The 72,089-nt window shown below is 33.3% G+C and overlaps 2 protein-coding genes and 2 long non-coding RNA genes across 5 annotated transcripts; 2 read left to right on the top strand and 2 right to left on the bottom strand.

The window, feature by feature from the left end:
• Positions 1-8,061: 8,061 nt before the first annotated feature.
• Positions 8,062-11,294, bottom strand: LOC129947646 (uncharacterized). The gene is made up of 3 exons (XR_008781741.1): positions 10,688-11,294; positions 10,474-10,620; positions 8,062-10,339 (listed from the first exon to the last, which is right to left on the bottom strand). It is a non-coding gene; the product is annotated as an uncharacterized LOC129947646 (long non-coding RNA).
• A 24,065-nt stretch (positions 11,295-35,359) lies between these two features.
• On the top strand, positions 35,360-36,019 carry LOC129945074 (uncharacterized). Its single transcript, XM_056054735.1, has one exon. It carries the CDS (start codon positions 35,360-35,362, stop codon positions 36,017-36,019), a length of 660 nt encoding a protein of 219 aa, XP_055910710.1.
• A 475-nt stretch (positions 36,020-36,494) lies between these two features.
• On the top strand, positions 36,495-38,717 carry LOC129945073 (uncharacterized). The gene is made up of 3 exons (XM_056054734.1): positions 36,495-36,642; positions 37,537-37,785; positions 37,840-38,717. Exons 1-3 carry the CDS (start codon positions 36,495-36,497, stop codon positions 38,715-38,717), a joined length of 1,275 nt encoding a protein of 424 aa, XP_055910709.1.
• A 2,912-nt stretch (positions 38,718-41,629) lies between these two features.
• LOC129947647 (uncharacterized) lies at positions 41,630-49,167 on the bottom strand. 2 transcript variants are annotated; one of them, XR_008781743.1, is made up of 3 exons: positions 48,038-49,167; positions 41,872-42,109; positions 41,630-41,804 (listed from the first exon to the last, which is right to left on the bottom strand). It is a non-coding gene; the product is annotated as an uncharacterized LOC129947647 (long non-coding RNA). The 2 variants fall into 2 exon arrangements; XR_008781742.1 differs by lacking the exon at positions 48,038-49,167 and adding an exon at positions 42,319-42,659.
• Between the last annotated feature and the right edge of the window lie 22,922 nt (positions 49,168-72,089).

The raw sequence follows: 72,089 nt of genomic DNA, 5'->3' as shown, positions 1-72,089 counted from the left end.
ACAAAATGGAAGCCGACTTATCTTTATACGTTGAACACTCACCTTTACTGAATGGTAGGACAATAGTTTTCCCGGCCTAAATCGTGGAGTTTTCCCCACAATTGTCCAAACGCTCACTTAATCTAGGAAAGGAAAAACAAAGAAATAAGATCCAATAAAACTAATTGTGATTTTCAAAAAGTCACCCATCTCAGCATCCCTTGTACCTCCCGTTCCTTTTCCTCATCCGAATCCTTTTCCATTTCCCAGGCATCCAGAATTTTTGTTTTTGCTATTTATTGAGAGTATATCTCAATAAACAGCAAATTTTGTTGTGGACACCTGGTCAGGAACCGCATCCTCAATCCTAAAATAATAAAATAAAAGAATAATTAAATAATAACGAAATAAATTTCGTACTCACCCAAATGTTGTTGAATGTTGTTTTGTAAGTGTAATACCAAGTGATGCAGCTGTCACTTCACTTGCCTCATTGTTGGCCTCCATGGAAACTCTCCATACCTCAGTGGAGAGAAATTCCATGGGAAAGCAATGAGTGCGTTCCGGAGGAGATCTGGGTTTTGTGTATTGTCGTTTAAGTTTGTTGAATTGTTAAGTCTTGCGAGCTTTTTGTCAAAGCTCCTCTAAGTTTTTGACTTCAACTGACAACAAAATCTCGCCTAATTTCTCTTCCGCATTCCCTCTAATAATTTCGATCAGTTTCTTATCATAAGATTCTTTCAGACGGTCGTTCAAGCTACTGATTGCAACATAAAAATCGTCAAAGGATTCCTTAGGACCCTGTTTGCAACACATGAGTTTTATGTAGATGTCAATGTCAGACTCCATCCTACCGAACTCTTTCTTCGTGCTTCTTTTATAGCCTGATTTATCCGTTCGTTCCCCACTAAGATCTTCGGCTTGTAACTAGCTTTCCAAAACCTGAGGATCTTCTTGATTCGCTATGATAAAAGATGAATTTGAAATAACCGACTCTAATTCTTTTGAGAAACTGAACGAGTTATCTAGGTTGAACCTATCCACCGTATTTCTAAATCTTTGAACAAATTCTTCGAATGTTGCTTCGTGGTGAGCGTTTATAACGTCTATGTCGTCGTAAATTGAAATTCGACGACTTCTGCTCATACTTCGGTCGAACGAACCTAACTTTAGTTTATTTGTCTTTTTGACCTTTATTTGAACTAAAATTTTACCCACACTCTAAAAACATACTTAAAAAAAAACACGATTTCCTTCACGAAATTTGCTTCTTCGAAAACTTCCTTAACGCTTTTGTAGTTTCAATTCATTCAATTCAAAATATGTATGTACCTTATGACGTTTAAAGTGTTTGTTTTAAATCAAAAAAATATTCTTAACGTGATTTATATAAAACTAGCTGCTCGGCACGTGCTTCGCTAGGTATAAGGCATAGTAATAAAAAAATGATTATTAAGTTCATTTATTCAAACAAAATATATTTTAAATTGCTAGCTATTTAAAAGTCAAAATGACTCAAATGATATATTGTTTATATTATATTTATCAGCTAAGATTAAAAACTAAAAAAAAAGAATTGGGTGCTCTTACTATGGTGGGTCTATATGGGTAAGTCTAAAACAGTTGAATAAACAATATTTTTAGTTTTTCCATTTTGAGCATGAATAAATAAACAGTTGGGTGTACCAACTCTGGAACAGGCAACACAAAGTTGGCCATGTGAAAAACATGATTCCTCCAAATTGACACCACAAACGTGAAGTGTTTGCTCTTGGGCCTTATTTATAAACATCGCAAATGATAAACGCACAGGATATTGTAATCTTTTGAATTCAAATATTATGTCAGTTGGAATCATAGGGATACGCGGTATCAAACACACTTCTCGTTTTGATTTACCAGTTAAGATTGTAGCTTCAATCAAATTTGGCGATAACTTTTTCACTGCCAATCTGGTGCCTAATTCTGAAGAATATTCTCAACTTATCTACAGATTGCGCAATTGAGCATAAATTGTTTTTTAAAGTGATCAATCCGTTGGTTTTGTCGATTGGTATTTTGCCATCCCCAATTTCTAACAATTGTTTCGATAACTCATGGGCAGTTGCATCATTATGTAGGTGAATACGCATATTAATGTTCAGTGTCAATTTTCGTACATATCTCCAAGGAAGTTATGACTTCAAACAGGCGATTATTTCATGTGTAGGAGTTGATCGAGGAATGACAGGCAATGTTTGACGAAAGTCCCCTGACAGCAATATCAGAGCACCACCAAAAAGCTGTTGATTACCGGGTTAATCTTGCATTATTTGGATAAATACTTTATTGCTTTTTTATTCGCCGTTGCACACTCAACCCACATAAAATAATTGACGTTAATCGCAGAACTTTTGACATAGCAGAATTTCTCGAAATATTTCAAGTTGGAGTTCCAATCGCCCGTACATTAATGGCAATTTTAATGCAGAGTGTGCGGTCCGACCACCTTCTAATAATGTAGCAGCAATTCGAGAAGATGCAAGTGCCAATTCAATTTTCTGTTCCGATCGAATAGTCGCTAAAATTAATGAAACAAAGAAAGTTTTGCACCAGGTGCATCCAAGAAATATAATCCACCTGTATTATTGGAAACTGATTACATGATTGTGTCATACACATGTTCTTGTTGAATATTGAATTCGGTTATATTCGATTATACAAATAAACGTGAGCCATTAGAATTGAACTCCTGCTTACATTGGAATTCACAATCAAAAAAGTCATTATCTCACGATATGGTGCGGTCATACTCAATTGTGCTAATGCTTTATTAACAATCGTTAGACACATATCTTCAATTTTTATTAAAGCTTCGTTGTACATTTCCAAAGTAATCAACAAATCGGGATTTCAAATTTCATAACAAATTGTTTGTATATAGGAGAATAGAAAGATGTTGATTTTACACCTTTTCAAGATTTTTTTTTAAAATTTTCTCTACGTACAAACCTTCTCTGGACTTTCACGAATAGTTCAAGACCAAAATTAGCCAAATCAGTAAAGGCATTGTTGAGTTATAACATTACAACGAAAAGTGGCATTGATTTTTATATATATAGATGTATATTACAAGAAATAATGATGTGATTAATGTAATTCAATAAAAAAATGTTTATCAAATATTTAAATAAGTTAACCCGATCGCCTAGGTCGTCGCCGGCCACAACCAAAGTTGTTGTATCCGTCGCCGTTGTCGTCGTATTCGTCGTCGTCGTCGTCGTCGTCGTAGTTACAAAGTTTTATTTTTGTATTTTAAAAAAATAATTTTAATTCTTTACTTCGTCACAATCTGCTTAACACTGAAACACAATTTCCTTACTCACTAATATTTATTGAAAACTTAACCTATGAGAACATTTAAAAAATTATGTTCTCAGACATAATTTGATACTATAATGCATTGCAGTTGCAGTATATTAATGCATAATCAGCACAAGCGCCGAAATACTGTTAGAGTATCGCTTGTGCTGATTTTGCTTACATTTGAATTTCTCACGTTCTTACTGCTTGATAACTCTTCCCTCCTTAAAGTCATTTACCTGGGGTAGAATGACAGGAAGTTTAAATTCAATTTGCTTTGATTTTCTATTTTTACATTTTTTATAAATTAATACAATACAAATTATAGATGCAAATATATATTTACAATATAAAATTGGAAAATATAGATATTTCTTTAAAATTTTTAAAAATGTTAAGTTTTTTTATGTTTTCTAAATGTAAATCATGTAAATATTCCAAATCTAATTTTAAACTTTTTTCTGACAAATTTCCTTTTAATATTGGGGGTAAAATCTGAAAACTAGTAACTTCTGTATTAGAGTAATTTTTTCCATCTATATTAATTGAATCATTATTGAATTGAACCAGATATGTACCATTTAAGACTATTGTTTTTTCATTATGTTTGAGATTTCCTCTAAAATTTTAAATAAAAACGATATTATCTGTTGTTAATTCTATAATGGGTTTCTTATAAAACTGAAAGTCACAAGAAGCATTTAATTGTTTTTTAAGCTGGTTTAGGCAATGGTCAGGTGTTAATTTTTGAAGTTGTTTTTCTTTACATATGGTAGTTTCTCTTATTTTGTCACATTTTCCCATAATGGAGAATGTCTCGTCGTGAGCTGTTATAATTTCATTACTTTCTAAATGTATCCTTTTATTCTCAATTACAGTAGCTCGTATTATAACATGATTATAAACTTTATTTGAAGTTTTTGGGAGTGATATTATGTATATAGCAAAATAGAATCCTTTTGAATTATGAACGGTTCTGCGTATTCTATCGCTTCTATTTCATTTTCATAGCGAAGTGTTTCTATTTCTGAAACTATTTTCTGTATTTCAGTTATATCTAATAGGTTTGTGTTCATAATTCCTGTTTTTGCCAAATGGTTTTCTGATATAATTTCTCTAAGTTCCTGTTTGAAGATAATTAATTTGTTAAATAGCATTTGCTTGTATTTATCTATACTTGGTCTATCTTCTCGTTGAATGATTTTATTGTAATTTTCTATTAAATCTTGAGTAACTGATTTTAGTTCATTGTTAATTTTGTATTGGTTGTTGTTATTTTCAATGATTTCATTTTGTGATTTCAATATGCTATCCCAGTCTGTGGCATCCGGGTTTCCGGCGATCCACTTTCATGCCGCGCCTATCCAATCTATGGATCTTTTGTCTCTATTCCTTATTTGTAGCTTTTGCAATAATTTCTCTGAATCTGTAAGTTGGTTAAGAAGTTGTGGGTAGAGGATACTACCTTTGTCTATTTCTTCCTCGATGGTGGGCTTTATATTCAGTATAAGGTCTTCATATTTTGTTAGGTTCATAACATGTATCATTTTAAAGTGGCCATGTATTATTTTCCCATTTCCTTGTTTTACTTCAATTATAGGGGTGTTGTATTCATATACATTGAATGCAGCTGATGTTAAATATAAAAGTAACCTAGAAAAAAAAGAGAATAACTTTATGGAGACGTATTTTTAAGCTGAGATTTGTGGATGTTTCTTATACTTTCGGTTAGAATTGTAACCCTGTTATCCTTTGCTACGACTTCTTTTGAGAAAAAAGGCTTGTAACGAATCCTATAGATTTCACCCTTCATCCTTTAAGTTCACACTATGAACTATAGTCTACAGGAAGCTATAGTCCAGTCCTGTAAGCAAGAATGAAGGGTGTTCCCGTTTTCTAGCGAGGGTAAGGACCTAAGAAATCAATGTTTAGCATTTGAAATGGCCTCTCTGCCGTAAAGGCTTTTCCCATTGGTAGTCTAAGAGAACTGTTCGGTGCTTTACATGATTTACAAACATCACAACGTGTAATGTATGCTTTCACCTGTGTTGCCATGCCAAGCCAAAAGAAACGAGTACGTAATCGGTACAAGGTTTTCGATATACCGCCATGCGATGCTCTCGGCGGCCGATGAGCCAATCCTATCAAACGATCGGTCAAGGCTTCCGGAACCCAGAGCTTCCAAATAAGGTCATCCTCCAACGGATTACCTGTGCAATGTTGGACCTTCTTATAAACGAAATTGTTCGATACTTGAAGATCCGGTAGCTGGTTCTTTTGATTTCTGACTGTGTCAATGATCTTTAAGTATTCCTTACATTGAAAACTGGGATCTTCAAGATCAACATATGTGCAGCGCGTCAAAGTCTTCGTTCACAACCGAAACATCGTAGTCCAGTGCTTCTATTTCAAATGCCCTCGATAGAGCATCAGGGACTATGTTCTGTGTACTCATTGAATATAAAGAAATTTTTGAGCCATTCTAAAACACGTTGGTTATCGCTTTTCCCTGCCGTTGAAAGAATTTTTCAGATGTTCCATGGATTGAAAACTTATTTTTCATTATTAGTTCTAAATTTAGAATATTAATGAAGCTTGTATCTGTTAATTCAATATTAGAAACAGTAAAGAAAATTGACACTGTTTAAAAAATAACAAAGGAAAAATTCAATATTAGAAACAGTAAAGAAAATTGAAACTGTTTAAAAAATAATATCTATCCATTAAACAGTAAAGAAATTTAAAAAAAATCCCATACGGGTGGAAATAAGAATCAGGTTTTGAACATTGAGCAAAATTTAATTGCGGTTTATACAAGGTGTTTAAAATGTGCTTAGCTGGTGTGATTCTCTGAGAGAATTTAATTGATTTATTCTCCAAGGAAAGAAAGGCGTTTACATAAAAGAAAACAAATTGTTCGACCAATTTTCCAATTTAAAAATGTTTTTGGAAGAAGAAATACAAAATTTGAATTTTGAAAACGCTACTATTCATGAGAAATGGGTAAAATATCAAAAAACAAAATGTGCAATCTAGAATCATCTAGTGAACTTTTGATTATAACCCAGTTTGTATAAGTTATTCCTGCTCAATATGCTAATGTTAAACGTAGAAAACGGTAAAGCAATTCAATTTTAAAAACAAAATTGTATTTATTTATTAATTTATTTGTAGTAATAAGTGCAATGTAAAACTACAAATAATAGATTTTATGAAAGCATTAACAAAAAAGCCAATAGTCTTCAACATAATTTTGAAAAGAGGATGAGATGCAACCCACCTTGATAACTTCCCATCCCATTTGTCGATTTGTCTTGCTTAGAACTTTAACAAAATGTTCATAACAATATGAAAAAATATAATTTGTATGAGATAAATAATTTTAAGTCAATATTTTTTCTTTGTCTTAATATTTGAGTGGAAAACAATTTCTTATCAGCTTTTTTGTTGTTTTTGTAGATTTTGGTGTTTAGGTAAAAAAGTTGTCACTTGAATTTGTCTAAGGAATTAACTAACAATGACCAACATTATTTTGCATATGATGAAAAAGTTAATTTTAAGGAGTCTTTTAATCGAAAACAAATTTCTACCAATATAAGTTGCATTTCTTGAAAGTTTTTTTTTCTTATGTAAATAAATACAGACTGGATTTATTTTAAAAACTAAGCACTAAATGAAATCATTTTGAAGTCAAATATCGAGAATCGAATGTTTACCAATTTTGCGTACTATCTTTTGATGAACTAAATTTTTATGAAAAAACAATACATTTTAATCAAAATATCTTTCAGTCGACAAATTTGTACTAACCAATTTTTTTTTGTTTTGTAAAAAAATTTACTAGATGTCCAAATGTTATTTTTCGTCGCATGAAATTTTGATTTTTTTTTTTGGTATCACGTCACAATATAATAATAAATAATAAATAAATAAATTGGGTGGCGCAACAGTCCATGAAGAACCAGGGCCTAGTGACTTACAACTCTCAACCATTCCTGTGTGCGAGTAATGTTGTCAGGAATGGAGGGGACCTACAGTTTATATGCCGATTCCGAACGGCTAATTCGAGAAAGCACTTTTTCATGACAAGAGTTACTCTCGGAGAATTTGTCAATTCCTCGCAAGAGGCAGTACCCGTGAAAAGACTTAGGCAGGGATCGAACCCAAGACCTCTGGCATGACAGTCCAACGCACTAACCATCATGCCACGGGTACTACAGTATAATAATACAAAACTTTATTTAAGTCGCTGGCGTTACTGGTTCGTGAGATATTTTGGGTTAACCAAAAAGTTCACTTTTTTAAATTGCTATGGCACAAAACGACCCCGCCAATTGTTTTGAGAGTCCCTTCTCCATCTTTCTACATTATTATCTGTATAACAAAAAGTATTTTAAGTTGATATCTCCACTGGTTCTTACGAAACTGGACGTGCGTACATACGCACAAACAAACATCTCTCTCAAAATCTTTTATTTAGACATCTGGGACTTTGAAACGTCGGGAAATGTCAAAATTTTCAATTCAACAAATCGGCCCGATTACAAAAACTTCCTATGGGATGTTAAAAATTTGTCATGTGCTGAGTTTTATAATTATATTATGCAAATTCCCGGAACATTAAATAAAATAAGGTAACAAATAAAACCAAAATTGAAGTTAAAATTATAAGAAAATAAAACATTATTATATGCTTTATTTAATTTTTTGTATTGCAATGAAAATAAAGTGCTGCTAAAACCTGATTAGTGTAATATTTATGTGCACATATTCATATTTAAGTTATTTTATTACAAAATGAATAAGAAATAAAATATGATCTTCTATTTTTTTGAGATTTTGGTAGGTGTCCTCTTTTGCTTATACCTAGATGTGGTCACCCTAATCATGAGCACTGATGTTGACCTAGTGCTGGCTGATACAATCTGAAAATGGATACTACCATTCATTGCACTGATTGTATTTTAATGCGATGTGCTATATATTTATTACACATAAAAGTGACTGTAAGATGTGGTGCAAGTATGTCAGCCTAACTGCCTTTTGATGGCTTCAACTCCACGTAGATAGGTTGAAGATTAAATTTAACAGAATAATGGGAACAAAAATCATTATTTTATACGATTCAGTCTGAGTAGGTAAGATATACATTTTATTCTTATAGATATAGCTATAAAAAAATGATAATTTTGGTTAACAATAAATATTTGTATGAATCAATATTATAACACATAAAGATGGAGAACGCATTGGCTAATTTCAATTTCAGACGGATCCAGATACGTTTGTGTAAGTGTTTTAAAAGAACAGGTGATATAAAACAACTGGGATGTCAAATGTTAAAAATGGCGGTGGGCAGATTTTTGATGGCTTAGTGAAAACAGATTTGAGTTTGTACATATTATTTAACTTTCTAAGTGAAATAAAAATTGTTCAACAAAATAAGTTTCAAACATAAATATCCATGGGACAGTCTCAAAATTCTAACCCTATGGAAAGTCCATAAATGTTATACGAATTTAAAAAACACTGAAGTGGGAAAAATAATGGGTCGAAATTTCAAAATTTGTTTTAAGAAAACGGATCTAAGGTTAAGCAAACCAATTATTTGAATATTTGAGAAATAAAAAACATAAAGTCAATAATTATTAACAAATAAATAGTTACCCTAGCATGCGTCTAACTCTGATTACTTCCTATTGGCGCTCTTTCAAATAATTTCTTTTTCTGCAATAAGCTACATTTTTATTTAGGAAACTGTTTGCAATAAGAATTTATGAGACGTTAAACCAAATAAGCTTATTATTTTTTGTAGGATTTAATTTGCTTGTAGAAAAAAACTGTCAAATGTTTTTTATTTGACATGTAGGAACTGTAGGACAATTATTGCAATCTTAAAATATTTCGAACTGGAAATATAAATCAAACATGACATAACGATAGTAAAGAAGTCCAAAAAAGTGGGTCCTCCGTCTGTTCTCGCCCTTACACGTCGACTGAGTTCAAATTTGGAAATCAAGGTTTTATAAGCAGATTTGCGTTAGGCGTATTTTTTAGAAAAGAATCTTTGGATACAACAGCAAGTTCGTGGGACCCGATCTTGCATATTTTTGTATGCAACCGAAAGTTAACACCATTTTTTTTTAGATGAAGCCTGAAGTCAATACATTTGTACATAATAAATGTTCTCAAGGTATTCAAGTCAGATTTCAAGAATTTATGCTGTGTTATTGTCCTTTTTTTTGTAAATAATCTGTCAACTCTGTTTCTTCAAATATGACCATATACCAAAAACGTTCTTTATCGTTGCATCATACAATTTTGAAGTTCATATAATTGTTTGTTTGTAAATTGTTCGAGTTGATTAGTTCATACCACTTTAGTATGACGTCAAAATGTCATAAATACTGATACAAGGAAAAACGCACGCCAAATGAAAACGCGCTGATGTTTTCAAAAAGATGCCCATGCAAAATATTTTTGATAATTTTTAATTGATTTTAGAATAATTCAACTGACAACTTATTTACTTTTTCTGTATATTATTTTACTTTTTAAAATATTACAATTATTTGTATTAATTTAACTTTAAAAATACTTCGTTGTTATCATATAACTTTAAAATCATCAAACTTTCTCTTTTTGTTTGAGCTTTTTGCAATTCGATAGAGTCCCCTTCCCGGTCATCGTCAGTATTTTCGTCGTCTTCAAGAATGATGTAGTCTTCTGCTGTATCGTTGGATGCTTTACATATATTATGTAAAATACATGAGGCCATAATATATTTCACAATGATGTAGGCTTCAGTGAATTTATATTGAATAGACTCCTCCACCTGCCTTTCAGCAATCCGAATGCGCGCTCAATTGAAACACGAAATTTGGAATGAATCCTATTAAATACTTTGTGTTTATCACCCAAACGCCCCTTATCCTTGTAAGGAGTTACCAGCCACTGCTTCAGAGGATACGCAGAATCTCCCAATATAGATGCTGCTCTTCATGTATGTAGAATTCACCTTCAATAAATTTCATTTAACTAACTTAATATGTATGTTGAAATAAATTAACTTAATTTAGTAAGACAACCTGAGTTGATTATATCTATTATTTTGTATCTCCTCAATAGGAGCGCGTCATGAATTGAACCTACCAGTATAGCAGTATGTAAACACCAGTCTGTGGTTGCAAACTCCTTGCAGGAGAACCGAATGGAAGCCTTTCCGATTTATATAGCAGTTGTGGGACATAGTTCGTGCTCTAATTGCTATATGGCAACCATCTATGGATCCAATTATTCCTGGAAATATTTAATTTCAAAAATAAATAATATATTAAATAATATTTAACAAATTGTGATTGTTAACTGGTAAACGGGTTTTCCGCAAATAATGCGCAGACGTTCTGGCAGCCTCAGCGGAATTGGGCCATTTTATAAATCTCTTCGTCCTATTTAATTGAATGAGATTATTACAAATCCTCGTGATAATTCAGAATACGTTTGCAATGCAAACGCTGAACCTATCTATAATCGATCTATAATCATACCTATAGTAAAAAGTGTATTGAAAAACCATTAATACAAACCTCATGCATTCGGGATTGCCTAAGTACCATTTTTTCTTCTATATCGGCAGATTCCCTACCCGTTCCATAATTATGCTGTTCCATGGCAAAGAAGTTCTTGGCACAACATATCAAATACAATCGGATTAACTCGAAAATGTTGTTTGAAAGTCTTGTCGGAGAATCTCGGAACCACTTCTTCGGCATAGTTCTCATTTTGTATAATTCGCCTTGAATTAATTTCCACAATATTTTCTTCATCTTCTTCATCATCAAAAAACAAATAAATGCTTTCCTTAAAATAATTTCTTTATCCATTTTTGTTGAACAATAAACTAGTTTTACTTTTCTTGATTAACAAATATTTACGTTTGACGGTCTGACATTTAACATTTCAAATCATTAGTGCTCAAGTTGTTTCATAATTAAATCAGAGAGCTTTGAACGTACTCTTCTCAGAACTCTACTCTACTCTGTTCGCTCAGACTCTGCTCAGTGCTCAGCTCTGAACTTAAAAAGAAAAACGCCAATTTCTTGTAACATAAGTTTGTTTAGGCCAGAAAAGAAATATGCATTGCTGCCCAGTTGAAATGTTCCTATTAATATCTATTAATAATGAACATTGTGCATATGTTGTATAGGTCAATATATTTTAAAACCAACGCCAGTTCTCATATCATTAATTCAACCCTGTCATATAATTTATTCAATTCAAAACATTTATAAATTATTATTTTTGTTTACTTAACAATTTAAGACTCCTATTTATAATCATTTAAACTCCTTTTGAAATGCAAACATCGCATCATTAGTTTTTAATTTTCAATTTATTCCAGAAAGGTATCTAATTTATAAAAATAGATTTTCAAATCAAAACGTCCAAATGCAGATACATCATTATTCTTTTTCAAAATCACTCAATCTTTAAATTCAATTGTATATCTCAACTAAATTACTGCATTATTAACCTATCAGCCTATTACCCAGACATATGCATTACATATTAAAACTAGTTCTTCAACAAATTGGGTTACAAACAAATATTTTTGTTTGTGTAAAGTCTTTCTTTTTAGTTATTATTCGGAGCCTTACAGCGTCCCGTGATGCATTGATTGTTATACATCTAAATTGGGTGGGGCAATAGTCCGTTAAGAACTAGGGCCTAGTGACTTAAAACTCTCAACCATTCCTGTGTGCGAGTACTGTTGAGAGGGATGAATGGGTCTTACAGTTTCAAGCCGAATCCGAAAGCACTTTTTGACAAGCTTTACGAAAATTTGTCAATTCCTCGCAAGAGGCAGTACCCATGAAAAAAAGTTTGGTTGGCATATGCAGGGATCGAACCCAAGATTTTTAGCATGACAGCCCAACGCATTAAGCATCATGCCATGGATACTCCTTGTTATACATCTACTTCCCGTCTTCCCCTTCCCAACGACAGTCACTTTGTGATTCTCTGCCACTTAAGAGTGCATATTACAAAACATACAGAGAGACCGAATAAACTGCATAATGATGATTCGTGACTTCGATTTAATGTCATGTTAACAGCTAAACTCTTAAGGCAGAAGAATCGGCTGATGACCAAATGTTACGATGCATTGCATCAATACCTATAGGTACTATGTGCCAGAGGCCTTAATCCGATCACATTTAAATCTACTTCTGTCCATTTGGCTCTTGGGTATGTATTCTCTCTACTCTTATAATTAGGAAGAAATATGAAGTACGAGTAAACAAGGTCTCGACTAAGGTTTGAAGTTCATCGTTGCACCTGGATCTGTTCTTAGTTCTTAATATAATAGTAATCCGAAGAGAAATCCATCTGATTCGACTTTGAAGATCTTTTACCCATGTCGACATCGATATTATGACCCCAAGAGAATACTGTCATGTTGTGAGCCCATTTTCCTGCCTTTAAGCCTATATTCTGCTATGTTTTTGCTCTAGGACTAGGGTATCTGCACTGTATCCAGAATTCGAAAACAAATTTAAATTTTGCCACCAGCAGCTAGTGCTAGAAAGACTGAAGATGCATTGAGGTATGAGGTTCGTATTAGATGGGGATAAAAAGCCAGGCTATATTAGTTGTGTTTTTTAAGGCCTGGTGGTTTTGTGGTGCATATTGGCTGCGATTATTTTTAGAAATCGTGAGATTTGATTTCGGCAAAAGAAATTTTTCAAACAATGCTTATGCCAAGATATAAAAAATGTTATTAGAAGCGAATTATTCGTTTGGAAAGTAAGCTCATGATGCTGGTCAGCGAAGGAAGAGAAATAGGTGGTAAGTACAGAACAAAGGCCTTTTGTCGGTTTGGTTCTTAACTGATTCTGACGGCCGGTCGGTGCAGCACAGTGGCGCGGTGGCCATTGAAAGATTAACGATGGAATTTTGTTGTGTATTTTGTGTGAACACAAAATGATCATCAGGAAGTCCAGACATCCATTTATGCTTACGATTGTTCTTAGTATACGCAATGTACTGGTGTAGTTTCACATTGCATCCAAACTTAGAATTTTTGGTGTAGTGTTATTCGTTTGCGTCCATGTGTAACACTCAAATGAAATATGGATACCTTGGATAATGGACTTAGTCAGAGTCAAATTAAACTCTGCCAAACAAAGGCTTTCGCGAAAGGACTAAAAGTGTTGTCGACTTGTGTGGGCATACTTAAGTTATTTATAAGGAAGCCACAATTGGTATTGAATTTTGAATAAATTTGATTTGTGGTCTATTGATGCCATCATAATTTCCATTCACTGATATTACATAAGGCATTTTGAAATAAGACCACAAAGATCAATAAGCGACTGTGGGCGTCGTCGTGCGTGGTGCGATGGGCGGACAAACACACTTGTATTAAAGCTTTCAATGCTTTATTGAAATTGAACCAAACGTGATAATTACATATATATGTACGCTGCGTCCAACCACTATTAGTATATTTACTGTTATTCTTTGTTCAGAGTGTAACACCATTAAAAGCCGAATTATATTATAATTATTTTATTGTTAAATTACTAGCTATTTTGTTGTTCATTCATGCTACTGATTTCGAAAATTTTGTTAGTTAATAAATTCACATTACATATGAATTTGTGAATATTTACAGATAAGCCTCTTAAAGAACAACTTATGAAGATGTTTGAAACGTTTAACTGCAAAAGTCAGTTTAAGTTTCTCACCAACTTGAAGATAGACATCGAGCTACGAGACGATGAATCGCGATGTATGCTGGTTATCTCTTAAGATAATGGATTTCCATCAAATGGCAACAAAAGATTCAATAAAAGCTAAAAATCAACACAAAAAAAACTTAAAGGTTCAGCCCTGGAATCTTCGAGTCATCCTCTCTGGTAAATATTGCAACCAATAGAAAATTTAGAGGGTTTTCAGTACCTTATAAGTATTATCTCTACAAAAGTTGGAACCGAATAACATATCGCTAGGCGTACTGGGTGATCGTGTGTTAGGTTCGAGGTGTTGTTCGAGGTTCTGTCCAATGTTTGTCTCTCAGCTTGAAGACAAAGTTACAACTGTTTCTCTTGAAAATTGAAATCAGTTCTACTATACGGATGCATTATGTGAAAAATAACAATAACGATTACCAGGAAACTGCAAAATTTCATTAATAAATGTCTACGTAAAATCTTACTCCTTTTTCTGGCCCAAATATATGTATGTATATCCAATGAAAAACTATGTAGGATAACGGGTCAGGAACTTTTTTTCAATCATACGCTTCAAAAAGTTAATGACTAAAATACAGGTTCGGCAATGGAATCATTGAGAAGGCCTGGATGTAACCAAAACTGTTGTAACCGACACACGAAGGTGTTTATTAATATATAAGGACCTATGCCTCGTAAGGCAATACCCATGGATTTTAATTAAATTCACAATTAATTTGTGATGATTTAGCCCGGTTTGTGGGCAGATTAATTAATTATTTAAATAAATGTTTTTCCTTATTGACCGCAAAAATCGTTATAAAATAGCAAAATTTGTTGTTGTTTTTAAATTTTAATACTTTTTATTCAATACGTTTTCATTTCGGTTCTCAGCTGCGGAACCATCATCAGCGGACGACAATTAAACGAAAACGCAATGAGATTATATAAATTACAATTTACTTTGACTTGACTTTATCGATGGTGTTCGTTGAATCTAACCTCTGCAGCTCTTCATGTTTGTCCAATGTATTTTTTTTTGCAGTTAGAGGAAGAGATTTGGTAAATGCCGCTACATCGATTAGTTGGTATTATGGTCTTTTGTTGATCCTAGGATAGATTTAAATTTGTTGTTGTGTGTACTCGTATGTATAATGCTCATTTCTGATTTAGCAAAGACATGTATTAGCTTGTTGGCGATATTTGGGGTGAAGGGTAAAGTGACGCGGTGTTTATTTAAACTTGTGTTTTGGTCAAATAACGTACTGATGTTGCTGAGCTTTAACTTCTTCGAGTGTTTTTTGATCAAATGGTCTATGACTTATTTATCCTAGCCGTTCACATCAGCTATTTGAAGTATTTGTTGGTATTCTTTCATGTAGCTTTCGACTGAAAAAGGTAGACGGCATAATCTGTAGACCATTGAATGGAAGGCTGCAATTTTTTGATTATAGGCGCAATATGAATCGTTTGTTATGTATCGATCTGTATATGTGGGTTTTCTGTAGACACTGAACTCAACGTTTTTCCCTTTTCTCTTGATTTCAAGGTCGAGGAAGGGCAAAGTGTGAAGGATGTCATCCTCTTTCTCTAAAGTGAATTTAATGCTATGGAGTCTATTGTTGATTGTTGCGAGTATTTTGTCAGCTTCTGATTTCTTCACTACAGCAAAGGTATCATCAACATATCTAAGCCAAAAACATGTTAGTTTACCTTCTTTTTGTAAATCACATTCAAATTTACACATGTAAGCCTCTGCGACATATGGCGAGAGGCCGTTTCCCATACTGCATCCGAAGTCGTTTAAATAAAATGACTCCCGAAATTGAAAACAATTTTGTTTCATGCAAATGTTGATGCAATCAATGTAAGCTTTTGTTTTTTCTGGTTGTAGATCAAATTTAAGTAAATGCTTGTACCAAAGTATTTTTCTTCGAAAGTTGCACCTCCCCTGTTAGTCCATGCTATTTGCTAAATTTAAATTGAGCTCCAAAATTTGGTTCATATACATATCAAGCTTGTGGCAATGCTTATCAATTTATGGTCATATAATTGTAATATAATTTCGCTTTACAATCTGTTCATAGTTCATGAAAGTACACAATCATCCAGACGAATGAAGAAATGAAGCACAAGCTTTTACTTTCTTATCAATGATCGCTGCGATCATCGACCAGTAAATGTTTAAAGACGTTCTCAATGGGCAATGTCAAGATCATGAGAAGCACATCAAGATGCTTCCTTTAAACGTGCATATAATTATTTCGCCTTGGTTGCGGTATTAGAAATAAACTATCAGTTCTTTGGAATATTGCAGCACAAATGGTTAACTGTACACTTATTATGTCCAAGAAACATGACATGGTTGTGTTCCATGGGCTCCTCTCCTGCTAAAATACGACACGATTACAACGAAGAATCGAAAGACGACGACATGCTGTCCAGTGAGGATAATGATTCAAAACGATGCAAATGCTGATTTGCGCTCGAATCACCACCCCCTCTAGACAGATGGTAAAGGTCAATTACTGTTGCGCTTGTGGAGGCATAGCTTTTGGTGGCCAAGAGTAGTATTAGCAATGCGGAAAATCATTTCTGGGATGAGGCTAGCTCATGATCAATTTATGCGAGAGGGTCTTAATTTATGTACTCGACGTTGTTACATGGATGGGTGCTTCCTATTTTTACTATGTTTACTATGTGAGTGAGCGTGACGTTGGCTTTGCTAACAGTTTTTGTTCACCCTCAAAGCCACTTCACTAATCACTCAGAAGTTATGACTCATCTGTCTGATGGTAATGAGGGAAATTCAACAGATTGGCAAAGTCAAAAAATTTTACGAATATAATTTCTCTATGTTTGAGTTGATTCTATATTATGGCATGCCATTGTACTTGTACATAATTGAATATTGATCTTAAATGTGGAGAATTTGAACTTTAAAAAGGTGGTTTAAATATAAAGGAATTATCAATTTCATGATTTTTGCATTAAAAATATTTCACATGTTGGAGATTCTGGCTTTTGCCTCAATTTTTAAGGCTTTCTGTCGTGTTGACAGAATTAGAAGACGCAATTGACACGCATATTGTAAAGTACCTAGAGCTGATATCGAGTAAGGGATGAAATACAAAAATCTCAACCCTCTAAGCCTTAGACTCCGTACACTACCAGTAAGTCTTAGAGCTTACAGGGACTCCAAAACTGTCCTGGCAGCAAAGTGTATGGGTGCCCAATTCCCTTACCGCGGCATACTTGCATGGCCAAAGGCTAGCTCGTCGGGTTGTCGGGGTTCTTGTGAGTTGGAAATTGGACGGCCGTTACGTTTTTTTCATGCCGTTTAAAAATTCGTACTATAATGTTCGAGGAGCAAGACCATGCGACCAACCTGGTTACCAAGACCTCAACTATTTTGGTAACCCTAAAGGATTATGAAAACATTATTTTATGTTCCCATTTTGTCTTATGCCTTCGTTATCGCTTAACCCTTATTATCAGAGCTACATCCACCTAAAAGTTACAAAATATCTAAACCATAATCATGGTTTTCAAAACTAAATTTAAAATTCGACAAAAATAAAATTACAGAAATAAATCATCACATCGGTTTCAATATAAAAGAAAGAAATTAGGCAAACCCATTTGTCTCAAAAAAAAAATTCTCAATTCCAAAAAAACTTTTTTAAATTCCAAAAAACAATAATAAATAATATTTTATTCAAAATCACTGAATTTAGAAAGAACAATACTAATATTATAATTGAATATTTAGCCTAAATCTTTTGCCTTTTATCCCAACTATAGATACAAATATTACAAAGACACTAAGACACTATGTAAGAACAAAAAAAACTTAAATTTCTCCAATTTAATTTAGTTACAATTAATTTTAAGATTTTTCAAATATTTATATCAAGTTTTATAAAATTTAATTTATTCTCTAAGTTCTCTTCTTCATTCAAATAAAGTATTGAGTTAAAAATCACTCACCGCATTATATTGTATATTTTTCTGGGTTACCCCATTTGGTGTACTTTTGCATTTGTATCTCGATGGCTGTGTTTGTTGAGTAGTTCTGCATTTGGAATAGGTAATGTGTGCTATTCATTGCGGAAAAAACGAATCTATTACTGTTGATATTATTTAGTTTTGTTAGTAAAAATGGACTAACTGCGTTTATTTTGCAAGAAAAAACAATAGAAAAGATATTTATGTTTTGCTATGTCTCCAAAAAAGGTTTATCTCAGTTTAGAATAGATAAATCTCAACTCGATTCAGGTATATAAAGAATTGAGGCGAGCTTCAAGCTTCACATGCTAATGTAGTAGTCTACGAACAAACCCCCTTTTTGAATTTTTTTATTATGATTTTGACAGATCTTCTTTCAGTTGTACCAATTTTTAAATTCAAAAATCTGGCCACTGCGGATCGTTTTGTTGGGAATTTCTTACTTTACTATATATGAATGCGAACAAAACGCACGTATTGAAAGTAGGTACTTGCCTTTTCATTAAAATTAATATGTTGATTATTGTAGGTAAGTTAAGTTGGTGCGATTTGATATGTGTATGTATGTAATATGTATGTGGAATTGAAGTTGCTGTTTTTAGGAATCCTGGATGAAACTGGATGATTCTGATGATTGTATGTATGTTGTATTTTGATGATGTATGCATATTCGTTTCAGTTTTATGCTTCTGAGTTAATGGATTTTCTATGATGTTTTCAATGTGTATATGAATATTTGAATGAGCGTATGGATATGGAGAAGTTCTGAAGGTTCGGAAAAAATTTTCGGAAAAATTGTTCTAAGAATAGGTTCAGATAAAATGTCACGGTGGGACTTTTTTGGGAGGTGTTTTTTTTTCTGTGAGCCAATTTTTGTTTCCCTTCCTCGCAGAACGGTATTGTGTAGCGTGGAGTGCCAAGAAAAAACCACCTTGACCAAGTGATTTACTATTTTAACCAGAACCAGAACAATACGCTAAGTTTATAGGTGTCTAATTCACTAGTATTCAATCGATTTTTGGTTTCCCACTGGAGCAAAAAAAAACCACATGGAATATGTATAAAGGAAAAGTCTTTCATGCACTTATATTTTCTTAACACCGATATCTCACCCTCTGTTTTTTTTTTATTTTTTGCACTTTTTATCGAATATATATCTTATTTGGTTGGAGACTTTTTACAATAACTTGTAAAATTTGAATGTTGCGGAAAATCAAATTTTTTGTACAGACTCACATCTTATATCATTTAACACTTCTTATAGATTTAGAAAAAACACCAAAAAGAATGATTTTCGGGGTGAGTACTGGTATTTATACCCTCAACCTACCCTGATTCTTCCACACATACATTCAATCAAAATAAATATGGACGTACATTTTCAGTTTCCAATTTACAATTTTCTTTATGAATTTTAACCAGAAAAATACAAATTTCATATTAAAATTCATTAAATTTTTTTTTTTAAAATAGGTGTTGGGTTTCCAAAATATTTAAGTTAAAATATTTTGATTAAAAGAAAATGTACAAGCTTTATTTTGAATGTAGGTGAAATTTTTTTTCAACATGTGATTTCGGATTTCGAAACTTCGGCTAGTTTGGCCTTGAAATTGTTTTGATGTTTTTCCAATGTTTTTGTTTTCGATTTTTCAACTTGCTTTTACAAACATTTCAATTTATGAATGGCAAAATTTTGGGTGTCTCGTAGTAAATAAGGGTCCCACATCACTTGTACCCGGTTTGATCCCTACTCCCCGAAAAAACAAAATATGTTTTCATGTAAGAATTGGATTGCAACTTCGGAAGTTGCCTTACGCAAAGCTTTTACGGTGACAAATTTAGTCAATTGGTCTAGAGCAATAATGATATACGTGCTGCCTTTTTTGGAACGTGGATATGGACCAAGAAAGTCCACATAAAGGTGTTGGAAAGGGTAGTCGACGGTGAACGCTTTTCCCATTTGTTCTCGCAAAATTCGATTAGATGATTTTGATGTTTTACATGTTTCCCAACTGTTTAAAAATGTCTTGACTTGAGAGGCCATATTTGGCCAAAAGAACATTTGTCTGAGACGGTATAAAGTTTTAGCAATTCCCCCATGTGCAGCTTTAGCTGGCTGATGAGCCAGAAAAATGAGATGATCTGTTAGCAACGACGGTACCCACAACTTCCATGTTTGGTCTTCTTCAAGTGGATTACCTGTACTATGGTTAACCTTCTTGTAAACGAAACCGTCCGAAACAAGAAGATCAGGTAGCTGGTGTTTTTGTTTTTCGGTGCCATCAATTATCTTCAGATATTTGTCCAATTTGAAAGCGGATTTTGTAAGATCTAAGCAAATGACATCAGAAGGGTCGATTGAAAGAGCTTCCAGGCTCACTGCATCTGATGAGTGAACCTTTTCGATGCTCGATTTCAAAGTCATATCCTTGAATTTTCAAGGACCATCGAGCTAACCTACCACTCAGATGTTGCTGTCCCATCAGCCATTTCAGGCTTGCATGGTCTGTTATGATTTTAAATTTGTAACCTTCAATATACTTCCGAAATTTTTCCACCCCCATCACTGCTGCTAAGCATTCTCTTTCACGCTGTAGCTCCTTTGTGCGCCATTCAACTTGTGTGAGTAAAAGTATATTGAGCGTTCTACTCCATTCTCGTCTAGCTGACATAACACACATCCGATTCCTGAATCTGATGCGTCACAAAGTATAACGAACGTCTTAGAGAAATCTGGATAAACAAGAACAGGAGATGTCGTAAGCATGTCATTTAAAATTTCAAAAGCCTTAACAGCGTCATCTCCAAATTCAAATTTAACACCCCTTTTCAAGGTATTCGTTATAGGTGTAGCCAGGGTAGCAAAATCTCGAATAAATCTCCTATACCATCCTGACATACCCAAAACCTGCGAACTTGACGAGGTGTGGTTGGAACTGGAAAATCTCGAATTGCTGCTACCTTATCTTATCCGTTTTTAAACACCCGTTACTAACAACATATCCTAAAAACTTCAATTCATTGTAGCAAAATTTCGATTTTTCGACATTGATCATAAGATTAGCTACGCTTAACCTACTAGCAAGTTGCATTAGGATTTTGATATGTTCGTCGAAAGTACGTGAGATAACTAAAAGATCGTCAATTTTTGTTTCCCTTTTTTATAGTGCTAAGAAGTGAATTGTGCTTGAGCCTTATGCCTCGCAGCACGGTATTGTGTAGCGTGGAGTGCCAAGAAAAAACCACCTTGACCAAGTGATTTACTATTTTAACCAGAACCAGAACAATACGCTAAGTTTATAGGTGTCTAATTAACTAGTATTCAATCGATTTTTGGTTTCCCACTGGAGCACCTGGTTGAAAAAAAACCACATGGAATATGTATAAAGGAAAATTCTTTCATGCACTTATATTTTCTTAACACCGATATCTCACCCTCCGTTTTTTTTTTTTTTATTTTTGCACTTTATATCGAATATATATCTTATTTGGTTGGAGACTTTTTACAATAACTTGTAAAATTTGAATGTTGCGGAAAATCAAATTTTTTGTACAGACTCACATCTTATATCATTTAACACTTCTTATAGATTTAGAAAAAACACCAAAAAGAACGATTTTCGGGGTGAGTACTGGTATTTATACCCTCAACCTACCCTGATTCTTCCACACATACATTCAACCAAAATAAATATGGACGTACATTTTCAGTTTCCAATTTACAATTTTCTTTATGAATTTTAACCAGAAAAATACAAATTTCATATCAAAATTCATTAAATTTTTTTTAAAAAATAGGTGTTGGGTTTCCAAAATATTTTAGTTAAAATATTTTGATTAAAAGAAAATGTACAAGCTTTATTTTGAATGCAGGTGAAATTTTTTTTCAACATGTGATTTCGGATTTCGAAATCCTTGAAATTGTTTTGATGTTTTTCCAATGTTTTTGTTTTCGCTTTTTCAACTTGCTTTCACAAACATTTCAATTCCACACCACTTGTACCCGGTTCGATACCTAGTATAATTTTAGTTTTATTTATAACACTTTTTATATTGTTATTTTTCACTTCCTTTTTATTAAACTCTTATTTGTTACTATTGTTTTTTTTAAATCAAATTATGAAAATCAACAATATTTATGAAAACTATATAATAAGTATTAGATTTATAAATTTAGCATTCGAAACAAGCAATAATAATATTTAAGCCGCTTGCGAATATGCAACTATTTTAACGTTAAATTAATGATGTAATAAAAATCTAATCCTATACAGCTTCTCAAACTTTTGACCTACTATTCTTAAAAAAATAAAATAAACTAACAGATCGAATTCGGTCCTCGACTCTTTCGTTATGAGAAAGGGATAAAGTTCTTTGTTCTGACACAATCTTCCTCCTATGGTCTAGCTGGCAGTTGAGACCAACGGTTTCCTACAATATAATATACCTACATATGTATGTATATATTACCGCAATAGCTGTCACAATATTGAATTGTTGACTAGAATTCAATTTCACAAGAACAGTCAACGAAAGAATTTTTGTCGAAGAGTGGCGTAACTTTTAGCTCTTTTGATGAAAATGTTATTGTGGTTTCAAGTTTCAATATACATGTTTTTTTTTTTATAATAAGCGCACACTTAAGGGGATATTACTACCCTTATTATGCAAAGACACAGTTTGAGCACTAGGAAGAGAAGAGGAAGGTTGAAAGGAAGTGTCGGTGCACATTGGTTTTGAATTCCTGAATATTTCAATGGCTGGAAAAAACAGTGTGGTAAGGAATTCCACATTTGCGTAGTACGGCTAAAGAACGAATCTATATATACTTGACAGTACGACCGAAGTTGGGCTCTAGGGTATACTGATGAGCATACCTAGAAGCGCGAGTATTACGGTTGAACTGTTTAATGGGAGGAATGCAACTGGCCTTTTCTCTTTAGCATAAATCGTTAAAATAACAGTAAAAACGCGTGAGACAAGAAACATTTCGACGATGTTCAAGCGACGTAAATAATTCTATTATGGTGTTATCACCGATTAATTTAAATTGTTCAATGCTGTCCAAGAGCCTTAGAAAACCCATCGCGTATGTGATCATTCCACAACAGTTGGTTGGTGATACACATACAGAGAACATCGAGATGTTCAGTCTCCTCGCTGCAAGCACCATCCACGGATAATGGCAACTGGGGTGAATCTCGCTTAAACGATACAAGACGGCATTGGATTATCGAAGCATTAAATTCCACGCGGTTTTTTAATTCCCATTCAAGAATGCTGTTAAGGTCGGAATTTAATGAGCTTATCATATTTTTTCGTTGCAGTTCCACATCCGAAGAAGAGGGATGTGATTCTGAAAACTAATATGAAAAGCTGAGAGTACTATCGTCAGCAAAACAATGTATTGGATTAGATGTTGCAGACAGGAGATCATTAATAAAAATGAGAAAGAGTGTTGGAGATAGAACAGAGCCCTGGGGCACACCAGCATCCCTTTCAAATGCTTTTAAAATATCAAGTGCGATAATCTTACTTTCTCCAAAACGATGCAAAGATTTGCTCCATTGTTCGGTGAGATGAACCATGAGATCACCAGTGGACCTATTGCTGCGAAAGCCGTATTGCCGGTCCTTATGAAGCTTTCGGTCTTCGAGATATTTCTTAAGGTGATAATTTACCATCGTTTCCATGACCTTGGAAAGAAGGGTTGTAAGTGCAAAAGGTCGATAATTAGAGGGTGAGGAAGATTCGCCTTTTTTGGGAATAGGCTGGACAAATGCAGTTTTCCATCCGCTCGGAACGAGACCAGAAGAGTAGGACAGATGAAAAAGCTTACGCAGTGGTTTTGCCAGCGTTGAAGAACAGCTCTTCAGAACAATAGCGGGGATACCATCCGGACCAGCAGATTTATGTGTATTAAGATCTTTTAGGACTCTCGTCACTGTACGAGTGCAAACAAAGATTGGCCCCATAGAATCACAAACGCGCTCGATGACAGGCGGAGTCATAACACTCACTGGCAGCGTTGAAGTGGCAGCGAACTGCCTAATGGAGAGATCAGCTTTCTCTTAAGAACTAACAAATGGAGTGTCATTGACAACGAGCGTAGGAACCGAGGAAAATGACCAAAAATTTGTACTGCCTTTTGGACATTGCAGTATTTTTTGTTAATTTTTGGTCATGTACAAATTTGGTCCTTCGAATATGGGCGTTGCAGGCCTACCTAGCTTGCTTGAACTTATTCCGGTTTTCCTCAGTTGGATTGGCTTTAAAACAACGGAAACTTACGTTCTTGACCCTAACAACCTCTTTACAGCTCGCATCGAACCATCGAAGCATCCAATATACGAGAAGTTGATACTCTGTCTAGATTAGGGCTTCGATAAACGAAACAAAAGTGAGTGATTTGCTTATTTACGGAAAATTAAATCCACAAATAATTAAAAAAGGAATTGGTGCAGATACCATATTGTGGTAAGAGTTGATAAGCAACATAACTCCTAATGTAGATGGCGAGGCCATGGTGGGAAAAGAATAAAGGCATTAAGCTATACCCATGAATACAAAATTCAGAAGGATCGGAATCCTCACCTATTTGGGTTTCACTTAGTGCCAATACAGCTGGCCTATTTAAAGCAGTGTGGGACTACGCCGAAAGAAAATTCTCTCTAAGCCCACGAATATTACAACAATCTACCCTGAAATTTACAGCCATTACAAACTAGAAAATAACAAAAACCAAAAGAGACAAAGATAATACAAAAATATCACTGAGTTGAACCACAGAATGCTATTCGATATACGCCACTACTAGTGTTATGCCTTAGTAGTGAAAAAAATCGAATCCGCCCCTGTTAATGCAAAACAGTAAAATGTGTTTTATCCATAATCTGTAGTCAAGCGACGACGTAGCCTTTGTATTAATTGCATTAGCTATAAAACCCAATGCAATTTGATGCACATGCTAAGCCCTGCAACTGTAGGAGAAAGGGGAAAGTGAAGGATGGTACTGTGTTGGCTTATCATGTTTTTTTTTTTTTGTTTTAATTGGAGTGCTCCAGGGTGGCGTTATTTAGTGTTTTTTTGTTGTTATATTATTTTTCACTTGTACACTTGATACAAAGATATGTGAGGCTATTGATTTTGTTATTGATATTGTTATTTGTTATTGATAATATGTATGTATACTATGAGTTTTTGTTACATATATTCAAAATAATTAACACGACAAGACTCAAACGAAAACGATCACAGGTAACGGGCGACCGACAACGCACAACACAGAGGGGACCTTCCCAAACGAAAGTTCTCTGACAACTGATGTATGTATGTATTTTAAAGAATCGGGGTTGAAATGATGTTAAAAATTAATTTTGTGCCAAAAAATAATACTACTTGTAAAAATTCGCAGACTAAAAATCTGGAATTAATAGTTAACACATTGAAATCGAAATTACAATAATCTCAATTCAACTTGTTAGAAAGCAGGCTTTTTATAAAGTTGCACATCAGGCAAACCTACTACAGCAACTGACCTACTGCTCTGATGGTCAGTAACTGAACTATATAATTTGTTCTTCATCAACACAAAATCGCACAGAAAGTATAACATATGCAAAATCTAAGGAAAAGTCAGGGCGTTTGTTAAAGGTGTCAGTGTCAGTTGCAATAATGAGACAAAATCCCCTTATTGCTTAGCTACTCACCTACATTTTCCATTTCTATTTGCGGAGATTAAATTTTGCGGCCATTAGCATATAGAATTACTGTTGAAAGGCCGGTATGCCACCTATACCTTATTTCGAGATATAATTTACCTGCACTACATACCTGTTTTTGCTTTCTTGAATAAATCTTAAATCTTGCACATGGCTTACCCAAAGCTCATCTTAAGTTCACAATGACTGTAGAGGGTTTTCTGGATGCTGGGGGTTGGATGGGCAGTTAAATGTCTAGTTGTGCGATGCGATGGCGTTATTTGAATGTTAGATACATTTGTGTTAGAACAAGTTTGGTCACTGCTCGATGCCTATTTTCGTCCAAAACGAAAAATCGTAATTTTTAGATAAAAAACATGGCCTTTTCAGAATTAAAGATCAATGTTATAATAAATGTATTATGAAATGTTAGTTGTTTTTATTTTATCTCTCAAATTTTTGAATTAATCTTAAAAGTAAAATTATATATGAAAAACTCAGATTATATTTAAAAATTAAAAAGTAGGTATTATTGAATCAAAGTAAATTTAAAACAGGTACTCTTACAACTCGGCCATCCTGACCATTTTGATTGTCTCGATCAAGTTGTGAATGTTAGAATTTTACAATCAAATTTAAAAATTATTTTAAAAAAATTAAAATTATTTTAAAAGAATGTGATATACCTAATCTAAATGTATTACCTTTCTGAAGTAGAATGCAAACTATGTTGATCCCTCCAATCAACCCAGGAACATATACGTGAGGCTTCAATTACACCGTCATAAGGAAAGCGAGTTAACTGACAATTTTTAATATCTCTGATTACGTATCGATCATTTGGGAGGGCTTTATGCACTTTGTATGGACCGCGCAATTGAGGGATACATTTCTTATTACTTCCATACTTTACCAACTCTATACTATTGCAAGCTTTCTTTCGTAATGCAGCTAAATCATGTTCAGAAGTCAAAAAAAGTTTTTCGTCTAAATGTTCCTAAAGGGTGTCAACATCACGTCCACGTTGGTTTACACCATATAATAATTGACAAGGGAAAACACTAGTAGTAGCATGAATAGAGTTATTAAGAGCGTATTCAACTCTTATCAAAAGTTTTGACCAATCGGAATGTTGAATTGGTTTAGTAATTTTAGCTAACATAGACTTAAGAATGCGGTTGACTATTAGCTTGAGGTGAGGATGTGGCTATTTTAATATGTTCAATATTGTTTTGTAGTAAATATGAACCAAATTCAATTGACGAAAAACATGAACCACGATCACTAATAACTCGACGAGGTCGAATATAATATTCGAAAGTAAGCACATACTTCTTTTAGTACTTGTTGAATTCACTGCATGTAATTTTACATGTTTGTAAAGGCATCTACAATGACAAAAATGTGTTTTCTTTTAGAAATAATTGACGGGAGAGGTCCAAAATGATCAACATGAATGGTATCGAATGGTATAGTCTTTTTAGCAATTTGGTGGAGAGTGCGATTGGAAGAATGTGTTGGCACAGAAAACGTTATACACTGAACCCAATTTTTTACAAACTTTTTATTTTTTTCTTTCATTTTTGGAAACCAGTAGTGTCATATAATTTGGTCTAGATATTTCCAAACACCTATATGACAAAGTTATAATTTGTGATTCCATTTCTTTCAGGACATATAACAATAAACTTCCAGTATCCAATTTTTGGTAAACTAAGCCAACAGCAAGAAAAAAATTTGGAACTTCTTCTTTTTCTAACCGATGATTTCAATATAATCGTCTCTGTTTTGAGTTATTTGTAATTGCATGTCTATATCATCCGGATTAATTACTGATATGACTTGTTTAAGTTTTTTGGAAGTTTGAACACAAGCTGAAGGATAGGTAGTACCCGTGGCATGATGGTTGGTGCGTTGGACTGTCATGCAAGGGGTATTGGGTTCAATCCCTGCCTGTGCCACCTTAATTTAAAAAAAAAAAAAAAATTCGCGGGTACTGCCTCTTGCGAGGAATTGACAAATCCTTCAAGAGTAATTCTTGTCATGAAAAAGTGCTTTCTCAAACTAGCCGTTCGGATTCGGCCTAAAATTGTAGGTCCCTTCCATTCCTGACAACAGTACTCGCACACAGGAATGGTTGAGAGTTGTAAGTCACTAGGCCCTGGTTCACAACAGACTGTTGCGCCACCCCATTTGATTTGAAGGATAGCGACTCAAAGCATCAACTTAACTTAAGGTGGCGCTACAGTCCTGTGTGAACTAGGGAAGCATCAACATGACCTGTTAAAAAGACACTTCTGTGTTGAATACTTTTACCGTTCAATGTCATCGTAAGAAAGTTACAGTAGGTTATAATCTTAAATGGAATACCCTCTAAATACACACGAAACTTTCTTAACGAATATTTTATTGCTAGGGTTTCCAATTTAAAACTATGAAATCGAGACTCAGAAGTGTTGTGAAGTTGTGAAAAATATGCAACTGGATATAATTTGTTATCATATTGTTTTTGCATAAGTATTCCCCAAACCCATCAGCACTTGCATCACAATGCAATTCTGTATCGTAATAGCATAACGATATGTGAAAACAGCGGGACAAACTAGCGGAAATATGAATATAAACCTAAACATTTTTGGACTTGATCTAAATTTTTTGGAATGGGAAGATGCTTTATATTTTCAATATGTCTATTATTGGGACGAATACCCTTTTTTATTGATGGAGAATCCCAAAAAATCTATTTCATTATAGTTTTGTAGCAATTGTTATATCATCCATATATACAACAACAGACCCTTCATCAATAAATGGACGTTAAATATTATTGATGAATCGTTAAAACACTGCAGGTGCATTTTTTAAACAAAAGGACATTTGCAAATATTCAAATTGTCCATCTGGGGTTACAAATGCTGTATATTTAATTGAATTTTCTGAGACTTTTACTTGGTGCAACCCATTTTTTAGATCCAAGGTTGTAAAATATGCCTTGCCTTCCAATCTCTCTAGACAGTCATCAATAAAAGGTAATGGATAACTATTCCTTACCATGATTTTATTCAGAGATCGATAGTCAACACACATTCGTTCCTCGCCACACTTTTTTGAAACTAAAACAATAAGAAATGCATAGGGAGAATTACTAGGTCGTATTTGTTTATTTTTCAAAAGGTCGCTAATCATATCCCTGACAATACGCCGATCTTCATAAGAAAGTCTTCTAGGTGCTGAGCTTATTGGAATATCGGAAGTCAAATCAATTTTCATTTTATATTTCTCTTCATTAGAGATTGGAATATTTGAAAGGTCAAGGCAATTAGTCTCAATAATTTCTGAATCTCTTTCCGATAGAATTGATTCAAATTAACATTTATATCTTTACGTTCAGAAAATATTGAATCTACTTCAATTGCAAAAATGTCCCGAACAAAATGATCGATATACCTAACAATGTAAGATGATTTTTATTATGTTCGAAAGTTGACATAGATCACAAGTAGTTAAAAGATTTGAATTCTTATTTTTAGTGGAACTATACACACAATGCAATACTTTATTTGATATTTTAATTTTATTTTTATTCGAATAATTCAAAATTTTAACATTTGTTTTGGTAATTTTATTAAAAGTTAAATCAACTATCATAAATTTTATATTTAAAATATTTTAAAAGTCCCGACCCAACAAAATTGAATATGGAATAACTGAATTAGGAACAACAAAGATATTAATGAACTTAACTTGCGAAAGGAAATTTTAATTTGAATTTTTCCAAAAGTACATAATTTTAAATTTCTCAATCCCTTATAACCAGAATATTGAGTGCATTGGTTAACTAAATCATTTGGAACAGCAGATTTTCTCATTAAACTAATCGGACTACCAGAATCAAATAAAGAAACAAAAGTGCTATCTCTATGCATAAAGCCATTAGTCAAAAATATAATACATACGTTATTAACTTCCCATAGGAAGTTATTGTAATGGGTCCGATTTGTCAAATTGAAAATGTTGACATTACTCGACGTTTCAAGGTCCCTAGAGTCGAAATAAAAGATTTTTAGAAAGATGTCTGTGCGTGCGTGTACGTTCGCGACGTTTTTTCGACGTCCATAGCTCAAGAACCAGACGAGATTTCGATTTCAAATACATTTTGTTATACAGATAATAAGGCAGAAAGATGCAGAAAGGGCTCTCAAGAAAATTGCATATCAAACCACAGCAGTTTGAAAAAAAGTAAACATTTTGGTTAACCCTAAATATCTTATTGTAACGTGATATCAAAGAAGTATATTTTTTGAAAAAAATCCATTTAACGGTTTTTTTATAAACCAAAAAAAAACTGAAAAAAAAAGATTTGTCACCTCCAAAATTGTATGCCTAAAATATGATTTCATCTTCAAAACAATTTTGTGCAACGAAGAATAATGTTTTTGACATCTGATAAAATTTTGAGAAAAATCGAATTGAAAGTTTTTTTTATAAAAAATAAAAATCTAAAAAAAACTTTACTCAAAGTTGGTAAAAATTAAATATCGATTCAAATATCTTTCCAAAAACTTAAAATTTAGGCTTCAAACTTATTTTATCTTATAACAAATATTGTTTTCAACCTAAAACCTAAAAAAAAAAATTAATAAAACTTGGTAAAAATTGATTTTCGACCCAAATATCTTTACAAAACTTTGAGATATTGGCTTTAATTTACCTTTATCTTTCAAAAAATATTATTTTTAACATTCAGTAAAATTTTGAAAAAAAAAACGAATTGACAGTTTTTTTTACAAAAAATAAAACTCTAAAAAAAACAATACAAAAACTTGGTAAAAATTTACTTTTGACTCAAATAGCTTTTCAAAAATTAAAAATATTGGCTTCAAACTTATTTTTTTTTACAGAAAATATTGTTTCGATATTCAGTAATTATTATATAAAAATCCAACAGTCCGTTTTTTCGTAAAAAAATAAAATAGTACGCAAATTTGGTAAGAATTGATACGAGTACTTATAGAAAAACTTTTAAGCAAGACAAATCGACGAACCGGAAGGGTAGTTATCAATGTGGGTCCCATCCCAGCCTCTTTTTTAATTCGGAAATATAATTGTTAGCTTCTCTAATTATATTTTCGATATTTTTGAACTGGAAATCATCACCAACATTTGAGCAATTGTAACACACCATCTTGGTATTAACAAAGCTTGGTTTCAAAACTGGTGTTTTTGTCTTAGTTGTAGACGGGGTCTTAATTGATGCTTCATTTGATTCGGGTTGACTATGTAATTGGCTATAGCGATGTGATAGTTATTTGAGATGTTGTATATTAAAAGCCGGATACAACACAGCAATGTTCACAAAATTATCTTGAAATCCCTCTATTATAAATTGAATGACTTGCAATTCATCAATATTCTTACGTGCTGCCAACTTTTAAGTTTTGGTTTTTCGTATTTATCAATCACTTCTGAAACAGTATAAGCATGACCAAAATTTGACATAAAATGTTTAAGGAATTGAAGATAATTAGTAGAATTATCCACACCAACAAACAATTTAGCAGCAGAATCCGTTTTCATCAAACGTCGGATTGACTTCAGGCGGTAAACATGGAACAATTTACCGAATCACAAGCTCGTTCGCCATTTGCAGGCATCATAAACTTCATTGCCAGCAAATGGAGTGATATAATGTTGGATATCTTAGAATTTTACGTTAGCCAAAACATTTGGAGTGGAAGCCAGTTCTTGTTGCAATTGTTTCAAACGTCGGCGTTTTTCCAAAAATCTAAGTTGTGTATCAGTATCAGCTTCTTCTTCTCCTAAAGATGCAAACCGATTTATGGGAGTATTTTTTGAAACTTGATCATTGTTTTGAAGTTCTCGCTGAAGGATTGAACGATCGAATACATCTTCTTCATTATTTCCGGAATAATCTGAACTGTCATATTGGATGGAATTGTTATCCCTGAATTTTTCATTGTACAGCTTCCGCAATTGCGTAAATGTAGCTGTTGTTCAAAAATCATCGTTTTGCTCCTTGACCCAATCTTGGATTTCAGATTTGTTCATTATCAGAATTCTTTATAATATAGGTAAATATTAACCAATAATTTTCGGAACTATCCCACTTCTGAAGTTGTTATGGCCTTTTCAGAATTAAAGAACAATCTTATAATAAATATATTAAGAAATATTAGTTGTTTTTATTTGATTTATCAGTTTTTTTGAATTAATCTTAAAATTTAAATTACATATGAAAAAGTCAGCTTATATATAAACAAATAAAAAGTATTATCGAATCAAAGTAAATTAAGACAGGTACTGTTACAAATGCAACTATTTGGTAATTATTAAATTTTAACACAAAAACTGCTTTATTTACTTAATTATTTAAACTTTAGAAAGAATAAAATGAAAGTTAGTTACTTTTATTATGATATAAGTTAATATAAATATCACCATTAAAAAAATATTCGTATACCTTTTTTTTATGGCAACTCGAGTTTCGGGCAAATAATTGCTTTATAAATTATATAGCCAGATTATAAGAGCTAACAAACTTCTTGAGTTGGCGAAGAATACTTAAATACTTAACAGCGTTTTGACAACTTCAAAGATGTGATCATTCCACAAGAGGAAGTTTGTGATGCACATACGAATTTAAAAACGAAAAAATTAACTTGGTTAGATGTTTCAGGCAACAGATCACTTAGAAAATAAAAAAAAAGTGTCGAAGAGAAAACGGAGCCTTGCGAATCATAAGAGTACTTGAATTGAATGTTTAGAATGGTAATACCTAAAGAAATGATAAAAAGATTTTTCGAATACAAATGCATGCATTTTCGATAAGAGAACTTGATGCCACATTCTATCAAATGCATTTGAACTATTAAGTATACAATAATTGTACTTATTCCAAGATTTGTGTAAAGATTTTTTCCATTGTTTGGTGAAATAAACTACTGTTAGGCCAGCGGATTTTTGAATATCAAGGTCTTCTTAAACTCTAGCAACTTTATCGGTCGAGCCTACAATAGTAGGGAAATAACATTGGAAACAGAAGTGTTCAAATTTCATTTTAAACTTTAAATTTCATTTAATATTTGGTCAAGAAACATAATAATAATTTTGTTGCTATGAATTTATGCAAGCGTGTGACCATTTCAAATGTTTGTAGTTCACGGTTCTCGTGTTCACTTTGTGTATTAATATTTTTTCATCAATTCTCACGATTGCATATTATTGCAAAATTGCATTTTCTGTTCTTTCTTTATTTGGCTCTGTATAGTTTCTTAAGAAATAAAGTTTAGTTCCCGTTAAACCTTCAAGCAGAAAGTTATTATTTGTCTCGTGATTTGGTGTTATTTTTTTTTTACAATCTGAAAAATTAACGTTGGCGACCGTGACAGGACAATATTAAAAAAGAGTTTTTAGTGGCGTGTAATGAAATTAAAAATTATTTTATCGAACTTATACTAAATATAACCATAGCAAGCAACGATAATACTTTAACCATTGAAGACATTGCGGCAACAAATAGGTGAATCAATTTGTGTCATTGTCCGCAACTATAATAAGGATAGTCCCACTAGGAAGACATTCGACTACCTAAACAAGAAATAGGGTCAGTTGGAGAATTTGTGGGAGGAATTTGAAAAAAACGATACCATATTCCGAGACAAATTTTCGGAACACATTCATCATGAGTATTTCAAAAAGGAATATTTCGAACTGGTGCGTAAGGCTGCGGAGCTCACTATGAGTGATATAAGACGTCGACTTCTAATCACTGAAGAGATTGAAGATGGGTCAGGCAAGGCAATAAATCAAGAAAAAAATACCAAGGGCAAACAAGAAGAAACTCAGACCTTTAGTTTGGATATTCCAGCAGGAAAAGAGCAATTCCAAAACCGCAAGAGAGAAGTATCCGAAATACAAGTACGGAATCCCAAAATATATTTAGTACTCAGATGAACCACAAGACACGGTTTCATTTAATACTAAATATATTGAAGAGATCGTTGGACAAAGTCGATGAGGAGTCATTATTGAATAAAACTCTACAATTCCGCCAAATAAAATTAAAAAGTTTGGAGCAGAATTAGGACGATATCAACTGTTTATATCGCAAGTTAAATCAGGAATTGGATACAAAGGAAGTAGTGAACTACTTCGAGATACAAGAGAGGCTAGAGGAGACGTTATTGATGTTAGCAACAAGCACCGTACCATCCCAAGAAATATCAATTGAGCAAAAACCTCTTAATATAATGATGAAGCTGCCAAAAATTGAACTCCCTAAATTTGATGGAGAATACTTGAATTGGTTACAATTTCATGACTTGTTCAAGCAATTGATTCATGATCAACCTATCCCACCAGCACAAAAATAATATTTCCTGAGGGCAAATGTTACAGGAAAGGCCCAGGAACTAATTCAAAATTTCAAGCCTACGGATAGTAACTACGAAGTAGCTTGGCGTGTCCTTGTTGAACGCTTCAACAATAAAAGATTGTTACTGACTGCACAATTAAACACGTTATTGATGCTGTCAGTTACTACAGCGACAAGTTCCAGCTTACGAAGACTACACGACAACACGAAGGAGTATCTGCAAGTTATCACCAACCTTAATGTTGATATTGAAAGCTGGGATCCAATAGTTGTGCATCTTCTACTGCAAAAATTGGACAGAGAGAGCAGGGAAAAATTTGACTTCGCGATCAAAGATCCAAGAAGCAGTCCTAAGATTGAAGAGTTCCTGAAGTTTATTGAGTCAAGATTCCAGACTCTAGAGGCCATTAACCCCAAAGATGAGAGGAGAAACTATCAAAGTCCAGAAGCCACCTACGATACTGGGATCAAGTCAACTGTCGACATTGCGCCCAAGAGCGATCAGGAACTTATTTGTTATTTTTGCAATTCAAGTAAACATGGTATATACAATTGCAATAAATTCTTGTCTCTTTCAGGTATAGAACGAGGAAAAGCTGTCCACAGGCTGATGTTGTGCAGAAATTGCCTGACGAAAGGCCATTATCATCAATTATGTGTATCGCGAAAATGCCAAAAATGCAACATGCTCCTCAACACCTTACTTTATCGGCAAATTCAAAAATCTCAAGCAGTTAACAAGAGTCAGTGAGGTGATAAAAAAACCTCAAGCAACACTCCACACCAAGTAAACCAGGTATAGTCAATAACGCAGCTGCAGAAACTCATTTCCAGAAACGCCACGTATATTTGACATCAGCAGTGGTCAATTTGATATCGTCCTGTGGTGTTCGCGTCCCATGCAGAGCTCTTCTTGATTCTGGATCCCAATTAAACTTTGTGACAACATCGTTTATTCAACAGTTGGGAATTAAGAAGTATCGCAAGGATACTCCTATCAGCGGAATAGGTGCACATGAATGCAGGTCGGAGTTTGTGGCATCAATTACATTCGAGTCGCGTACCTTGGCGTATGAAGCAACCATTGAAACGAACCTCATATCCCACATTAGTGACTACCAGGCCAGCCAGGAAATTGACATATCCTTGTGGAAAATTCCCAATGACATCCTTCATTCTGAAAATCTAATCAAATTGACATGCTGTTGGGAGCTGAACTTTTCTTTAATTTGTTTTTACCTGGAGAATACAGGATTTCAAGAGATCTACCAACTTTACGTAATACAAAGTTAAGTTGGGTTGTTGCGGGAAGCGCTTCAGCTTCAAATTCAAATTCTCATTGCCATATTGTAACAAAGCCATCGTTGACGTCATTGGACAAACTTGTTCGATCATTCTTTGAAACAGAAAGCCATGACATTCCCATTAGTACTGAGAGTGAGGAAGAACACCAGTGCGAAGAACATTTCAAAAAGTACACAACATTAAATTCTGAAGGTAAATTTGTTGTTAAATTACCATTTAAAGAGAATCCTATCATATCTTTACTGGACTCCCTGTCATCAGCACGAAAAAGATTCTTTTCATTGGAAAACAAATTGAACAAGGATGAAGAACTTAAAAAATCCTACATCAGCTTCATGCAAGAATATGAAGCTTTAGGTCACATGACACCATTAAAAAAGGGTAGCATTCCAAGGGTACACTACGTCATACCTCATCATTGCATCATGAAACCCGAAAGTTCATCAACAAAATTGAGGGTAGTTTTTGATGCATCAGCCAAAACAACTTCTGGCCGTTCACTTAATGATATACTTATGGTGGGGCAACAGTTCAACCGGATCTATTTTCAATAGTTCTTAAATTCAGGATGCACCGATATGTCTTTACCGCAGACATAACCAAGATGTATCGCCAGGTTTTATTGTCAGAAGAAGATCAAGCCTTCCAACTTATTTTTTGGAGATCAAAAACCGATATGCCATTGCAGCTTTATAAATTAAACCCCGTAACCTATGGTTCAGTACCTGCATCCTATTTAGCAACTAGATGTCTTGTAAAACTAGCTGATGACAAACAAGACAAATTTTATAGAGCTTCACAAGCCGTTAAAAACAATTTTTACGTAGATGATTGTTTGGCCGGTGCAGACAACATTGATGACGCTCATGAGTTACTCAACGAGATTATTTCCTTACTCAAGACAGGTAACTTTGAATTAAAAAAGTTTTGTGCCAATAATCCCATGATTTTAAAAGAAATTCCTGAAGACGATAAAGAGAAATTAGTAACATTCCATCAGTCTGAGATTATTAAAACTTTAGGATTAATATGATTCCTTCACAAGATGTTTTCAAATTCAGCTTTAATGACGAAAAGATAAGTAAAATTAACACACAAATAACAAAACGAACAGTTTTGGCCGATCTTGCAAGACTTTTCGATCCTCTTGGTTTGCTCGGACCAGTAATAGTGATTGGTAAGCTATTATTGCAAGAGTTATGGAAGTTAAACATGACTTGATGATAAGCTTCATATTGAAAAGGCTCAAAAGTGGATAAATTACATTTGCCAGTTTTCAGATTTGAGTAAGTTAAATATTCCACGATATGTCCTTCGTCCTTCCGCCAAAACAATTATGCTTCATGCCTTTTCGGATAGGTAAGGTATGCTACTATACAGATTCAACAACCGTTTTAGCTTGGCTTAAATCACCTTCTTACACCTGGGAGACATATGTTGCAAATAGAGTTGCAAAAACTCAATCACTTTCAGAGTTTTATCAATGGCAATTCATCAAAGGCCAACTCAATCCTGCAGATTTGGAGTCAAGAGGATCAAGAATAGAAGGACTACTCAAATCACCAATATGGTTTCAAGGTTCGGAATTTCTAAGAAAAGGGGAACCAAGTCCTTTCAATGAATACGAGTTTTCAGAGGTGATTCCAGAAAGACGCAAGAAGAAATCAGTTTTGTCAGCAGCAATTCAAAATGAGCTTAGCTTGATACAAAACATCAACATTTTTCACATTACGAAAAATATTTTCATTTTGTTATAGATTCCACCATAATTGTAGAAGACCAAAAGAACTACGAAATACAGGCCAACTAACGGTAAATGAGTTAAAAGAAGGAACTCGATTGATTATGGTTTAGACTCAAAAAGTATAATTTCCAGAAGACTATCGTGACTTAGAAAGAAGAAAGCTTGTAATTAAAAGTTCATCTTTAGCATCGCTTACTCCCTATTTTGATGATAAAACTAAACTAATTCGAGTCGGAGGAAGATTGTCAAATGCGAAGATCTCTTCAGATGCTAAGCATCAAATTTTAATGCCACAAAATAATGTAATAACAAAATTGATTTTGACAGATTTACATCGTAGACATATGCACGCTTCTCATAGAGCGTTAATAGCCATCTCCAGACAACAATATTGGATACTAGGTGTTGGACATGCAGCTCGACAAGTCATTAGTCGATGCATCATATGCTTTAGAGCAAAGCCAAGATCCATCAACCAATTGATGGGAAATATGCCTCCAGAAAGGGTGAATGTATCGAGACCTTTTTATCATTGCGGTGTTGATTTTTGCGGACCAACTCACTATAACGTCAGAGGTAAGAGTCCTACAAAATCATATTTAGCTATTTTCGTTTGCTTTTCAACAAAAGCTGTACATATAGAAGTAGTTGGAGATTTGTCTTCTCAATCATTTCTCTTTGCCCTAAAAAGATTTGTAGGAAGGCGGGGACTTTGTCACATAATATTTTGTGACAATGCTACAAATTTTGTTGGTGCTAGGAATGATTTAGCAGAGTTAAAAAAAGTTTTTAATTCAATAAGAATACAATCAAGAATACATACTTATTGCTTGGAAGAAGGTATAATATGGAAAAATATACCACCTCGTTCTCCTCACTTTGGAGGCTTGTGGGAAGCAGCTGTAAAATCTGCAAAGACACTTCTCGTACGTCATTTAGGCGAAGCTTCATTGACATATGAGCAGTTGCTAACTGTGGTCATACAAATAGAAGCAATTTTGAACTCTCGGCCCCTGACCCCGTTGTCATCTGATCCAAACGATTTCGAAGCTCTTACACCAGGGCACTTCTTAATAGGAAGTCCTCTTACGGCCATAGCAGAACCAGATGTGACAGACTGCGAAATGAGCAGCCTAAACAAATTTCGACAAATACAGCAAATACAACAGCACTTTTGGAAAAGGTGGTCGCAGGAATATTTCCATCTTATGCAACAAAGAGTAAAGTGGAAAACTAAGTCAAATAATCTTAAAAATGACACATTGGTGCTAATCAAAGAAGAAAATAGTCCTCCTATGCGCTGGAAGCTTGGTCGAGTGGTTGAGACATTCAAGGGAAGTGATGGTAAAGTACGCGTAGCTAACATAAAAACTAAAGCTGGAACGTACCAAAGAGCGATTCATAATCTTTGTCCACTTCCAATCGACGAACCAGATTATAAAGAAAAACAAACAAACTGCAATATTCCAGAATATACAAAAAAAATCCTCAAAATACAAGAGTTTTGAGACCAAGAAATCCAACAAAAATTACATTATTTTCAGTATTGTGTTTAATACTTATAATGATACCCACGTCCTCGTGTCACTTACAATAATTGCAGGAGCAAATAGATATAAGCAAACTTGATGATGGTGTTGGTGTATACTTTGAAGATGTTGGCAGAATTCGCACGGTAAACACGTATTGGAAAGTACTTGTCTATTACAATCTGACAACGTACTGGCAAGAGTTTAATGAGCTTCGAACATATATTAACAAAATGCAAGACTTATGCACAAAAGAAATAACTCTTCAGATGTACTTTATACCAATAATAGAGACCATACGAAGCAGGATCGTTGTTATCGAACATAATAATGAATTGCTTAAAAACTACCATGCACCAAAATATGAAAGGACCAGGATAGCAAGATCACCCTTTGACTTTGTGGGGACGTTGGCGCATAGTTTGTTTGGTATACTTGATCAAGAAAGTGCTGATAGAATACAAGTTCAAATCGGCAACGCTTACAAAAATGAAGATCATTTGAATGAACTTTTGAAAAAACAAAGTTCGATTGCAGATGCTACTTCAAATATTTTAAAGCGAAATCACCTTCAAGTTCAAGAGCAGTTTAAGGGTTTAAATGAACACCTTCAAAATACCATGGCAATGATCAGCAAGAAAGACAAAATTAACGAGGTACGACAAAATATTGGAGCTTTGACTTCATATCTAATTCTTGTTCTCACAAATTTTGAGCATGTCCAAGATCTACTTTTAGATGTTCTATTAGATTTAAATCATGGAAATATAAATCCATAACTTATAACCCCTCTTCAATTAAGTGAGCAGTGAGAAGCAATTTACCTTCCTATTTAACATTGCCGAAGGTTCTGTCATCGACATGTACAAGATGTCAACAGTAAAAGGGCGCTGTTTAAATGATTCAATTGTGTTTGAAATGCTATTGCCCTTGACGGATGCTGAAGAATTTCAACTTTTTAATCTTCTTAGTGTTCCTATAATTCACAGAAACATGGTAGAAACATCTGCTCAGTATATAGCTGTGTCATTGCCCAGAGATAGATATTTCCTAGTAAGTGATTTGGAGCTGGGAGCATGCAAACAATTAGTGTCCAAGAAATACATGTGCAACCAAGTTCATCCAACTATTATTCAGCAAGGGAGTTCAGAGATTTGCGAAATAGCACTACTCATACTCAACCATAAGGAGGAGAGCTTTAAGAAATGCAGCTTACGGGAAACACCTACCAAAAATGTTTGGATGGGACTTAAATCATCGAATAGCTGGATCTTCTCTTTCCCATCAAAAATGTCTGGACATTTAATTTGCGGTGATCAAAGCAACGCTGTATTGGGCTTCAAGAATTCAAAAAACCTTGTATTTTACAATTGCCCAACATTGTCATCAAAGGTAAAATTAATTTTGAAAGCAAAATAACGTCACCTTTTATTCCTAGCGCCAATGCAAGCAGTTGGATCATTAATCAAGAACCAACAACAATGAAGCCAGAAACACACCGTGAAGAATATCACATTGACCTATCCGAGTTTAAAGATTTAAAGACAAAAATCCAGGATGTTATGGATAATTCCAAGGAACTGCCGGCCCCCACTGACATCAACTTACATGATTATCATCACTATGGAAGCAGTCTTCTTCTATTGGTATGCATGATTGGGATCCTCTACACTCTATTTCGTCGAACAAGAAGACCAACTCCACTGCCAAGAACTTTTGAGGTCAACGTTTAGACTTAAATTAATTACATAATTTTATTTAGAGAGTTAAGAACCCTCAAAGAGGGGGAGTATGTTCAAATTTCATTTTAAACTTCAAATTTCATTTAATATTTGGTCAAGAAACATAATAATAATTTTGTTGCTATGAATTTCATATGTTTGTAGTTCACGGTTCTCGTGTTCACTTTGTGTATTAATATTTTTTCATTAATTCTCACGCTTGCATATTAATGCAAAGTTTCATTTTCTGTTCTTTCTTTATTTGGCTCTGTATAGTTTCTTAAGGGGGTATTCTGGTCTAGAGACATGAATTTTAGGTAATTTTTGAAGTGCTGTAGAAAAATTTTACCATCAATTTTTGTATACATTATTTATTTACATTAGAAGCATACAAAAAAAATAAAAAAGTAAAAAAAAAAAATAAAAATTCCGTTAGTTATCAGCTGATGGAGTGGTGCGCCTCAAAAATTTGGTGCGTGACCATACCCACGATTTTAACTCTCCTAGAAATCTGAAACCAAAAACTAAAAAAGATTATTAATCTACAATAATGTCGCAATGTCTGGAACTACGGAAAAGTCACAAACATTTTTTTTTACAAAATGGCGACTGTCTAAAGAAAAATAAAAAAAAATTACAATTTTTTTGAACATTCTTCGATTTGTTAAAAATAGTAAAAATGAAAATTGGGGGATGGCCGTAGTTTCGGACGTAGACAAGTCCCTAAAGAAGACTCTCTTAAAATGTCAAGTAAATCGGTTCGGCAGAACCTGAGAAATCGTGGGTATCAGATTCAAAAAGACAGTTCTGAGAAAAACGCGTTTAAAGTACCCCATTATGTCTTTTGTTCTATTAGTTGCAGCCCAACCGATTTGGATGGCTGCTCAGCAAAATACTTATTTCTCCGAAAATAATTTGGATTTGGGAAAATCCTCTCGTAGACATATTTTTAAATAGTTAAACTATGAAAATATGAAAAGAAAAAAAAATCGATTTTTTTTTATTTCTAGACCAGAATACCCCCTTAAGAAATAAAGTTTAGTTCCCGTTAAACCTTCAAGCAGAAAGTTATTATTTGTCTCGTGATTTGGTGTTATTTTTTACGATCTGAAAAATTAACAAGAAGTATGAATCGATTATAAGAAATTCGCTTACAAATTATCAGAAATATTTACTACCTTTCGTATATTGTAGTATTTTGTCTCGTAATTTGGTTTGGTAATGCGGTTTTTTTTTTTAGTTTTTGGCGTTAACGATACTTTTTTAGTTAATTCATTCAAAACCAATTTTTAGGTTTAAAAATCACTTGATTTTTGGTGAAAAATGGCTTCTTAGTAACAAAAAACTGAAAAAAAACAATATTCCTAACTGAAAGAATAGAAAAAAAAAACTAAACTAAATAAGCTATTTACATCTTAATCAACGTTGTCTTCTTCGCCTGTTTCATCGAAAGTAGTTTTAATCGCTGTCATGATTTTTTCTTTCCCAAACCACTTTAGTAAAATCGCAATATATAAATTCGCATTGCCCATCTATACAGAAAAACAAAAGAACGCACACGGAATTCGTAAATTAGTATTACGTGTTGAACGCAGTTTCCATTTTTTTTCGAACTCGAATGAATAATTTCCGCATACGATCGATATTGAGCTGAAAATAAAAATATTCTGCCTTTTTCAAATCAATCGGCCACAAGTAAGGACGTGCTTTATAGAGTTTTTGATTTTGAGCTTGATTTTTCACCCACAAATTAAAAGAAAGAGTTTAGCCACCGAAATTAAACAGCAAATTGTTCAATAGCGAAATAAAACAGTATATCAGTGAGGAACTAGTCCTGAAACATAAAAACCTGTAAGAACCTTTCACAAACTTCTTCTTCTCTGGTGCGTGCCAAATTAGATCAAATACGAACTAAGTTCCGACGCGAAATCGGCAAAGGTCAAACAAATTGGCATTACTAACTGCCACCAAAATCAAAACCCAAAAGAAGACTTGCTTAGATTAGATATATAAAATGATAATATATTTTTAGAACCTATCCTCTTCGCGGTCACAATTAGACTGACTACTTAAAACTAATTCCCTAACTTAGAAGCTATCCCACGATGATATGCTGTGTCAGCGACCTTCAATGTTCCGGTGCATTTACCTCAATGCACTGATATTTGATATTCGGCGATGTTGGGAATGGGCAGCAAGTTTAAACATGCTTTCCTACAGGTCAGCAAATTATGTGCATGCGCTTGGCAATGCATTAGCTGGGCGCATATTAATGCATTGTGATAACTTTACATTCTGGTTTTTCTTTCAAAATATTTTTAATACAAGAATCAGTTATTTCTTTTAATTCTTTAAATTTAATAGTTCCTTCCATATTTTCATAATTAATATTACCATCAGTTATTATTTTTTTATATGATGTTGCTAATTCTAAATTGTTATTATTTGGGATTGGTTCGATTAAAATTTTACAAAAATTTTTGTCAGAATACATTGGAATTAGTAGTATAAATATTATTTGATTTTCGTGAATAATTACAGAACTTTTTATGTTAGCCAGTTTATTTAGTGTGATATTGAATTTTTCTATTTCTTTTAATGATAAAATATCGTGCCCTAAAACTCCTAGTTAACTCATGAGAATGTTTTCCTTAACTTTTTTGACTTGGTCTTTCAATAATTGGATATCATATTGAATTTGGAAGGCATGTTGCATATTCGCTATTTCTGCAAATTCTTTGTTAATTGTGTTGCCTAAACTAGTTAATTGGCTTTTAATTTCTAACTGCTGTTCATTAATATGTTTTGTAATGTTGTTGATAGCCTCATTGAAGTTATGGTTGATTTTGATTTGTTCATTTAATCCTTCAATAAGATTTTTAGTTTGTTTGATTTCTAGTTCGTCGTCGTAGTCCATTGTACCTGCAAGAATTTTGAGTCCTTTCCCTACTATATTTACGAGTCCTCTTTTTTTTCTGTCGTGATTATCTAGTAGTCCTTCTATGTCTTGTTGTAATTGTATAAGGCTGTAAGTAAGTGTCGGGTAATCATTTTTGTGGTTTAATTTATTTATATTGTGTTCTATTATTTCTATATTTTCTATCCATGAGCTAAGGTTTACGTTATGTAGTATTTTTGTATATTTTGTTATGACTGGAATTTGTTGGTCTCTAATTATAACAAAGCCGTTTCCTGAATTTAGGTTCCGTATGTCAAGTTTCTGTCTATTTGTCATTGTCGAAAGCATTGTCAGTATGCAAAATAGTACCTGTAAAATCGTAGTTCGTCATTGTTCATATTTGTATTTTCTTTTAACTTGAGACTTATAAAATTTACTTCCTTTTTCGTTTTGTAAATAATCTTTATCTAATATAATTGGGTTTAATTTTGAATGGACTGGTTTTAGTTTATTGCTAACTCTGTTTCTTAAGTAAGTGTGTTTGTTTAGTGTAAGGTCTATATATCTTCCCTATTATTGTTTATTTTATTAATATACTTTTCTTTATTTTTATTCACTAATTCTATAATTTTGGGGTATTCTATATTAGAAATGTTTCCGTTTAGAAAATCTAAGGGCTTCTTTTTAGTAGTTGAGTGAATGGTGTTGTTATAGATTGCGACTGCATTTAAAACTTTGTTACGTAACGTATCTTTATTATTCTCATCAGCAGAGAACGTTCGAATATGTTCATTCAAAGTTAAATGGAACCTATCTATATCGGAGTTACCTGATTTCCTATACGGGGTGGTGATGTGTAAGTGGACATTCTTTTCCTTAAGATATTCCTTAATAACTAATGAGGAGAAACCTGTTTCTCCGTCGGTCACAATTTTGTTTGGAGTTCCAAAATTTGAAAATCTTTTTTTCAAAGTATTAAGTAATGCCAACCATGGTCTGTGTTTTATTTCGTAAACAGTAACATGTTTTGTGAACTTATCTATCATCGTGACATACATAAGGTTTATGTTCGCGTACCAAATGTCTATGTGGATGATTTGGTTTGGTCTTTCAGTTTCTGTGATCTTTAAAGGAATTTTATATGGCGATCTTTCGTATTTGCTTTTATTGCAAATCTCGCAGTTATTTATGAATTTTTGTATTGATGTTTTAAGACCTGGGCTTTAATATACGTTTTTAATTGCCGAGTAAGTTTCGTTTACTCCGCGATGGTTAAAGGCCTTATGTGTACTGTTTATAACGTTAAGGACTTTTTCTTCGTCCTCTAAATCACCTAAAAATTTACTACACTTAATTACTCTTAGCAGTTTATTCTTGCTAAAATATTTAACGTAAATATCTTGAAACTTGGCGAAAAGATGATCATGTCTTGAGAAAATTCCGACTATTCCTTTGGGAGGAGTGAATCTTTTCATAATGTCTATCATGAGTTTTTCGTTGAACTTTTTCATTTCTATAACTATCCTTTTTTTCTTGAAGGGATAGTTTATTTTATGGTTGTTCATGTTTTCTGTTTCGTTTAAGATAATTTGCGTTTTATAAATATTTACTGGTGATTCTACAATGGAGATATGATTGCTGCTATCCTCATTTGCACTGTGGATAGTTGCAATCATAGACTCTACATCCTCGTTTAAATTTTCATCTGTGTGGGGAATGGGGTTTTCTACATTTTCGTTGTAGAAATTTTCCATTCTTGATAAGAACCGCAACTTGGTTATCCTTACCTTTAACGTACTCTATCTCAAAATTATACTCCTCGAGCTTAATTTTCCACCTTTGAAGTTTTATATTGGGTTCTTTAAGAGAACTTAACCAAACAAGTGGACGGTGATCTGTTTGAACTGTGAATTTCCTACCGTAGAGGTAGGGTCTAAAGTATTGCGTGGCCCATACTATCGCAAGCAGTTCTTTTTCTATTGTGGAATATTTAATTTCGTGATCGTTTAGCGTCCTGCTCGCGTAACACAAAGGGTGGTTATTTTGTGATAAGACGGCGCCCAAAGCGAAATTTGAGGCGTCTGTTGTTAGAACAAATTTTTTATTGAAATCTGGGTATTGGAGGATTGGGTCTGAAATTATCAATTTTTTGAGATTTTCGAAGCTGTCAATGTATTCTTGATTCGTAATATCAATTTTTGTGTTCTTCTTTAGAAAGTTAGTCATTGGTTTTGCAATTTTTGAATAATCCCTAATAAACATTCGATAATAGCCTGTGATTCCCAGGAAAGATTTTATTTGTTTAGAAGTTTTTGGTAGTTTATATTCTTGTATCGCGGCTACTTTGTTTGGGTTGGGTTTTATACCTTCTGTTGTTACGATGTGACCCAAAAATTCTGTTTCTTTTTTTAGAAACTCGCATTTGTCGAGTTGTACTTTTAAATTTACTTCTTTTAATCTCTGGAATATTTTGTTTAATGCTACAAGGTGTTCACTAAGGCTAGTTGAATAAATTATTATATCGTCTAGGTATACCCAGCAATATTTGCCTATGTAATCTGCAAGTATTGAATTCATTAGCCTTTGAAATGTGGCCGGTGCGTTTTTAAGACCAAAAGGCATACGGATAAATTCATAGTGTTCGTCATCTGTGGAGAATGCAGTTTTTGGTATGTCCTCTTTTGCAATCTCAATTTGGTGGAACCCTTTCGCGAGATCCAACGTTGTGAAAAATTGCGCTCTGCCTAGTTTGTCAAATATTTCGTCCATGTTGCGCATAGGGAATTTGTCATCTATTGTTACGTCGTTGAGTTTTCGATAGTCTACCACTATCCTCCATTTCTTTTCCTTTGATGCGTCTAACTTTTTGGGAACTACCCAAATTGGAGCTGAATATGGCGAGTTACTTCGACGTATAATGCCTTGTCTTAGCATTTCTGATATTTGTTTCTTTACTTCAACTCTGTGTACTTCCGGATATCTGTATGTCTTGGAATAAATAGGTATCTCATTCACCGTTTTTATTTGATGCTTGATCGCATTTGTGAATGATAAGTTGTTACCTTCTTGGTAGAATATCGAAGCGTTACGAGAAACGAGGTTTAAGACACCTTTTTTCTCTTCTTCGTTGAGATGATTAACCCTTATTTGGTCCATAATAGGATTTATGTTTGTTTGTGTATAGTATATTTCGTGTATAAGTACTTCCGGTATTAGATTCTCATAATTTTCTTTCTGGTTATCTGAGTTTACTTTAGTTTTTGAATCTACTTTTTCGCAGAATTCATTTTTTTTGTTTTCTTCATTTTCGTTGAAGAATATTGGAATTTTCTTATCGTGTACTACTAAGACCTTTTTATTAAAGTCAACAATAGCCCTGAGTGGAAGTGAGATATTATTTCCAATCAAACCATCGTAGGTATCATGGAACTTGTGTTCCAGGAATTCGGCTGTTTTATTTAATATGCCAAACTCTTTAAATAATGGTATTTTTACTTTGGTGCTCACGTTAATGTCTGAGCTTGCAGTTTTTATTTTAAATGGTTTGTCTAGTTTCATTTGCCATTTTGGGTGGCATAAACCCGGATTAAGAATACTCGTCTCCGACCCCGTGTCGATGAGTATTCTTAATATGTATTTATCGTTTTTTGTTTTGACTACTATATAGGGAAGTCGGCCGGTAGGCTTTCTTCCTGAAAATCCTGGGTCTGAATGTTATTAATTTGTCTCTGGTATGACGCGGACAGTGTGTCCATTGGTTCTGAGCTCTGAGTCTTATGCTGAGCTGAATTATTAGTATTGTAGCGTCCTGAATTATTAGTCCTATATTGACTAGAGTTATTAGCTCCATATTGTCTTGTATTATCAGTCCTAAATTGTCCTGAGTTGTTCTTATGTTGTTCTGTGTTATTAGTTCTAGATTGGTTAGAATTGTCCCTATATTGTCATGTGTTATTAGTTCTAAATGGGTTTGAGTTGTCCCTATATTGTCCTGTGTTATTAGTTCTAAATTGGCCTGAGTTATTTTGGTATTGTCTTGTGTTATTAGTTCTAAGTTGGCCTGAGTTATTTTTGTTTTGTCCTGTGTTATTAGTTCTATATTGGTCTGTAAAATTGTTTCTAGTATATGCATATCCTGTTTCAAATAATATTTGCATCGCGTTTTCAAGATTGTTTGGATGTCTGCAATGCAATAAACCCCTCATAGGCTCTGGCAATTTGTTAATGAATAATCGTAGTGCTGCATTACAGTTTTGTTCGACTTCTGATGAAAAATTGTTTGGGTAGGTTATTCTTACTTTATTATTAAGACGACGTAAGATCATTTTTATTTCATTATAAAAGTCATGGCTATTAGTTTTAAACTGATCAGATCTAAGATCATCGAAGAGTTGTTCAATTGATTTCCTATCACTAAAATATTGTAGGAATACTTGTTTCAAGTCTTCCCATTTTTGAATAAAATTATTTATTTCTAGGGCTTCACGAGCTTTGCCTATTAACTTGCCCTTTATAATTTCAAAAAATATTACTTGGCTAGTATTATCATATTTGTGCAAAATTGGGTATATTCTATCAACAGAGTCTAAAAAGTTATATAAATTTTCCCTACTCCCATCGTATTTATTTATATTATTTAAATATTTTAAAGGATCTATATTTATTGATAAAGATGTTACCATTCCTGTTGCTGTATTGGTAAGTCTTGCTCGTGCTGCTGCTAATGCTGCCGCTGCTGCTTCTGCTGCTGATGTTGATTCGGTCATGTTGTTATTTAGTTTTATATCACTGAATAATTTTGCTAGCTCTTCTATGTCCATACAAATTTTTTTTATAATTAATTTTTATTTTTGTGTTGTGGGATTGTACTTTCGCACTTTAATATAACGTTGGTTGTTCTTGTTCGAACTTATTATATATTACTTTATCGATCGCGTCGTTCGTGTTTTTTTTTTTTTTTTTATAATTAATTTTTATTTTTTGTCGTGGGATTGCACTTTCTGTCGAATTTGTACTTAATCGTACTTTAATATAACGTTGTTTGTTCTTGTTTTTTTTTATAGGTAATTAATTTTAATTTTGTTTTTTTTGCACTTTCTATCGAGTTTGTACTTAATTGTACTTTAATATAACGTTATTTGTTCTTGATCGAAATTGTTACTTTATATTACTTTATCGATCGCGTTGTTCGCGTTTTGTTCTTAATCGAACAGATTACTTTATATTACTTTATCGATCGCGTTGTTCACGTTTTGTTCTTAATCGAACAGACCGACTGCGCCAGTTATATTTTGAGTCTTAACGTTTGTTTAAGAAAAACATAAAGTTCTTTTTATTTGTTTATATTTTCTTTTCTTTTTTTTCTTTATTTATTTATTATTTTTATTAATTAATGATTTTACAATTATTATTTATTATTATTAATTGCTCACGAAGAGGCCGCTGTCCATAGCAAGGCTGCACCTCTTTTAGAGCTTGTTGTATTAAGACTAAACTTATAAAATAATTAATGCTATCTTGTGAACTATTCCACATAGTGCTTATCGAAATGCAAAGTGTCTCCCGTGGGAGAAGAATGCACTTGTTTATAAAATATTCATATTTCACTTTGAATAAAATGAAATATGAATATTGTTCTTTTGCATTTGTTGGAGGAACGGGAAAAGGGGGTGTATCCGTTTGTGGATCAAGAATGCTATGTAAGCAAAAAATTGTGGGAACCCGTTATGGCTTATGTTAAAGTGCCGTTAGGCAAAGGGGCGTGTGAGGGATAGTGGGTTTACCGTTATAGGTGGAGGCTGAGACGTAACTGAATGTCAAAATGTTTCATAATTGGCAAAACAAGAGAAAATGGAGTAGATATATTCTAAATCCATTTACTCAGTTATTTAAACAGCTGAGGAAACAAATCTTACCCTTACCCAACTCAATATTTAGATTTACAAACTGAAAATGAAGTGAATTCAATTTACCGACCATTTTGAAGTGTGAAATCTTATATTTCAATCTTTGATGATCCTTGCTAGCGGTACTATGTTAGGTTGAGTTTCTACTTTCGAATACTTTCAAAGTTTGACAATCATTTCAACTAATAATAAGTTTTGGTAATAACTTGTAGGTAGCGTCATACACTCAATGGATTTTTATCAAGTCAATTACATTAAATGTCAAAGAATTATCTATTCGTAATTATTCACTCCCTCCGCGCTATTAAGATATATACAACATTCTTATAATGTCTTTAAATGTTTGAATACACACTGAATCAAAAATTAATTACGAAGCACAATAGAATATTAATACAAAATTTATTTTAATAATCCTTATTTTTGTGGGTAGGAAACTATAATCCTGACAGCACCTGAGAAAAAAATGTATTGGGAAAGTTACAACTTTTAATTCATGGCCAACCAACTGCATCTTTAATTGCGCAAATTAAGATACGAATGCAAAAATCTGAATCTATTAATCATTACACATATGTGTAGCATTATTTGATTTCAGTCGCTGTAAAATAAATTACTTTTTTTTTAATTTTAGAGCGACAAGAATGACTAATTTCACCTGCATTGCAGTTTTCCAAGATCATTCAAAAGTGAAGCGTATTTAAAGATTCCCTCCTTTGTGGATTTAGTGACAAAGTTGTTATTCTGCGCCTGAAAATGAGTCTGAGCTTTATTGGTATTAAACTATATATAAGGATTAGCCCAGTGCAAAAACAGCTAAAAAATAAACTTAGTTCAGCATTGCGATTATGCGCATTAAAGTTGGCTACAATTAGAATCTGGAATGCAATTCCATTCCTCGCATCAGTAGCAATTATGTTATAGTGTGTGTATGTGTAATCAATTTAAAATGACCAAACAACACTGACGGAGAGTTGAGTGCCATGCATAGACGTTGCTTATCTTATGGTGGTTAGAATAACTTCCATCTGCTGCCAACTATGAATTCCTTTGTGTCTTTTACTTTACAACGCTAACATTAATATCTATATGATTATGTTATTACCACTGCCTAGATATTGAGATGTGCTTCACTTCACGTACAGACTAAGGATGTGTATATGTAGCTCCATCATCTCTTTTTAGAACCAAACCAAGGTATGTCGTCTGAGGTATAATCTCATTTGTCCTCAGCGGAGCCGTCCATAAAATTGATGTCTTCTTGAATTTGCCTTATTTTTATAAATTCTATGTTTCACCTGTAAAGCGAGGTATACAAATCCGGATACGTGTTAAATAGCCGCCAATTATTTGTAAGTGCGTCTGTGGGAATGCTTCTTTTTTGTATCTTTTTGTTCTTCTTCAATTGTGGGGGCTATTGATGGGTCTTTGTGATTGCGTTAAATGGCCAAGGTGCTTCTCATGTGCTATTTTAGTGCAAAGATTTATGGCGGTTAAAAGGATCAAATGGACATTTGATTGATTGGATTGTATTTGTTTTATTTTTTGTAGATTCTGATTGAAATCTCAAAGACGGAGCTATGAAGTGCCCGTGGCACTAATAGTTTTTTTCTTTTTAAATTATGTTAAGGAACATTTGTACATATATGAAGGTAAACGCCGAAGATATTTATAGTAGAAAGGTGTGCAAATATTAAGAAGTAGATCAAATGTACTTACAAGCATTCCATTATCATTTAATAATTGAAGTGTCATGTTAATTATAGTTCAATGAATAATGATGACCAGGAATGTTTGTGAAAAAAGTCTCCGAATAGTCTTATGTGCAAAAGAAATTTAAAATATTAAATAAATTAGTGCTAACTTCGTTTTTTTTACACTTTCCAACTAGTAAAGGGTGTTCTTAAAGAAGATTCTTTTAAATTGACATGACATAGAGGTTCATTTTTTTTTTGATGACTTTTTCGAGTATTTGTAGCCGTATATCGGAAATAAAGCGTCGATTATTTTACTATGAGTGGTCAATCGTTTCGAGTTTATCGCTATACTTTAAAAAAGGGTTAAAATTTTGGTTGAGCCAAAATATCTCACAAACCAATGAACCTAGACACTTGAATAAAATTTTATATTATACATTGTGACGTGATATTAAGCATGTATATTTTTGAAAAAAAATCCATCTAACGGTTTTTTTTATAAATAAAAACAAAATCAAACATCTTGGAAAATTTTGAGAAAAATCTCCTTTTTACAAAAAAAAGGCTAAACAAAAAATTAATAAAAGTTGGTAAAAATTGAATTTAGTGAATTTTCGTTCGTTTTTTTTCATAACAAAAATAAAATCTAAAAAAAATAGTACGCAAATTTGGTAAAAAATGATGTTTGGTTTTCGATATTAAGTAAACAATTTATTTAATTTCATTCATCCAATTTGTATCGATTTATACATATATATATATAGAAACTTTTAAGAAATGCTATTAAAATTGTTAAAAATTGATTTTCAACTAAGAATCTCTTTCACAAAAATAGATTTCGAAATCAAACTATTTCATCATATGCAAAATAATATTGGTAAGGTTAGGTTAGGTTATAGTGGCTGTCCAAGACGGAAACGGACACACTTAGGCCAGTTTAATGGCCCATTGTGATACCACATGAATCTTGAGGCTTCCTCCTAAGCTCAATGGAACCAGTTAGAGTCCCTTACGAAACGTGAGAGGCTGATTATACTGATATGATTTAGATCGTTTAGATCGTTAAAGAAGAATTCTCTTAGGTAATTCTTGCGTTTTCGAGCTAGAGCAGGGCATGTGCAGAGAAGATGAAGAACCGTTTCTTCCTCTTCCTCGTCCATACAGCTTCTGCAAAAGTCATTTGAGAATACGCCTAGTCTCGTGGCGTGCTTTCCTATTAGACAGTGTCCGGTTATGACACCTACTATCGACCTTATATGCGATCTGCTTAGAGAGAGCAAGCACCTTGCTGTTTACAAGTAGCGATTGGTATGCCAGTACTTGACTAACGTGGTAGGATGGGCTGTACTGTACCGTTCCTGGCGAGTTCATCTGCCTTACAGTTACCTGGAATGTCTCTATGGCCCGGCACCCAGCATAGGTGAATATAAAACTGCTGCGACATCTCCATTAAAGATGCTCGACAGTTATGGACTGTTATAGAGTTTGTAGAGACTGAGTCCAGAGATTTGATAGCGGCCTGGCTGTCGGAGAAAATACGGATATCAGATGTTGATATCACGTTTTCTTTGAGCCAAGACAAGACTTCCTTAATCGCCAAAAGTTCCGCCTGGAACACGCTACAATGATTGGGAAGGCGGAATGAGAGACTTTATTTCAGTCGTTCAGAGTACACACCACCACCAACCCCTTCTTTGGTTTTTGAGCCATCTGTGTAAAGATGGATTGACCCATCCTCCAAGAATGTCCTATCCTCCCAAAAAGATCTGGTAGGTATAGAAATCTGGAAATTCCTGTCGAATTGTAGTTGGGGGATAGCTTGCAGCTATTTGTTTGCTAAATATGTCAAGAGGTGTACGTGTAAGGTAGAGCAAGGTGTCCAGTGCTGCAGACGGGGTCGTGCGAAGCGATCCGCTTATACATAGGCAGGCTGAACGTTGGATTTTATTTTACTTGTCCCTGTTTATACCTTTCTCTAAAGCAGTCCACCATACTGCCACACCGTACGTTAAAATCAGTCTGATTACCGATGTGTATAGCCAATGCGTGATTCTGGGTTGTAAACCCCATTTATTACCAATAGCTTTTTTGCAAGAAAAGAGAGCTACAGTAGCTTTTTTGACTCTTTCCTGTACGTTGCGTTTCCAATTTAGTTTTTTGTCTAAGACAAGACCTAGGTATTTAGGCTCGTCTGAGAATTTTAATTGGAATCCTTTAATATAAGGAGGGTTGACAAATGGAATTTTGTATCTCCTCGAAAATAAGACCAGATCGGTTTTGTGTGGGTTAACACCCAGTCCACACCGATCAGCCCAAAGTATTAGTCTGTCTAAGGCATTTTGTAAGAGTTCTTTTAGGATATTAAGATGCTTTCCTGAAACTGCTATAGCAACGTCGTCCGCATAAGCTATCACTCTGAAACTTTCCGCATACAGACTAGTTAAGATTTCATTCACCACTAGGTTCCAGAGGAGAGGGGATAGAACACCACCTTGCGGTGTCCCTCCACTAACGAATCGTCTGCAAGAAGAGTTGCCCAATTTTTGAGTTAATTATTCTGCTAGTAAGCATTAAATTAATTAACTCCTGAAGCGAACTCTCTACATTTAGAGATGTCAGTGCAGATGTGATTGCAGATGTGTCCACGTTGTTAAAGGCACCTTCGATGTCAAGGAAAGCAACCAAAGTGAACTCTTTGTGATGGAGGGAATATTCGATGGTGCGTACTAAAGTGTGTAACGCTGTTTCCACCGATTTACCCTTACAGTAGGCATGTTGAGACGAAGACAGAAGTCTTGTATCGATACGTGCCCTTAAATGGATATCAATCAATCTTTCCAGGGTCTTAAGAAGGAATGATGATAGACTTATAGGTCGTAGATCTTTAGGATTGACTTGGGAGCATTTACCTGTCTTAGGTATAAAAACAACTTTAACTTCTCTCCATGCCGAGGGAACATGGACCAGGTAAAGACAGCTGGTAAAAATTGCCTCAAGGATTGATGCAATTATATCAGAAGCCTTTTGTAATTCGACTGGTATTATACCATCTGGTCCTGCAGCTTTAAATGGTTTGAAGCTGTTGAGAGCCCATTGTAGCTTTGTGATTAGATCTTGTGGATATGTTGAATTTGAACTTGGACCTATAAAACTGTTACAAGTTTCGGTAAGAGAACTACCAGGAAAATGAGTGTCCAATAGTAAGTTCAGCGATTCATTACTTGAATTTGTCCAGGAGCCGTCTGTATTTTTCAAGCAGCTTGGCATAGCTAGATTAGTTGAAAGAATTTTCCGTAACCTAGAGGCTTCAGAAGTTTCTTCTATCATGCCACAGAAGAATCGCCAAGAAGATCGCTTGGATTTCCTTAGTGCCTTCTTGTAGATTCTTATTGATTCTTTGTAGGAGTCCCAATGAGAGGCTTGCAGCTTTGGCCCGGTTGAAAAGTTTCCTGCATTCCTTCCTAAGCGAGTCAAGCTCTGAGGCCCACCATTGTGGTTTCCTTTTTCCTCTTATGTGTATAAGTGGACAAGCAATTTCTAGCGATGTGTTCATAGCTGAGGTAAGGTCATTGACTTTGTTGTCAAGTTCGTTAGCGTTAGAGGAAGGACTAGATAGTCCATGTTCTAGTAAACTCTGTAATGAGTTCCTGTATAAAGCCCAGTCAGTTTTCCGATAGTTTCGAAAAGTCAATGGACTCGGGTTATCATCCACATTTATATTGAACTGGATATATCTATGATCAGAGAACGAGTGTTCTTTGGATACTTTCCAGTCCAAGATCATATGGTGTATACTATCTGAGACAAGAGTTATGTCTAAGACTTCTTGTCGAGTTTTAGTTATGAAGGTTGGTTCATTACCAACTTTACTTACTAAGAGGTTAGTACCAAGAATATAATCAAAAAGAGACTCACCTCTGTCGTTGATATTCGTACTGCCCCATACAGTATGATGAGCGTTAGCATCGCTCCCAATAATTAGGCGGATCGTTTGCCTTTACGCTTCAGCGACGACTTTCTCCAGGGTTTTTCCAGGGAGAGGGCCAAGGTAATCATGCCCAAGATACGCCGATACCAGCCAGAAACTTCTTTTAGTTGTTTCCAGCGTAGCTACGGTGGTATCTCTGTCACTGAAACGATGGAGTAAAAATACATTAATGCTACGTTTCACTAGTAGGTATGCAAGATCTAGGTTCACCTTAATCTGTCAGATCAGGACAATATCTTCCCCGTTACTCGCCAGACGGAGAAGAAGTGATGCCTAGGCCTTTATGAAGTGTTGGAGATTAATCTGTAACTAACTGCAGCATTTTGGCTACAATTAGGCAGATCAACCTCCACCACGGTTTTGTTCTGATCCTCTGAGTCTGAGGATGAACCCAAGAGTTCGTCCTCGCTCAGAAGGATCATGTTAAGGTCGTCCTCAGTCTCCATTAAGAATGGACTGTCCACAACTTTTGTAGAGGGTGCAGTCGCGATTGGAGAGGACAAGGGTGCATCGTCACCCTCTGTTAGGAGAGAAGACGACGTCCCAGGTTCACCAACCGCTAGTTCACCTTCGGTAGTTTTTGGAGGCCCGCTTTCCGCGTTAACCTCATCTTTTTTATATATTCGAATTTTAATGGTTTCGAAACCATAGTTTATGGAGCCCTCGTTTAGGGCTAGAGGAGCCAAGGATTCTTTATTGAGTACCACAATGGCGCTCCTATAAAGACCCTTCACTTCCTCTAGCTTGGGTATTTTCCAGTTATGCGTCGGAAGGGACGGGTTACACACTTTGACCATCTCGAGAATGTCCTCGATACCAGCAGGTTCAATCGGTATCCAGATACGGGCTCTAGGTCTGCTGGGAATGTCTTCTACAGCGACAACCTCGAGCTTCGCACCTGGCCAAACTTCACCTAACCGGCTGACAGCAAGCTTGTAAAGGTCACAAGATTTCTGGTCGCCACAAACCATGAGTTTGACATGGCCTTGATGCCAAGCCCCATCGCTTATGGAAGGAAGTGGTCAACCTTGACCAACTGCCAACCATCAGCCGATATTGTGCCATCATCATCGCTCCTGTCAATGACCGCAACCACGACTTTGCCCTTCGCGACGTCACTGAAACTGGCTTGTTTCTTGATGGCATTGAGGGGGTGCTGGTGTTGTGCACCCGAGGCCGTTTTGGTGTCGGCACGGCCCCCTCAAGAGACCTTTCTCTCTTGGACGTAGAGTTCTTATTGGATCTTTTTGAAGCAAGTATGCTTTTGGCCCATTCGACGCTAGCGGTTTGCTGCGGAGTCTTTTCAGCCCCGATGATGCACCAGAGGCCTTCAAGATTTTCGCCGCTTGCCGCCTTTGCCTATAAAGGCCTTTAGAGAGTTTTCCATTTCTGGAAGTATTCTCACTAGTAGTGGTAGGGCCATTTTTCACAACCCTGCCACTACTGAAATTAGGTATCGCTACCTTTTTATTCTCGTTGCTACCAACAGCAGAGGAGGGTCCATGGTTAGCCACTACTCCCTTCTCTGTGTTGGCCGCAAGAGATACGACAGCAGGCTTTGACACCAAGCTGCCGCCCGGTCCTGAAGTGATACCGGTCTTACATGTGTTTTTGTTTTTGTTTTTGTTGTTTGTTTTGTACATTTTGGTCCCATGAGACGCGAAGAAAAAAAAAGGTCCATCTGCACAGAGATTCGCATGTACAGATAAGGCTAGTTAATCCGGAGGTCGCCAGGTATCCGGATACTCCGTTAGAGACTGGGCTATTTTTGAATTGGGCCCCCAGCCATGCTGATCATCGGCACGGGTCGTTTAACACCTTAGATCCAGCCCAATATTGATGAGATATGGTTGGGGAGGAAGAGAAAGGGTGGGGAGTCAGTTGACGTTAATTCATCATTCTGACGTGTAAGGAAAAGATTGGGATTCGGTAACAGCAATTCAGCTAGGTTACCTAGAGTGAGAAGGAGTATATAGGAGATAGGATCGTTGCTAGCTTTTTCGCCATTACAAACGTGGGAGGTGGGATGGGACTTGGTGACATAAACGTAGCCTGGTATGCCTTGTTTATGTGGGAGTGGATGATGATTTTGGGAAGGTAGAGGGATAAGAACGTCCTTTAGTTTCAGGACTCATCTGGAGAAAATTCTCGAGAATCATTGACCTTACTCAGCTTCTACAACTCGACAAGTTCGACGTTCAGAGTAGAATAATAATATTGGTAGTTTTTATAGTTTAAAGAATAATTTAACTGACAAATTTTTTAACAAGACACGAAAACCTACAAACTTTTAAGCAAAACAAATCGACAGACGGGATGGGATGGGAACTTATCAGTGTGGGTCGCATCCCAGCCTCTTTTTTCATTATCAATCTCAAATGCTTGTTTTTTTTTTTTATTTGCTCATTTAACATATAAATTTGTAATAGTTTCAATGCTATAAGATTAATAATATTTATGGTTATACCAGATAACAATGGACTTTCTTTAATATCTTTAATATATAGCTTAACGAGATCTATATTAGTGAACTTTAATTTTTGTTATTTAATTCTAAATATTTTATGAAATTAATTTGTAGTGGTTCATTTTGTTTAATATGTTTTACGATTTGTTTTTTTTTTTTAATTTTCGCATCGTTTAAAATTTTAAGTCATTTTGTTTTTAAAGTGAATTAGATATAAGGGTATATATTTATCTATATATATAACTTTTATTAAAGTATCCTCGTTTTCCGAAAAAAAATATCAACTTCTTCTCTCTTTAGAGAGATTGAATAAAACGACAGTTTTTTTAATTTAAATTTAATATCATCTTTATTCAAAGCTTCTGACCCCTTACCACTGGTGGGGGGAAGTCTTCTGCTATACGTCGTCGTATCTTTCTTCAGTTTAAACTAAGAATCAGAGATTCTCGATACATCATTCGGTGTTTATATTATTTGATTGTTTATAGCATTTCATATGGTTGATACACTTTTTACAGAGGGCAAAAAGTGTTTATTCAGAATTTCTTTATCTTTCTTTATATTTGGTTGAATCTAAAGTCAAGATTTTATGGTCACACAAGCGGACTCTGATATAACAATAATTGCTAACGCAGTAATTCATATACACTTTTTACAGAGGGCAAAAAGTGTTTATTCATAATTTTGTATCTTTGTTTATTTTTGGTTGAATTTAAAGTCAAGATTTTGTGTAGGTATTTTATTACCGATCACACAAGTGGGCTCGGATATAACACCTCCCCTCTTAGAGTCTTCTAATGGTTTAAAAGTAACCGTTGCAAGATTTATATTCTTTATTATGTTTCTGTTGTTTGTTTTTATTTTTAAATAGATATAAAGTGTTAATATGATTATGATAATTATGATAATACAAATCATCGTAAAACTTAAGTATTGTAATTCTTGAAAAGTTAGTTCTTTAAATTTAGTATAATTAATATCTTGAATGGTATTTGAAATTAATGGTTCATGTTTATAACTTTTTCTTTCATACATTTTATTATTTATTTCAATTTTACAATTTTCAAACTTAATTAAGTAATTTCCTTTAACAGTAATGTTTTGATAATTACAATTTTGTTTTATTTCTTTTAATTTTACATTAATTACTACAAGATTGTTATTTCTACTTTATAATATTTCTTCATTTACATATTTTATTAAGTTACAATTCATTTAATTTTTAAACACATTCTGTAAACAGTTATCGTTTATTTCTGATAAATATTTTTTCATTTTTGTATTATTATAAATTGTTTGATCTATAGTCAAATGCATTTCATTACTAATATCTAATTGTTGACTACTTTCTACATTCGGTATGGGTTGGATATAAATATGTGTGTATATTTCATTTGTAAAGTTTGAGATTCCAATTATGAATACGATACTGTTTTTATATAGAGCAAGTTCAAGTTGAAATTGGGAAAGTTTTTCTATTGTTATATTGTTTTTGTCAAGTTCTGTTTCAGAGAAAATATATTTACTTAGGATTCCTTATTCCTTATTATGTGTACTTGCTTCTATTAGAATCATTCTTTCTTCTATTTGTTTTCTATCCTAATCGGCCATGGTACCGTATAGAAATTTCATGTTCAGGTACAGGTAGAAAAGACGTCTTTTCCGTCTAACATGTGGTATCATAGTTTCAAATTCTTTTCTAGTGTGTGTCATTAAATTAATAATACCTGTGTTTTATTCAGGTAGAAGTCTTATATGATATTCTAATATTTTTAAATTTGTTTCATAATTAGTAAGATTTATAATGGGTAATATTTTAGTAAAGTTTTCTATTAATGCAATTTTTGGATTTGTATGATTGTAAAACCGTTGCCGTGGTTAAAATCCAATATTTGTATTTTCTGGGTTGTGATTATTGGTAAAATAAAGACCAATATGATGAGTAGTGGGTTGATCAGAAATTGTCCCGCAAGTGGCTTCTTTCGATGAAGTATCATCCCTGTGAGCAAGAGTATTTTCTGTAAATTTTTTTAGACTATGGAATTGATCTTTATGTAAAATTCTATGGGGTTTCTTTTTAAATCTATTGTCTTCTTTTAGAGTATACTTTTTCCCTTCTCTATTTATTACTTTTATTTTTTTATATTTTGGAGTAAATTTATTTTTTATTTTGTGAGGATCGGTTATTTTTACATACCGTTTGTTTATTTCTACATTCTTTCGTTTTTCAGTTAATTTGTTAATAACCTTGATTTTACTATCTTCTATCCTTTTAAAAATTATTTCTTTATTTATGACACCAACATGGATATCGAATGGTTTTTCTCGAGTGGTTAAATTAATTATATTATTGTATGCAATTAGAGCTTGAACCGTATGATCACTTGGATCAGTTTGTTCGCCACTTTGTTCGATTGACGCTAGTGTTCGCAAATGTTCGTGAAGTGTTCCATGTAGTCTTTCGACGTCAGAATTACCTGTATGCCAGTTGGCTGTGCAGTAATGAATTTGTATGTCTTTATTTGCTAAGAGGTTGTTAAGAGAATCAGAAACAAAAGCATTTTCGTTGTCGAGTGTTATCAGATTTGGAAAATAGGAAAATATCTTCGTTAACCCTTTTATAGTATCTATGTGAGTCTTATGCTTTATAGGTTTTGCGGCGGCGGCGTATTTGCTAAATTTGTGTACACAAGTTACATATTTGTTTTTTCTATTTAAGAATCATAAGAATTAAGCCATACCAAAGGTCTATGGTCGGTTTTAACAATAAATCTTCTACCGTAAAGGTGAAGCCTAAATTGATCTGTAGCCCAAACTATAGCTAATAGTTCCTTCTCTATAGTTCTGTAATTGCACTCATTTTTATTTAGGGTGCGGAAAGCAATTGAGAGAGGTCCATGTGATTGACTTAAAACCGCACCGATCGCGAAATTAGACGCGTCTGTCGTTAGAACGAATTCCTTACTAAAGTCTGGATGTCTGTTTATCAGATCATCTGACATTATTTTTTCCAGTTTGTAAAATAACTCTTTGTATTCTTTATTTTCAATGTTTATTATAGCATGTTTTTTGAGGCAAATGGTCATTGGCTTTACTATCCTTGCATAATCACAAATAAATTTTCTATAATAGCCAGTCAATCCGAGGAAAGACTGAATTTTTTTTACTTTTTTTGGAATGGGGAATTTTTGAATTGTTTCAATTTGGGATTTGGTTTAATACCATTTGGAGCCCTACAGGACCTAAGAATTTTGTTTCTTTGCATAAGAACTCAGATTTGTTTTGAGATACCTTCAGATTTGGGTTCTTCAGTGTTATCAAAATCTTATGGAGCGAATCCATGTGTTCTTGCAAGCTGAGAATATGATGATATCATCGAAATATACATAACATATTTTCCCAATGTAGTCCTTCAAGACTTCATTCATAAGTCTCTGAAAGGTTGCGGGTGCATTCTTTAGCCCGAATGGCATCCGCAAAAACTCATAGTGTCCCGTTAGAGTGGAGAAGGCTGTTTTTCTATCTTTCTTTTCTACCTCAATTTGGTAGGAACCTTTTGTCGGGTCTAGTGTGGAAAAGTAGTTACAATGACCTAATTTATCTAATATTCACTCAATATTAGGTATAGGATATTTATCTTCTTTTGTAATAAGATTTAATTTCCTATAATTAATTACAATTCTCCATTCTTTACTTCCAGTGTGGTCCTCTTTTTTCGGTACCACCCAGATGGGAGCATTGTAAGGTGAACTTGAAGGTTGAATTACCTTCTGATCGAGCATCTCTGTGATTTGCCGATCTACCTCTTTTTTATGAATTTCCGGGTATCGGTAAATTCTTGTATATATGGGTGAAGTATGTTCTGTTGGAATGCTATGTTTAACATGGGTGAGTACGATAACTTTGTCGACAAAGTTAGATGACGGATTTGTATAGAACAGTTTAAAACAAGCATTTTTTAGTATGGGAGGGGAGGTCTATTTATCTATTGATCAAAAACAAATAAGAGCAATAAATTCTGAAATAAAATCAGTGGTAATTAATCTTGAAGTATTGAAAATTTACACTTAAACACTTTTTCTTACTTTTTTTTGCACAAATTTTGAATTTAAAACTATTTTTTTCAAAAACTATGCATAGTTTTGACTTGATTTAAAACCAAGCTAATAGACAAAAATTTTGGCTTTAAAAAAAGGTATAATACTTAATTGTAAGTATTACCGTTATGTTTTAATTATTTTTTTCCATTTAATGTACATATTTTTTTAAATTGCCCCTACCGCCTAAATGGGGTGAGATAGACCCCCCCTCCATAATTAAAAATGCTTGTATTAAGCCCCTCTACCAAAAACCGTTATTATATCTTGTCGCCAAAGTTATCGTACTCTTATCGTTATCGTAGCCTTAACATAATTTGTAAATGACAAATCATCACCTTTTTTGTAAAACGCACTTTTATTTTCTTTTATTAATTTTATTAAATTACATTTTTCTTCAGCATTTAAATGGTTTGTTCTTAAGTTTTTTTCGATATTATCCTCAAGAACAGTATTTTCTTTAAGCATATTATTCATATAACTAATGGTTTCATTATACTCACGTTCCTCGTGTAAGCTTAAGAACAAATATATTATTTCTCCATTAAGTGTCTTAATCCTATTTAAGTATTTTATTTCAGCATTATTTGGAATTGAAATGTTATTGCCTATAATTCCGTTATAATTTTTACTAAAATTATGAACTTTAAATTCACATTCTTCTTTTACTGGAAGAGCAAACTTTTCTTTGGGTATTATTATGTCTTTTTTTATTGTTATGGGGTTACCTGCGGTTTGTATTACTTAAGGTTTCTTTCGATTTCTGATGTAATGCTTAGGAGCGTCTTTTTCTCTTAGAAGGCTATTGGTTGCTCCGGTATCTATTAAAAGCCTTACCATTTTTTCCTAGTTTAATATAGGGTAATCTGGGGTTTCCGAGGCTGTGAAGGCCGAAAATTTGCCTCAGACCCAGTTTCTTTATTGTATTCTTCCTCATAGTTAGTGGCTTTAGGGGCTCTCCTAAGTTGAGAAGAGGTTGATCTTATTCCATGGGTTCGAACCTTTGCGGAAATTGCCGATAATTATGGGGATTATAATTATTATTTTGAAAATTATTGTTTTATGGAATGTATGGCTTTGGATGCCAAATTTGATTATTTCTGTTTTGGGGATTATCTCTAAAAGGATTGTTAGGATTCTTAAACATTTTATGTAGGTATGGGTTTTGCTTATTTATTTTTTAGTGTATGTATTTTCTGATTTCCCTAAAAAAATATCGTGCCTGGTAAAATAGAATATAGAATAGTTCTCGTGTGGATTGTCAATCTTTCTTTAAAAATTTTAAGCCCGGTTTCTGTATTTCTTGGGATGTGTAGGAGATTATTTTCTTGTAGACACTTTTGATTCGATAATGAGAAAGATCTTTGGATGCAATTATAACATTTTATTACATCGCCGCGGTATTGCGCTGACCTAAGTTCTTCGTATAATTGATCACTATTTTTGAAAGAATAAGAATTTTGGATTCGTTTTAAAATGTTTTTCATTTATTTAAGGATACTTTTAATCGTTTCCACTATCCTTCTTCACTCAATTATCTTTCCTCTACGGAATTAAAAATATTTATCATTTGCACTGATATTGATTTGAGATAATTAATTTTTTTTTTCATTCAAATACTCTGATTTTCGTTCAGGTTTTTTTTTTAAATATCGTTCAATGCACCACCGATATTCGTTGGATAGTTAACACTTTTCACTTTATTTAGTTGAGTATTTTCGTTACTCGATGCAATCAACGGTTTAGTTGTGAGTTCGTTAATTTAAAACACTTATTGTTCCTTACGTGGATCGGTTTATTTTACTAATTCACTTTATTTAACGTTGGTTCTTAAAGGATACATTCATTTTTAACGTATCCTACCGACTGTCCCACTTTTATTAAAGTATCCTCGTTTTCCGAAAAAAATATAAACTTCTTCTCTCGTTAGAGAGATTGAATAAAACGACCGTTTTTTTAATTTAAATTTAATATCATCTTTATTCAAAGCATCTGACCCCTTACCACTGGTGGGGGGAAGTCTTCCGCTATACGTCGTCGTATCTTTCTTCAGTTTAAACTAAGAATCAGAGATTCTCGATACATCATTCCGTTTTTATATTATTGATTGTTTACGTAGCATTTCATATGGTTGATACAATTTTTACAGAGGGCAAAAAGTGTTTACTCACAATTTCTTTATCTTTGTTTATATTTGGTTGAATTTAAAGTCAAGATTTTATGGTCACACAAGTGGACTCGGATTTTACAATAATTGCTTACGCAGCATTTCATATACACTTTTTACAAAGGGCAAAAAGTGTTTATTCATAATTTTGTATCTTTGTTTATTTTTGGTTGAATTTAAAGTCAAGATTTTGTGTAGGTATTTTATTACCGACCACACAAGTGGGCTCGGATATAACATATATATGTATGTATACTAGCGGCTCGGTACGTGCTTCGCTACGTATAAGGCATAGTTTAAAAATATTTTAAATTGCTTGCTATTTAAAAGTCCAAATGACCCAAATGATATATTGTTTATATTATATTTATCAGCAAAGAGTAAAAACTAAAAAATAATTGGGTACTCTTACTATGGTGGGTCTATATGGGTTACTCTAAAACAGTTGGATAAACAATATTTTTAGTTTTTTTTTCATTTTGAGCATGAATAAATAAACTGTTTGGGGTACGTACTCTGGAACAGGCAACATAAAGTTGGCCATGTGAAAAACATGATTCCTCCAAATTGACACCACAAACGTGAAGTGTTTTCCCTTTTCCTACCAGTTAAGATAATAGCTTCAATCAAATTTGGCAATAAGTTTTTCACTGCCAATCTGGTGCCATTACAATTTTTGTGGATTAATGTTTCTCAATAATATAACCAAAAAATACATTTTCAGATTCAAGCAATGCGGTGGTATACCAGCCGGTTCCAATGAATTTAAAAATTCAATTAGATAATTCATTGCCCAGTTACGTTTCAGCCTCCACCTATAACGGTAAACCCACTATCCCTCACACGCCCCTTTGCCTAACGGCACTTTAACATAAGCCATAACGGGTTCCCACCATTTTTTGCTTACATAGCATTCTTGATCCACAAACGGATACACCCCCTTTTCCCGTTCCTCCAACAAATGCAAAAGAACAATATTCATATTTCATTTTATTCAAAGTGAAATAAGAATATTTCCCACGGGAGACACTTTGCATTTCGATAGGCACTATGTGGAATAGTTCACAAGATAGCATTAATTATTTTATAAGTTTAGACTTAATACAACAAGCTCTTAAAGAGGTGCAGCCTTGCTATGGACAGCGGCCTCTTCATGAGCAATTAATAAAAATAAAATAAATAATATATTTGTAAAATCAATAATTAATAAAAAATAAATAAATAAAGAAAAAAAAGAAAAGAAAATATAAACAAATAAAAAGAACTTTATGTTTTTTTTTAAACAAACGTTAAGACTCAAAATATAAATGCCCCATCTTGATTCATAACTGTCAATTGATTTATATGTAATGACTACACCGGGCAGTTTCGCTTGAATTTGAAATGGCATTGATATGAAAGTTTTTCTGTGCTAAAATGGTGCGTTCTCTCAACTAATTATGATTTCTGTAATTCTCAAGAATATTCGGAAAAACACATTCGATTACGAAATTTTACAAAAATTGTTCGGTAAAGTGATCATTCCGTTTGTACTGTCGATTGGTGTTTTGCCATGACCAATTTCTAACAATTTTTTTGATAACTCATAGCCAGTGGCGTACCCAGGGGGGGGGGGGGGGCTGAGGGGGCTTGAGCCCCCCCCAAGCAAAATGACACACTATGCTAAGATTTCCAATAAAATCGAAGAATAGTTTTAATTTTTTTTTCAAATTTACTTTTTGTTATATTTAAGCTTTCAAAAATATTCCTTAATTTTTAATAAAAAAGAAAAGATATAAGTACATAGGTATGGAATCACTAATTTACATCACACATAATCTAATCTAGATTTTGTTTAACATTTCAAATCAATCTCAGTATTCCAATTAGTCAAAAGTCGCAAAACGATTTCACACATTTCAATTTTTCATCTGAAAAAAAAAAACGATAAAACGGAATGAAATCCCTTAGTATCTTCTCTTTTTCTGTGACTGACTGAGGTAGCATTTGAAAATGCATTGTGAAAAACTGTAAGAAATCCCATTCCACCATTATTACTTTTTAGTATGACCAACAGCTTTTGAATAAAACACTACAAAGTAAAAACACAATAAGCTAATAAGCAGTATTCAGCTTAACTAACCTCAGTTTTATTTTTAGGACAAACAAGTAAAAAAGCTGTAGACTCAATTGAGTATAATGACATTTCAAAAAGCTGCCTTCAAGTTGAATCAGAGGTAGATAATCTTCTCATACTCTTTTTATAAAGTTAATGGGCCGTATTCATAGTCATTTTAAACAATTTCTTAGCTAAACCAAATTTTGGATTTTCATATATTTTAATTTTTGTCAATGCACTACTTTTGAAGTCGAATAAGTTGATAAACTTCTATTTAAAATGTATTAATTGATCTTATTTAAACGGTAGTTTAGCAAAACCACTATGAATACGCCCCAAAAAAATTCGTATTAACAGAATTTCCTTTGAAAAATCTTACTTTATTTTTTTCATTATATCATTAGCTACTGCTTGTGCTACTTTAATTTATAATATAATTATAATAAACATAACATAACTATAAGATCACTTAAAGAAAAAGGAAATTCAATGTACATGTTACTCCTACCGTTTAGTTTAAAGTCGATGAAAGTCGATTTTTGTCATTTACGATTATTTGAAAAATGAAGTTTTATTCATCAATGCGTTATGCGTTTAGACAACATCGGTAAAAGGAGTTATTTAACACGCATTGAATTAAAAATGCTGTTTTATTTCAATATTTAGATATGGAAACAAATGTGGAAGGATAAAACCGAAATAACTATGCCAGAAACTGTTTTAGCTTCACTTCCGTTTTGCAATGCTGATTTGTATCCTAATTTAAGAAAGATAATAGAAGTTCTTTGTGTGCTTCCAGTGACGTCTGCAGAGCCAGAACGTTCGTTTTCCACTTTGAGACGGTTAAAAACGTGGCTGAGATCCACAACCACGGATACCAGGCTAAACGGATTAGCTTTGTTGAATATTCACAAAGAAATCGATGTAATACCTGAAGATGTGGTCAATCAATTTGCAAATAAAAAAAAAGAAGAATGGATTTATTTTTTTCAACCAATTTTACTACCTAAGATTGTTATTTGAAACTAAAAAACTAAAATTATAACCAAATTTTTAAAAAAAGTTTTGTTTTCGTTTTGTAGTTTTCTTATTGAAAATTGAGTTGTTATTCATATAAGGCGGTTAATAATTATAAGAAAGGCTTTCATTTTTGTGCTAGTTTCAGTGATACCTTAAAAAAATGTCTATTAAAATTGAGACTGAGCCCCCCCCCAAATAAAACCCTGCGTACGCTACTGCTCATAGCAGTTGCACCATTATGTAGGTGAATACGCATATTAATGTTCAGTGTCAATTTTCATACATATCTCCAAAGAACTGATGACTTCAAACAGTAGTTTATTTCATCAGTAAGAGTTAAACGAGGAATGACAGGGAATGTTTGACGAAAGTCTTTTGACAGCAATATCAGAACATTGTTCGATTAAATGCTTCTATTGATTTTTTGTTCGCCATTGTGCACATATCCCATAAAATAATTGACGTTAATCGCAGAACTTTTGCCATTGCAGAATTTCTCGAAATATTGCAAGTTGAAATTTTAATCACCCGTAAATTCAATGGCAATTTTAATGCAAAGTGTGCGGTCTGACCACCTTCTAATAATGTAGCAGCAATTCTTGAGGATGCGAGTGCCAATGCAATTTTCTGTTCCCATCGAATAGTCGTAAAAATCAATGATACAACGATTTTTCCTGTAACACGAGGTGCATCCAAGAAATATAATCCAGATGTATTATTGGAAACGGCTGTGTCATACACATGTTCTTGTTCAAAACTCAATTTGGTTATATTCGATTGTACACAAAAACCTAAATGATTAGAATTGAACTCCTGCTGACGTTGCAATTCACGATCAAAAAAATCACGTAACTCACGATTTATTGCGGTCATACCCAATTGTGCTAATGATTTATTTACAATCGTTACACACGTCATATTATTACAGCTTCGTTGTACATTTCCAAGCTTATCAACAAATCGGGATTTCTTTAAGTATTAGTACAAATTGTTTGTATATGGGAGTATAGGAAAATGTTGATTTTACACCTTTTCAAGATTTTTTTTTAAATTTTCTTTACGTACAAACCTTCTCTGGACTTCCACGAATAATTGAAGAACAAAATTAGCCAAATCGGTTAAGGCATTGTTAAGTTATAAGATTACAACGAAAAGTGGCATTGATTTTTATATATATAGATATATACATTCTCTTATAAACTGTTGTTTCTAAACTTACAAAAATGATGCCATATTTAATTGTTTTTACGTCCGGATTATTCTCCTGTATTTTGTGGCAGTTTTGCTTTATTTTAATTTAAGAAATCCATTAGACTGTTTGTTTTATTATTAACTCTACAATATTATTTAATAATATTTAAATAATATTCAAATAAATCGTATTTATAATTTCCCTTACCTAAATCTTCAATTATTAACCTTGAAATGATCCTATTATCCTATTTATCAATACTGTAGTCTTCATAAGATAGTTTTTGTTATGCGTTAAATTTTTGTGAATTTGTTTGGTATTGTTTGTTGTTAGATTCTATGAGTTCTTGTAATTTTGTTTTAATTCTTATTTTATCGTTATGGTCTGGAAAGTTACGAGTTCATTTATTCCACTTCTGAATATTAGTTCTTTAGGCAATTTATTTGCTGTATCAATATTAGTTCAGTATTGTTTTATTATTCTTATACATTTCCCTTTTATTTCTTCTAATATATCTTTATATTATTTTAAATTAACATGATAAATGCAAAAAGTCCGTCCTCTATAAGAATGTATTACTCTGTGCTATAATTTGTTATTTGCATTTGAGCAAATGTTGTGGCTAGTAATGCAAAAAATAATAATATGACACTTTTAGTCATCGGAAATTAAATGAATTTTCCCTTTTTACTTGCGACATATAGGAACTATATGGCAAGTTTTGCATTCGTGCAAAATTTCGAACTCGAGATTTTAATCAAACATGATATTACGATGGTAGAGAAGTCGAAAAAAGTGGGTCCCGCGATTCCGTCCGGTCGGTTTTGTCTGTCCACGCTCCTACAGCCTAAACCATTGGGTCGATTGAGTTCAAACTTGGAAGTTAAGGTTTTGAGCAGATTCGCGTTAGGCGTTTTTTTTTATTTTTTTTAAGATCAAAACTAACAGTGGCCCCCATACAATTTTTTTGGTCAAAAACCTAAAATTCGAATTTTCTCAAAAACAAACCGATAGATTTTTTTTAAATTTTCTCTAAAATTTTATTTTTAACTTGGCTTCTTTTTATAAGAAAACCATATTTTTGTATTGCTCAGGAAAGGTACCGCTCATAGAACCGTTATTTTGTTTTTTAATTTTCTCAGCAACTTATGGACTGATTTTAATAATTTTTTTTTCTGAATAAGCTCCTATATTTCCTTAACAATATTTGATTAACAGAAATTCAATTTTTAATTGTTTGGATTTTTTAAAAAATATTGAATTTTTATTTTTCAAAACTCTATATCTCAAAAACGGGTCAACAATTTTTTACGAAATTCAAACGTAAGACGTATATTTACAATCACTAAATAACTGCATTCCAAAAATATTTTTAGAACAAAATTGGAAAATTTTATATATAAAAAATTAATTTAAAAAAAAACCGCTCTAACGATTTTCAAAATAAAAATTTAAAAAATCAACGGTTTTTTTATTTATAAAATGGCATTTAAATTTTTGAAGACAAACTTATTTTTCAAGTAAAATTTTGAATCTTAAAATATTATTTTTTTAATTATTTTTAGTGTGCATGAGCCCGAAAGAGCGCATTATTTTGACAAAATTGTAATTACATTCCTAGCATTCCAAATTAGTGCATTTGGTACACATTTATATGATATATTTAATCAACAATCTATTTTAAAGAGTCTATCAAGAAGTATTATCTTGGTAACTTTGTATATAATGATTTTAAAATATTATTCTTTACGAATAAGGTTGTTTCACACATGATTTACTGGCCTTCGCCTATATACAAAAATAAATACTTAGTACCTACAAGTTAAAAAAACTGGCCAGAGAGAGTATATGTATTTTCTATTAGAATCACTTTTTCAACGCATACACATTGTACCTATTTACAAAGTATTACGTACAACTTCTACAACTACTGTTAACGTGTCACTTCTTAACTAAAATCCAAAACGCACAAGAGCCTGACTGTAAACAACACATGAACAGCAATTTCTTGTACTTGTTCGTATGCTTGTTTTTTAAAACTTTAGTGAAAAAAATAGACTGAACGTAATAACTCCATGTTTGAGCTGAAAACTTGTAGTAAAGAAGGAATGTAGTATGTACCTTCTAGCCACCAATAACATTCCTTCATTATCATCATAAACATGTCCTTATCTATCTATCTGCATAAAGCTAAGCACGCCAAGTGAACTATTCTATGGTCGTTTTAGACATCTACCTGCTACCTAACTACAGTACTACACAACCAATAGGCGATCGCCTTACAATTTAAACATTCATGGTCTGCCTCTTTCTTATCTTATTTATTTTCCATCCTGGTTCTTCTAATATGAAATTACAATAAAGCTATCTAAAGGTTGGTTGGTTACTTGGTTGCATGGTCATTTCTTCTTCCATTTGGTCCCTTTTTGAAATTGAAAAAGCTCGACTCTATTCTCAAAAACAAAATGCAAGCCTAAAGTAATTTCCATTTGTAACAGTACATAAATGTATTTAATTGAATTCACCCCATATCAAATGCTTGATCAATGAATGCACACGCTGAATGCATTCATTTCACAATTTATTGACAGACGGATCAACATCTCAAAATCATCTCATCTCGAGATTATAATCTTACTCAGTTGCCTCTAAGTGGATGTTTCTTTTAATAAATTAAATTAAAACGAAAGATAGACTTAATTTTGATACCTTTATTAATAATTAGGAGTTTCAAGATGAGAAAAATAACAAAGCGTTTGATCTACAAAAACCATTTTTTTAAATCAATTTTATATAATTTTTATTAAGCGATAATATTCGATCATTAACATATTGTGATCTTAAAAAAAAGGATGGGATGTGACCCACACTGATAACTTCCCATTCCACCTGACGATTTGTCTTACTTAAATGGTTTGCAGGCTTTCGTGTTTTGTTAAAATTATTCTAACAATTATTCTAACAAATTTAAAAATTAACAACAATATTATGAATATGATGAAATAGTTTGATTTCAAAATCTATTTTTGTTAACGAAATTTTGTAGTCGACAACCAATTTTAGTAGCATTTAAGTACTATTTCTTGTAGATTTTTTTTATTAAAGAACAGACTGTTGGATTTTTATAAAAGAAATTACGGAATGTCGGAAACTATATTTTTAAGAGAAATTATATAATTTCTGAAAAGATACTTGTCGAAAGTAAATTTTTACCAACTTTAAGTAATGTTCTTTTTTTAAGTTTATATTTTATAAAAAAAAACTATAAATTCGATTTTTCTTAAAATTTTACCAGATAAATTGGATTGGTTATTTTGGGTTAACCAATTTTTTTTAAATCGCTGTGGATGAAAATTATTTTGGTCTTTTTTGGTACAATTGGTCATTTTTATTGTCAGCTTTGGTCATGCATATGTTTTTCAAGTGGCAACCGTGAACGCCACGCCAACGACTCGGCATCTCGTCGCCCTAAAAGTTTCCGCTCATGAGAGTACTATGGTTTTCATATATGTACAAAGATCGTGCGGTTTTTTGACAATACAAATGGCATTTATATCTTTGAAGCCAAACTTATTTTATAGGAATATTTTTAAATCTCTTATAAGTACTTTTTTAAACAGACTCTTTGCATACAGGAGCAAGTTCGTGCGACCCAGTCGTGCATTTTATTATTATTTGATATTGTATTTCTTAATATTTCTTAATAATGTCATCTTTAGTGTGATTCTGTCTTTGGTAGCAATTATAACTCTTCCCTTTCACAGTTTTTTTTTATACAGTGCTGTTCGAAAAATGTTGGTCAAACATTTTATTACCCTTCTTGAGACCAGTTCTTGGAATTTAGGAACGTTACGGGTTTTTTTTGCACAAGGTAGTAACATGTTATTCAAACACTTATAAAAGTTGATGTTATTATCAATAAGAGCTGTATTTAACTCGTATGATAGTTGTCCGTTCAATACCAAACGAAAAGATTTTGTGGAAAAAATGGGAAAAATCAGCTCGGAACATAAACACGTGAAATTTCTAAGAGACTGGATATTTCCTAACAAAATGTGGCATGGAATTTAAAAAACTTTTGTGACTACTAGGAATAAAA

This window comes from Eupeodes corollae, chromosome 2 (assembly GCF_945859685.1).
Source record: "Eupeodes corollae chromosome 2, idEupCoro1.1, whole genome shotgun sequence".
Taxonomy (NCBI): Eukaryota; Metazoa; Arthropoda; class Insecta; order Diptera; family Syrphidae; genus Eupeodes; species Eupeodes corollae.
Note: the sequence above shows the minus strand (reverse complement) of the source record. Positions and strands in the feature narration are given on the sequence as shown.

Excerpts from the sequence above, each read along its gene's own strand:
- LOC129945073 (XM_056054734.1), top strand. The coding sequence starts at position 36,495 with ATGATTCCTTCACAAGATGTTTTCAAATTCAGCTTTAATGACGAAAAG. Across the intron at positions 36,643-37,536 it reads CGGACCAGTAATAGTGATTG|ATTTACATCGTAGACATATG; the intron begins GTAAGCTATTAT and ends TGATTTTGACAG. Across the intron at positions 37,786-37,839 it reads AACTCACTATAACGTCAGAG|CTGTACATATAGAAGTAGTT; the intron begins GTAAGAGTCCTA and ends TTTCAACAAAAG.
- LOC129945074 (XM_056054735.1), top strand. The coding sequence starts at position 35,360 with ATGCTGTTGGGAGCTGAACTTTTCTTTAATTTGTTTTTACCTGGAGAA.